The sequence below is a fragment of the Chlorocebus sabaeus genome, chromosome 2 (genome assembly GCF_047675955.1).
Source record: "Chlorocebus sabaeus isolate Y175 chromosome 2, mChlSab1.0.hap1, whole genome shotgun sequence".
Lineage (NCBI taxonomy): Eukaryota > Metazoa > Chordata > Mammalia > Primates > Cercopithecidae > Chlorocebus > Chlorocebus sabaeus.
In genome coordinates this window covers 6,048,041-6,120,129 of record NC_132905.1, presented here as the reverse complement: position 1 = coordinate 6,120,129, position 72,089 = coordinate 6,048,041, and the positions used below count along the sequence as shown (strand labels likewise).

The following is a 72,089-nucleotide window of genomic DNA, read 5'->3' as shown; positions in this document are numbered from 1 at the left end:
GAACACTTGCTGAAGTGTCACCTATGTTCCAGGTGCTGTGCTAAGAAGCAAAGATACAGCACCAAACAAGATAAGCATGGCCACTGCCCCGCTCCCAAGGAAGGATGCTTTGGAAGGCCTTTCACTGAATATCTGTCCTCACCTACTCTGTGCCACTCACAGGCTTGGTTGAGGATCAAACTCCTTTTTCAGAAGAGGAAAGGGAGACTGCAAGAGGGGTGATGCTCTGTCCCTAGATCTGTGACCTTGGGCAAGTGGTAGAGTTTGTACTGAGTGTTCCTAAACTATGTCCAGGGCACCCCATGCTTCCTGGCCTCATGTTTAGCTCCATGTGAAAGGGTCAGATCGCCCCACTAGCAGATGAACTCCTTGCTCATCCTTGTGTTCCAAGCAGAAACTAACACAAAACCAGACAATCTGGAATGAAGACAAGAAACCCTTGGCCTGCTGGGTCATGAAGCTATTTCTGGCTGCTGTCCATGGTACTAGCAATAAGCATGAAGCCTGCCAGCGTCAGGTGGTTAGAGCCCTCTTGGGAAGCTGAAAGATTCTTATCATCCAATTCATGGTTTTGACAGCCTCCTTGGCTTTTCACTGGGTCTTTCCAACAAGTCTTACCTGTCTCCTCTCTCACCTCCCAATGAGCTTTTCTGTTGGCCAGTGGATGCCTTGTATTAGATGTTCGTCTTTTTCTTTTTCTGGTCTCCTGTTATTTTCCCAAGTCATTCTAAACCTTGGAAGCAGAGAACACTCACAACCAGCTATACCTGGTGTTGTATATTAAATTATCTTTGTTTTGATTCAATGTGTTAAAGTCCTTTATCCATTCTCTTACATTGCAGAGACCCTAACTGTAACACATATTTCTTACATCATGTTTCCCAAATGTCAGTCACCCACATACCTCCCACATGATTTTTGCCATACTCTTACACCACCTATCATTCTATACCAAATATATTTCCTAAAATCAACCCTTATAAAAGTTTTAGTAGGTCTTATTTTTTAGAGCAGTTTTAGATTTGCAGAAAACCGAACAACAACAAAAAAAGCACAGAGAATTCTCATATACCTCCTCCCTGCACACATTTTCCCTATTATTAACATCTTGCATTTTTTTGGTACCTGTGGTACACTTGATGAACCAAGACTAATACATTATCATTAACTAATGCCTACAGTTTTCTTGAAGATTCACTCTGTGTTGTACCATTCTATGGGTTAACAAATGCAAGTCATGTATCCCTCATTACAGTATCTTACAGAATAGTTTCACCACCCTAAGAATGCTCTGTGTTCACTCATTCATTCCTACCCCCTACCCTTGAAACCCTGGCAACCACTGACCGTTTTGCTGTCTCTATAGTTTTGCCTTCCCAGTATGTCATAGAGTCAGAATCACATAGTATGTAGCCTTTTCCCAAACTGGCTTCTTCCACTCACTTTTTAAAAAACTTACATACATTTATTTAAAAGGGAAGCTTGATATCATCATAAAAATGGATATTCAGATTCATTTACCATGAATTAAAGGAAATCATAGAAATAGCAGCAGGAATGGAAACTTCTCTATTCCATGAAACTCATGACAAAAACTGGCAAAAATTCCAGTATCAACTTTTTCAGAATTCTGGAAATTAACCAACGACTTGAAACAATCTAGACTGCATGCAGTCAGGAAGAAAGGCTGCATTTCAGTAAGAATGGGGAGTTCCATAGTATTTTAACTTTCCGTATTTCTATCCCCTTATCTTCTGCTCTGAGTTAGCCTTGAAATAAGGTTCAAATCAACCCTGCAATCAGGGTAAAAACCAGTGGCCTGGAAGCTACTGTAGGGAACAAAACAAGATTTCAGCCCCTTTAAACCTCATTCCCAGAGAATTGTCATGACTTGACTTGTCTGGTGGGTCCCTGGAGAACTCCACTTGCAAGGTTTTCTTGCCTTCTGACCAAGATCAGTGGTTTCCAGAGGTTCAAAGGTAGGGGTAGGAATGAATGAAGAAGCACAGAGCATTTTTAGGGTCATGAAACTATTCTGTAAGTCACTGTAATGATGAATAACTGACATGCATTTGCCAAACCATAGAACTGTACAACACAGAGTGAACCTTCAAGTAAACTGTAGGTCTTACTTGAACTTTGCCCACTTTGAAAAGTCTGAGCATTTGCTGAAAACAATTTTAAGTAACTGCTTAGCTTTCTGACTGCCTAAGATGGTGAGCAACAGTTGGGGAAAAGTATGGGCTAACCAAAAGATTTAAAAAGAAAAAGTTGGCAAATAAGATGTCCGTAGGGGCTTTGCAAAGTTCCAACATATTACTGAGAATCTAGAAAGCCCCATGCATGTGTAGGGCTGTGGGCATGCTCAGGAGAGACTTGAGAAGGCCCTGTGCTCTCAATTCTGTATGACCTGAGGGTCTACACAAGTAGAAAGTGAAAGTTAGGACAGAGTTGCCAATTTCCTGACCAAGTATTGAAGGTATGCCCAGCATGCACACAGAGTACTGTGGCAAAAACTGGGAGACTTATTAGTCCAGGCATTTGAGGAAATATCTGTCCACTCTTGAGCTCCCCAGTAAGCTAACTGAGCAGACATTTCAGTGGCCACACATGAAAAGCAATGTAATACATCATATTATAGAATTAAGGGGGGAAATCACCTGATCTTTTCAGTAGACACAGAAAACGCATCTGATAAAATTGATACCTTGTTGAGACAAAAATACTCAACACACTTTAAATAGTAGGAAACTTCCTCAACTGGATAAAGGGCACCTATGAAAAAGTCCAAGCTAATATGATACTTAATCGTGAAAGACTGGGTACTTTCCCCATAAGATCAGGAACAAGACAAGGATGTCTCCTTTTGCCATTGCAATTGTACTGGAGGTTCGAGCAAGCAATTAGACCAAAAAAAAAAAAAAAAAAAAAAAAAATTGGAATAAAAGGCACCTATAAGGAAAGAAGTAAAGCCACCTTTATTTGAAGATGACATGATCTTGCAAATATAAAATCCTAAGAAATTCACCAATAAACTATTAGAGTTAATGAACAAGTTCAGAAAGATTATAAGATACAAGATCAATATACAAAAATCAATTGTACTCCCACACATTAGCAATGAACTATCCAAAAAATGAATCCAAGAAAATAATTCCACTTATAATAGCATCAGAAAAATAAAATACTTATAAATAATTCTAACAAAAAAGTTCAAGATATGTACATCAAAAACTATAAAACATTACTTAGAGAAAATTTTTAAAACCTAAATAATTGCCATGTTCATGGATTAAAAGGCTTAATATTGCTAAAATGGTGATACCCCCCAAACTGATATGCAGATTCAACATGATCCCTAACTTTGGATTAGGCAATAGTTTATTAGATATAATAGCTAAAGCACAAGCCACTGAAAAAAAATAGATTGTATTTCATCAAAATTAAAACCTTTTGTGCTTCAATGGACATGATCAAGAAAGTGAAAAGACAACCCACAGCATGGGAGAAAATATTTGTAAATCATGTATTGGATTAGAGTCTTGTATCCAGAATCTACAAAGAACTCTTTACAAATTAACAACAAAGTCACCCAATAAAAACTTGGGTAAAGAAATAAAATAGACATATCTCCAAAGAAAATACACAAATAGCATATATATATAAATATATGCATTAGGGACTTATATATATATAATATATATTATGTATGTTATTTGTGTAAATTGCATATATATTATATATAATATATATATAAGTCCCTTGTATATAAAGCATATATAGATATGCTTTATATATATATATAAGTCCCTAATGACTATTAGTCATTAGGGAAAGGTAAATCAAAATCAAAATCACAATGAGATACTACTTCACACCACACACTTTCACACCTACTGGAATGACTGTAATTAGAAAGATGAGCAATAATAAGTGTTGGTGAAGATGTGGAGAAACTGAAACCCTCATACTTTGCTAGTGAAATCTAAAATGATGCAGTCACTTTGGAAAACAGTTTGACAGTGCCTCAAAATGTTAAATATAGAGTTACCATACGACACAGCAATTCCACTCCTAAGGTCTGTAAGGGACCTTAAAATATATGCTCACCCAAAAACTTGTACATGAGTGTTCACTCACAATAGCCAAGAGATAGAAAGAACCCAATTGTACATCATCGATGAATGGATTTTTTAAAAATGTGATCTAGCCATTCAATGGGACATTATTCAACCATGTAAAGAAATGGAGCACTGAAACATGCCACAACATGGATGAACCTTAAAAACATGCTCAGTGAAAGAAGCCAAACACAAACACATATTATATGATTCATTTATATGAAATGTCCATAATAGGTAAACCCATTGAGACAGGAAGTAGAAAAGTCTTGACCTGGAGCTGGGGGAAGGAGAAAATCGAAAATGGTAATGGTGCAGAGTTTCTTTTTGGGATGATAAAGTCTTGGAATTGAGGTGATGGTTGCACAACCATGTGAATGAACTAAAAACCACTGAATTGTATATATACTTTAAAAAGGTGAATTTTATATATGTAAATTAAATCTTAGTATTTTTTTTAAAGGCAATCATAAAAGTAAATACCTTGACAAGGAAATATTTGCTGTACTTTAAAATATAAAATTTAAAATGATACAATTTTTTAAAAGACATAAGTCTAACCATTTTGTAAAAATATATTTCTGAAAATAAGTTTATGAATGAGAAAGAACACTATTTATGATAAATCAGTCATAAAAGTTTCAATGTGGTTTTGTTTAAGATGAAGTTTCATGCTAATTCTGTGATTTAGTGTGGCTGTTAACCAGCACTGTGAATATCAGCTCATCTACGTATATGGTCAGAAAGGACAAAATATATGTAGCCATGACACTGGCTAAGATAGAGATGTCCAGCACAACAGTGGCTTAAAGGAGAAGTGACTTTCTCTCCTGGTAACCATTCATGACTGATAATGCAGTTTTATGGTGCTGGGCACCAAGGCTCCCTCTGTCTTATTTTTCCACCCCTACTAGGGTGTAGCCCTTTCTACATGGCCCCAAACAACTAACCAGCATGTCCCCTTTCCTGGGAAGGGGAGAAAAGTAGTTCAGAGCAGGTTCCATCCCTTTAAAGACCTAACCAGAAATTTGTCCACATTGCTTCTGCTCATGCCCGTTGGCTAATACATGATCACATGGTCACTCCCAGCTGCAAAGTTGCCTAGTAAATGTAGTCTTAGCCCAGATGGCTCTGTAACCAGCTAACATTCTGCTGATGAGAAAAGAGAAAAGATATCTGTGGAGGTGGTGGGGGTGAGGAACAAGTGATTGTCACTGACTCAAGCAGCTCTGAGTGGTTGGATAATAGGGTTTAATTGCGATGCAGTTCGTCTACAGACTGACTCAGGGCAAACTCCACCAGGTCAAGGCATTGGAAAGAGTAATTGGTCTATAGCTAGACCATTCATTGGAGGACTATTCTGAGTGAACTCAGTTTCCTGCTAAAAATGTGTTTTAAATAGCCAGTTTGGTCTTGAAGTTAGAATGATAATAGAAACAGTGTAAGTAATAATACGTATTTTTATTTATGGGCCAGCTCTCCTCAGCACCCTAAAGTGTAAATACTATTATTAGTCCCATGTATCATAGGAGGAAACTGAGGCTCAGAGAGGTTAAGAGGCTTGTTTAAGATCACTCTACCTAGTAAGTGGCAAAGTCACACTCAAACCCAGCAGCACAGCCTCACATAGAGCCCTGGTCAGTGACCAGCCCAGTGATTCCAGGAATGGACATTAACACCAAGGTGGAGAACAGGCTCCTCCCAGAGCTGTTCTGGATCAACCCCAATGGCCAGGCACCGTCTCCGTGTGCATCCCACCCAAGGGCAACTGTGATAGAGCCTGGGGGCTGCTTTCAAGACCTATTTATAAAGATCAGGTCTTCCGGTGGAGCCAAGTGGATGCTTCTGAAGCTTTCTAATTGTTAGGAACCAAGGAGAATGAAGTCCAGAGTGCACTGTCTGAGGCTGCCCAGTCTCCTGACATTTGATAGCTTGTGACATCACTGCCCACGGTGCCCGTCCTGGGGCAGCCCCTTTGGAATCTGCAGAAGTCATGGTTCACCAGGCCCAACACATGACCACATGACTTGTTTGTCAAAGACAAGGCCCTTGGGCAAAACTAGTGGTCCTCATGAAAGAAACATTCCCAAGTCAGTGAAAGACAGGTTCATGAGGCTGGTTTGGGACCCAGAGCACTGTGTGTGTCCCATGGAAGACAAGGCAGAAGGCACTCGCTGGTGGACAGGCAATGATCCTCAGCCCTGCGATCCAGGAGGTTAAGGAGCCCCAGCACCACTCAGGGCTTCCTGGGCTTCCTAAGGGCAGTTAGCAGTTAGTTTATTTACTTTTGAATGATCAGTTTCTCTGCTAGAAACTAAGTCCGAAGACAGAATCAGAGACACCCACAAGGATGTCAATGGGAAGAAAGGAGAAGAATGGAGTGGAGAGGGAAGGAGGGAGACAGGCAGAAAACCTAAATGCCCTTGGGAAACCTGGGGGAGGCAGGGATAACTGAAAGTATATGTTAGGGTCCCTGGCTGTAACATCCACGAACCTCACCCAGATGCTATTTGGGGTTAAACAGTTGAAGGTCCTTGCTAGGAAGGCAGAAGCTTACTAATCGAGTTCACAGCGCACACCTGCCCTGGGCCAAGCCTGTGCTAGCTAGACTCTGGAGTATACAGACATGATAATAACAGCAGCAGCAGCAGTAATAATAATAATTATAACAACCAGCATTTAATGAGCACCTACTATGTGCCAGGTAATAGTCTAAGCACTTTATACCTATCAAAGTCCTCACACAATGCTACCAGGCAGGGATATATGTTATCCTCATTTTACAGAGACAAGAGCTGAGGAGCAGAGCACAGCTTGCCAAAGGCTGAGAAGCAGCTGAGCCAGGGTTCAAACTGGGCTCCAGAGCCCCCATTCTCCCCACGAGGAGCTCCTCCCTCAGCAGTTCCTATTTCAGAACCACACAGCCCAGTCAGGGCAACCAGAAGCAGGTAAATCCCCTTCCACAGCACCACAGGCTCTGGGAAGGACACACGGCAGAGGGAGCAGTAGGTCACTGCACAGAGACGCAGGCTAGGAGGAGGCTGAGGATAGCAGGGCCCCCAGGCGGTCTGGGAGGAGTGGAGGAGCCACAGAGAACAAACCAGTCTGGGAGTCTGAGTTGGCCCTTAAGGAGGCATCAGGGGCCAGACGGGAGGGGCCGAGGAGTTGGGCTTTCTCCAGGGGACACTTCCAGAGAATCTGATCAAAGCTTTCTCTCAAGTCTCTTCTCTGGGTCAGGGCAACTCGCCCAGGCTCAGCCCAGCTCCTGGGCCTCCTTCCAGGGGCAATGAACTTCCCCAGGCTCCCCTGCCTTTTCCTTAAACAAGCCGAAGTCCTCCAGGCTGAGGACTCCTAATCCCAGCCTAATCTCTGCTCCTGCCAGAGCGTCCTGTTTGCTGTCCTCCTGACTGGGTTGGGGCCCAGGGACAATGGTGAGAAAGAGGGAACAGGGAGAGGTGGGTCTGCAGCCTGGGGGCTGAGGAAGGAGGGGACATGGGCATCTGAGACAGGAGCAAGGGAAGCAGGGCAGCCTACAGGGCTGAGAGCAGCTGGGCAGGGCTGACCCCGGGGCAAACAAGGCCCAGAGTGAATTCAAGCTGCCTGCTCCAATGCGAGGCTCTTCCTGGTGGAACTTTCCACTTACCATGTTGGCTTAACCTACGGAACACAGCACATCTAAACAGATCTGAGGCTCTTCTCCTTAGACCCACATGTTAGCATCTGGCTGCAACTACACCCACTGCAGATAGCAACAGTCATAATGATGACAGTGGTGGTGACCATTTATGAGGCACTTATTCTGTACAGGTCACTGTGGTTTTGCACAGTATCTCATTAAATCATCAACAGGAACAACCACAAACAAAAGTAATGACAATCCCGAGAGCTCATGCTGGGGTCGCGCCCAACAGGCCAGTGTGGTTCCCCATGAATTAGCTCATCTGCCCGCAGAGCAATCTGCTGAGACAGAGACTTTTGTATTCTTCTTTTTACACTCTGGGAAACCGAGGAACTTGCCCTAGAGCACACTGCTGGACAGAGAACTGCATTCAAAGCCACTGACTTTGATGACCCAGTTCGTGTACTTAACCTTGGCCTCGGACGCAGATTGCCCAAGACTCGTAATAGCGTCCACAGGGGTCTAGGTTGCCTTTATAATCAGTTGCACTTTCCTTCTATTTTATGCTGCAGTTTCACAACAGTGGAACCCCGGACTGGAAAACTGGACTCATCAGGTGCATGAGCTAGAAAAGAACTTGTAGAATCACAGACTAGAATTCATCAATCAAAAAGAGCTCACAGCCGCCCCTCTTGGATAGTAAGAGCTATCTCAGGACCTTCTTGCAATGAATCCTCAGTGTGATCCTAGGAGTTAGATGCTATTACTATGCCCTTTTTACCAATGAGGAAACTCAGCACAGGAGCTAAAGCGGCTTGCCAGGGTCGGCTTGTAAGTAGCAGGACAGACACTTGGACCCAGAGCCCAAGCCCTGCCTCACCTCGTGGGCCCTCACCTGACGCTTCGGAGCCGAGAGTAAACTACGTAGCAATGGGCTTCCTCTGAGACAGGGGTTTTCACACTGCCCCCTCTTGCCACTCTCCCTAGACTGTACAAGAGTCTACCATCACCAAAGAGACTGTGTTTCTGAGTCTGCTTTCCAAAAAGCCTGAGCTCTCTGACGGTCAGGGCCTGGACCTATCGCTCTGCAGCGTCTTCAGCACCAGCACGAGGCCTGGCTCACAGAGACCGGAAACCAACCCAAATGCCTGATAGGTCAACAGAGCCTCAAGCTGATACTTAAGCTATATGCCTCTTAATCTGCATACAAGCAGGCAGCTTCCTTTCTCTATTCTTTTTCCATCCAAGGTTCTTAATCCAAAAAGATGAAGAGGTGGTGGTTCTTTTTTATTTATACATTTATTTATTTTATTTTATTTTGAGACGGAGTTTCGCTCTTATCGCCCAGGCTGGAGTGCAATGGTACAGTCTCGATTCACTGCAACCTTCGCCTCTCGGGTTCAAGTGATCAGAGTAACTGGGATTACAGGCACATGCCACCACGCCTGGCTAATTTTGTATTTTTAGTAGAGACAGGGTTTCGCCATGTTGGCCAGGCTGGTCTCGAACTTCTCACCTCAGGTGATCCACCTGCCCCAGCCTCCCAAAGTGCTGGGATTATAGGCATGAGCCACTGTTCCTGGTCGTGGTGGTGGTTCTTCCAAAAAACAAATGGTGTGTCCCGTTGTCAGCTGATGCCTAACTGAATTTGACAGCATGAGGTGCTGGATGTAAATAAGATATTGGGGTGGGGTGACGTGGTGATAGATCTTACTGGAGAGGGCTTGCTTGCCTCGGTCTCAGAGGTCACCACCTGGACCAGCTGGTAACAGGCTGCATCCAGTTCCCTCCCTCCCACTCACTGCTGAGGGACCTAAGGCAGGTGTCTTAAGCTCTCTGAAGCTATTTTCTCATTCAGAGCATGGAGCATGGGTATAATAATAGCATTGCAATATCAGGCTGAGTGAAGCTCAGATAAGATCAGAGAGCATTTAGTGCCTCCTAACTGCTGTTGCTGACGCAGCCATGATGATTTTTACACCTATATTTCAGCAAATCCAAGATGCCAGAGCTCGAGAGTCCAAATCTCACCTTTCCCCCATTTTTGCAAATACCGCTGTATTAGAACACAACCATGCCTATTCAGTTACTCAGTGTCTATACTGCTTTTACACTACAATGGCCGGCAGAGTTGAGTAGTTGTGACAGAGACAATTTAGTTCACAAAGCCTAAAACATTTACTATCGGGCCCTTTACAGAAAAGTTTTGCCAATCCTGCCATAGATTGTAAGAAATGCTGTAATTTTAAGCATCACTGGGAAAGAGAAAGGTTTCACCAGTTAAACTATGACATACCAGCTACCTAAAACAAATCCAAATTTCAGAAATGGTAGAGTGTGAAGAAAAAGAAAAGTGTACCAAAGGATCAATAAATACACTGTCATTTGTTTTCTTACAGGTATTAATTAGGTGCTGATTCCCTTGTCTCTCCTTTTCCCCAATTACATGTTCATACCTAAAAACCTTTTTAATGTTAATGAACACAAAAGGCAACCCCGTGTCATGGCTAAGAGTTCAAATCCCTGCTCCACAGTCACATACCAGCTAAGTAACCTTGGACACGTTAATTTACCTCTCAGATTCAATTTCCTCGCCTGGAGAACACAGATAATAAAAGTGCCTTCCTCATGCAGGTAAAGGAACTAGCATGGTGGTTCACAAACAGTAGCCACTCCATAAAATAGTAGAAATCAGTAATAATAACAGTTTAAAATATCACTTATCTTGACCAAGCTGGTTTCTACTGATCCCCTAAAGATCCAAGTCCCCGTCGGGATCCCCATCACAGATCCCACCTGTGGCCTGTGGGCCTAGCTGCTTCTCTGCTTCTGGGCCAGAGAAAACACTTGGTATTAGTCTGCTCTCATGCCGCTAATAAAGACATGCCCGAGACTGAGTAATCTACAAAGGAAAGAGGTCTAATGGACTCACAGTTCCATATGGCTGGGGAGATCTCACAATCACGGCGGAAAACAAAAGAAGAGCAAAGGGACGTCTTACATGGTGGCCAGCCAGGAAACTTGTGCAGGGGAACTCCTGTTTGTGTAACTGTCAAATCTTATGAGACTTATTCACTACCACAAGAATAGTATGGGGGAAACTGCCCCCATGATTCAATTATCTCCACCTGCCCCCACCCTTCACACATGGGGATTATTCCAATTCAAGGTGAGATCTGGGTGGGAACACAGCAAAACCATATCACACTCCAAGATCCCCCCATCCCAGGGAGCCATCACCGCTGTTCTGGCCCCTCTGTCATCCTCCAACCCACCTTGGTCTGGACCAGCCGGTCTCAGCCATGCACAGCAGGCTACCAGGATGGTGATTCTGGGAGAAAGCTGCTTTCCTGAATCACAGGGGACTTTTTGTCTTTCTGATTTAGATTCCTGTTGCTTTGCCTCCCTTCACCAGAGGCAGGGTGGGTGAAGTGTAAGCTTGGTGACACTGTGAAGGTGGCCTCATCCCCCTTGGGAAGACCCTAGTGGTGGAGGCCATGGAAAAGCAGGAAAGGGCACACCACAGAGCCCCAGGGCAGGCAAACGGAAGGCCCTTCTGTGCAGCCAAATGTCATTCAGCAAACACCTCTGAGAAGCTTCTGTGAAACTCCTGGAAACTGCCAAGGACTTCCAAGCAGGGCAGCACAGTGAGCTCATCCTTCAGCATGCACCCTCTGCTGCAAACAGACAGCCTCAATTAAATATCAAAATGGAAAAGCAAGTTTCCACGTCCAGCCCTCAAGGCGTAAGGGTAGTAGACTTACTCTCTCAGCATAAACAATGAAAAAACTAGATATTTATATGAAGCAACTGCTGCCAACACACAGCTTAGAGCTGTGGTCCTTGAGAGAAGGCTTCACATAGGCAAATCCCACACTCACTCAGGCTCTCCCATGGGGGCATCTTGGTAAACTCTGGTATAAGAAAGTGGAGCCCAAACAGAACAGGTCTCTCACTGGGCAGAGGAAACAGAAGTTGGCCTTTGGGGCCCTGAGACAGCTGGATTTTGCAGGGCAGAGAACTTCAGAGGACATAGTTGCACAAAGGAGCTCCAGAAATCTACACGAGGGACTCCTTCAGTGTTTGGCTGAATACTGAGCTGCCTATGCACAGGGCACACTTCTGTGAGGCCAACATGGAACAAGTAATGGGGAGCTGGGGCACAGGTGGGAAGTGGAGGTTCCAGAGGTTGTGCAGTGCTAAGGGACATTAGAGCTCAGACCAACCAGAGAGGAGATGTCATCGAACACCCTTAGTCAGTGGACAGCCCACACAATCCATTTCTGCAGTAGAGTATGGGCAACTCTATGCCTACCCCAAGAAAACTTAAAATCAAGCCACTAGCGATTCAAGCTGATCCTCCAGGAAATTAACTCCTTGTCATAAAAAAGCCTGATGCTCTTTAAAAAGGAAAAGACCAAAAAAATCTAGACTCTCAACAACATACAGCATATAGGTAAAATCTGTTAGATACACTGGATGAGATTAATGGCAGATTAAGCAACACAGAACAAAGAAAATCAGTGAGCTTGAAATCATAACAATATAAACTAACCAAAAAGGACCACACAAAGAAAAATGAATGAAAAAGAAAATGAGCAGAGCGTCAGTTACTTCTGAGACAAATTCAGGTGGCCTAAAATATGTATAATTGGAATATCCAAAGAAAGAGGAGAAGAGAAAAAATATTTGAAAAAATATTGGCTGAATTTTTTTCAAATCTTATGAAAAATATGAACCCTCAGAACCAACAAGCTCAATGAACACCAAGCCCAAGAATTGTGAAGAAAACTACAAGACACCTCATGATTAACTAACATAAAACGAGTGATAAATATAAAATCTTAAGAGCAGCCAGAAGAATACAGCACCTTACATAAAGAAGAATAAACATAAAGATGACAGAAACAAGAGGACAGTGGAGCAATATCTTTACAGTACCAAAAGAAGAATAAATAAAACACAGAATTCTATACCCAGAAAATATATATTGCAAAGGCAAAGGTGATCTAATGCTTTCTTCAGACATACAAATGCTGAAACAATGTATCACCAACACATCCACAGTGCAACGAATGTTAAAGAAAATCCCTCAGGCGGAAGGAAAGCAATACCAGATAGAAATCCAAATCCACGCAAAGGAAAGAAGAGCACCAAAAATGGTAACTATGTGGATAAATAAGAACATTTTTATTTTTCAAACTTCTTTTTAAAATAATTGAATGTTTAAAGTAATACAATACCAATGTATTATGGAGTTGATTATATGTATATGATATATACATATATTGATGATATATATTACTCTCTCTATATATATGTGTGTGTAAGGTGTATGATGTAATACTTCAAATACCAGGGGAAAAGAAATGAAAGTAAATTTCAAGTTGCTGTCCTATATGTAGAGCAGTATGATTTTACCTGAAGTCAGACTGTGATGAGTAGAAGATATATGCTATAAACACTAAGGCAACTACTAAAATAACAAACAGTCACGGATTAAAAAGCCAACAAAGGAGATAAATGATATCATAAAAAAACAGTCCAAAAGAAGGCAGCAAACGAAGAAAGGGGCAACAAAGAACAGATAGGAAATAGAAAACAAATAGCAAGATGATAAATTTAAACTCAAATATATTAATATCACATTAAATTTAAATTGTCTAAACACCCCAGTTAAAAGGCAGAGATTACCTGATTGGATTATTATTCAAGCCCCAACTATAAGCTGCCACTAAGCAACCCCCTTTAAATATAAAGACACAATAGATTAAAAGTAAAAGGATAGGGAAAGATATATCATGCAAACGATAACCAAAAGAACACCAGAATGGCTATGTTAGTAATAGATGGGGTCAGGCACAGTGCCTCGCATCTGTCATCCCAACAATTTAGCAGCCTGAAGCAGGAGGATTGCTTGAGCCCAGGAGTTTGAGAACAGCCTGGGCAACAAAGCAAGACCCCATCTTCACAAAATATGTAAATATTAGCTGGGCATGGTAGTGCATGCCTGTAGTCCCAACTACTTGGGAGGCCAAGGTAGGAAGATCACTTGTACCTAGGAGTTCGAGGCTGCAGTGAGCTATTATCTTGCCACTGCACTCCAACCTGGGTGACAGAGGGAGACCTTGTCTCTAAAATATATGTATATATAGAGTGGGAAATGCCACATCAGGGGGAGATGAGTCTCCATAGTGAGTGAAAACAAAGGGTCAAGGAGGGAATTCGCACTTTCTGGAAGGGTGTCACATCCAAACCAAGGGTGTCACATACATACATATATATATATGACAAAGTTCATTTTAGAGCAAAGAATATTACCAAAGATAAAGAGAGGTGATTTTTAACAATTGAAGAGATGAATTCATTAGGAAGACATAATGATCCTAAATGTTTAGGCACTTAATAACAGAGCTTCAAATACATGAAGCAAAATCTTATAAAACTGCAAAGAGAAATCGACAAATACACAGGTATAGTCAGAAATGTCAATACCCCTCTCTCAACGAATAAACAGAATATCAATAGGGAAATAGAAGACTTGAATAACTATAACTATCAACCAACCTAACCTAATTGATATTTATATAACACTCTAGCCAACAACATCAAATTGCATGTTATTTCTAACTGGTCTCAAAATATTTAGCAAGATAAACCATACTAAACCAAATATGTCTCAATAAATTTTTAAAAATTCAAGTCATGTAAACCATATTCTGTGACCACAATGGAACTAAACTAGAAATTGGTAACAGAAGGATACCTAGAAAATCATAAACTATTTGGAAACTTTAAATTAAACACTTTTAAACACCTGGAAATGAAAAGGAGAAATCAAAATGGAAATTAGAAAGTATGTTGAACTGCATTAAAATTAAAAGACAATGTATCAAAATTTGTAGGATACAGCCAAAGAAGTGCATAGAGAGAAATTCACAGCACTAAATGTGTGTGTAAGAAAAGAAGAAAGTTCCTAAATCAATGACTTCAGCCTCCACCTGAAGAAAGTAAGGGGAAAAAAGAGAAAATTAACACTATAGTAAGCAGAGAAAAGGAAATAATAAAGCTAGGGACAAAAAACAAAAAAAAAAAAACCAGAAAAATCAACAAAAATGAAACAAAAACTGGATCTTTGAAAGATCAAAAAAAAAAAGCAAAAGACCTCTAGCCAGATTGAGCAGGAAAAAAAAGAACACATGAATTACAAATGTCTGAAATGAGGCAAGTGGATCACGAGGTCAGGAGTTCGAGACCATCCTGGCTAACACAGTGAAACCCGGTCTCTATTAAAAAATACAAAAAATTAGCTGGGCGTAGTGGCGGGCCCCTGTAGTCCCAGCTACTTGGGAGGCTGAGGCAGCAGAATGACGTCAATCTGGGAGGCGGAGCTTGCAGTGAGCCCAGATGGCGCCACTGCACTCCAGCCTGGGGCGACAGAGCGAGACTCCGTCTCAAAAAAAAAAAAAAATCTATCAATGTAATTTGACATATTCGCAGTCTGAAAAAGAAAAAAATAATGTAATCATTTCAACAGAGGCAAAAAATCCAACAATCATTTCTGATGTTTTAAAAAACTCTCACAAAACTAGGAATAAAAGACAATTTCTTCTACCTGATAAAGGCATCTATGAAAAATGTATTACTAACAACATAGTTAATGGTAGAAGACTGAATACTCTCCCCCAAAGATCAGGAACAAAGCGAAGATGTGTGGTCTCACTTTGTACTGTATTCAACTTTGTACTGAAAGTTCTAGCCAGTGCAATAAGGCAAGAAAAGTAATAAAGGGCACACAGATAGAAAAGAAAGAATTAAACTTGTTTTTTTTCTCAGATTATATAATTGCATAGGTAGAAAATAGTAATGAATCTACCAAAAAAAAGCTAGACAGAGAGTATCTGGCAATTTCAAAAGATGCAAAGTCAATACAGAAAAATCAATTGCATTTGGACATACTAAGAGTGGACAATTACATTGGTGGCAAAAATATAAAATACTTAATAGTAAGTTGAATAAAAGATGGGCAGGACCTATCAACTTAAAAATACAAAATATTGTAGTAGAAATTAAAAACCTAAATAAATAGAAAAATATAGGTGTTCATGGATTGAAAGACTAGATAACGTTAAGCTTTCAATTCTCCCCAAGTTGGTTAGTAGATTCAATGCAATGCAATTTTTCTTTTTTCTTTTCTTTTTGGTGTTTGCTTGTTTGTTTGTTTGTTTTTGAGACAGAGTCTCCTTCTGTCACCCAAGCTAGAGTACAGCGCAATCTCAGCTCACAGCAAACCCAGATTTCCGAGTAGCTGGAATTATAGTGGTGTGCCCCCACACCCAACTAATTTTTGTACTTTTAGTAGAAATAGTTTTCGCTAGAATGGCCAGGCTGGTATCAAACTCCTGGCGTCGAGTGATCCACCTGCCTTGGCCTCCCAAAGTACGGGGATTACAGGTGTGAGCCACCACACCATGCCAATTCAAAAAAATTTTAATTATCCCAGTAGGCTTCTTGTAGAAATGAGCAAGCTAATTCCAAAGTTCATATGGTAATACAAAGGAGCTAGAACAGTCAAAACAACTTTAAAGAAAACGAAGAACAAAGTTGGTGGACTGACACTACCAAATTCCAAGATTCATTAGAAAGCTGCAGTATTCAAGACAGTATGGTATTGGTATAAGATTAGATAGGCAGGCCAATAGGACAGAATAAAGTCAAAAAATAAACTTTTGATTATAGAGTCAATTGACTTTTCCCAGTGGTGCCAGGGTCATGTAATGGGACATTTGCATGCCCCTGAGAATGAGCGCCTCCTTACATCTAAGCTCCTGGGGGTCTCACTTGCCTCAGCCTAGGCCCAGTCCTGCTACTGTGGGATCTTGTAAAAGTTACGGTGGATGAAAACTCTTACTCTTTTCAGGGTGCATCAGATTGACATCTCACCAAATTGGTTGAATGCTCCTGGAAGACTAAGGTCCTATCTCTCATGTCTTGTTTCACAGTTGGACACCAATTAACACCAACACTGAATTATCTTATGTCCCCCAAACACACTCACATGCAGCCTTTAGGCCTTGCCTCCATGGCCTTTTCTGAGAAATGGGACCAGTAAAATGGTCCCCTCTTTTCTCAGGCTGCCCAAGAGCCCCTTGGCTGGTTTTCAATCTCTAGGAAGAGATTCAGGCTTCCCCTGGAAATGTACCCAATCCCACAGGCTGGGAAATGCCTTTGGTTCCTCAAGCAGCCTCAAACAGCGGATGTTGTCATGGCCCCAGTGCTTGGCCCATCTCAGAGGTGCAGCTCCAGGCTGCTGCAGGAGACAGTCACTGCCCCCTACAGCATCCTATGCCAAGCACCTGCACTGTCTGCCCGAGTGGAGTGAACTATGCCTCAATGCCATAGCCTCTGGACCCTTCTAGAGAGCAGCCCAGTCTCTTGGACGGACCCCAGGGGGACTGCATTCCAGCCGCTCCCAGCATCGTTATCTCCGTGTGTTGTTTTTCCCTGTCTCTTCCTTCCGCCTCCTCACCACGCTTCCTGGATCCCATCCCAGATAAACTACTTGTATCCGAAGTTTATCTCAGGTCTGCTTGGGGGGCACCCAAGCTAAGACACAAGTTTCACTAGCATGTTTGGGTATTCCTAGAGAATTCCAGCTCATCAAAGCTGGGGGCTGATTTGCTCATTAATATGGGCATCTACTCTAAATTCACACCTATAAGCTGAGAACGTCTCACAGGTTTGTTGAGCTGTAAAGTGGACCATGTAGCAACAACCAGGAGAAACCTGAATCCAGATGAAGTGATGTGACCAGGAGAACCACAGTGCCATTGCAGTGAGTGGATTTGCTCTTTAAGAAGTCATAGTGATCCCTGTTGTGGAACCCAGGTGGGGATATTCAATAAAATCCATCCTTGCGCCACAGTATTCACCCATTTTCTGAAAATGTCCTTTTAAAAGTGAAACAAATGAGCAAAAAGCAACCACCAAAAATAGTGATGCTTTACACACTTGCAATTCAAAGGGTGGCCCCCAGACCAGCCACATTCCCTTCATCTGGGAGCTTGTTAGAAATGTCCCACCCAGACCTGCTGGATCAGACTTTGCTTTTACACAAGATCCAGGTGACTCAGGTGCACATCACAGTTTAGAAAGTGCTGCTCTAAGGGATGTTGGCTTCGCAGAACAGGGCAGTTAAGGTACAGGTTCTGGGGTTGAATCCTGGCTCCATTGCTTACTAGCTCTGTGGCTTACGGCCAGTCCCTTAACCTCTCTGTGCCTCAGTTTTCTCATTGGTTAGGTGCCTACCCCATAGAGCTTGCTATGAGACTTCTATGCAATCATCAATATAAATTGTTTAACACAATACTTGGCATATATTAAGTGTACACATATTTTAGCTCTTAGCCTAGTCATCCCTGCAGCATGATGAGTAAGCAGTCCTGGTTTTTTAACAGTACTTGAAAGGTTGTATAACAATAAAATATTTTGGATGTGGAGTGAGTCAAGGGTGAGATTTCTCATCTCAGCTCTATTTAGTGCCAAAAAAGTAACTCCCATGGCTGAGCCTCTGTTCCCCACCCAGAAAATGAAAGATAATTCTTACACCTGCGGTTCCCATTCCTGAATGCACATGGTCATCACCTGGGGAGCTTGCAGCATCCTGACACCTGGCTCCACCCCCTGAGATCCTGATGTCATGGCCTGGGATAGAGCCTAGGCACCTCCCAGAAATCGTCATGATCAACCGAGGTTGAGCACGACTTCCTTGGGCTTGTCATGCTGGGGCCACCTCCCATTATAAGAACTCAGGATACAGTAAAAACCCACAGGAATTTTGAATCTGCAGGATAGCTTTTTAAAGTGTGCACTAACACCCTGATTTATCTTTTAGGCAAACTAAATTCCATGCACTAAATCCTGATCTATGTTCACAATCATAATGTTTGTCTCTATCCCACTGGCAAATCACATTTTTGTCAGCACAGAGCTCATTACACACGGACTTGCTATCTACTGCTCTGCTCCTTTTAGATGGCCTTTGTTCTGCTGGAAAAAAAAAAAAAAAAAAGTCCTGTTAGTTTTTCCTTGAGATGAACTGATAAAATATCCCCAAATCCTTTAAGAAAGTGGGAGGACCAGCCTGGCCAACATGGTAAAACCCCGTCTCTACTAAAAATACAAAAACTAGCCAGTGGTGGCCGGTACCTGTAAACCCAGCTACTCAGGAGGCTGAGGCAGGAGCATTGCTTGAACCCAGGAGGTGGAGCTTGCAGCGAGCCAAGATCGCGCCACTGCACTCCAGCCTGGGCAACAGAGTGAGACCACATCTCAAAAAAAAAAAAAAAAAAAAAAAAAAAAAACTTGGGGGGGGCATAAATCTTAGGAAAATGTAGCTATATGATGTAATAATTCATCAACAGAGTATGTGAATCAATTGTGGAAAAGAATAAGACCATGTCCCAAGTGAATGGACTTACATATGTAACTTTCCACTATAGTTTGATAAATGTGGCTGCCTCTAGGTTTTCTGGCTGCTGAAGGAACTAAGATGATTCTTGATGGACTCTTGCTATAATACCACCAGTGAGTGGAAGACCAAAATGTTGAAGGAAGGACTGGAGGAGGCAATTTCCCAGCACCAGAGCAAGACCCTTTCAAAACTGCGATGCCCGTGCCTGGCCTGACATCTTCACCTTCACTCAGGCCGTTCCTTCACCTCCTGAGGACTTTCCAGCTCCCCAGTAACCAAAACTGCCAGACTTACTGAGCAAGTTTATTTTCTATATTTTGAGCAAATGTATTTACTTATTTATTGAGCAAATGAAAATACAGGATGCCCAATAAAATCTGAATTTCAAATCAAAAATGATTTTTAGTACAAGTATGGCCCATGAAATATTTGGAATATACTTATACTAAAAAAATTTGTTTTGCTGTTGATCTGAAATTCAAAGTTAGGTGGACATCCTGTAGTTTATCTTGAAACTCTCCTCATAACCATCACACCACCCTCAATATAGACAAAATTCTTCAACAACAGTCTCAGCAAAGAATAAACATGAAACAGGAATGTCTTTCCAATCACATGGCTCTTTCCAGTCTCCTTTCCCTATCTGAAGCTGAAGCCACTGGTTGCTTCTGAATTTCTGGCCTTTACTTTTAATTTGGAAACAGAGCCCCACTGACCATTACCATTCAGCTAAAAGCTGTGCTCTCCAGGGTTCCTGACAGCTAGGTCTTCTGGAAATGAGGCTGAATTATAACCAGAGGGATCAGGGAGGGAGTGTTGGGGTATGCCGGGGAATACTTCTTTAATGGGGGTCTTCTCTTTCTTCATCCTACTGCTAAGAACATAGCTATGATGACTGGAGCAACAGCCGCCATATTGGACTGTGAGGACACAGTTCACATCAGTGTAGAAAGCTGGAAGTAACCTAGTCCCTAGTAGCTTCCTGGAGTAGAACTACCCTATCAGCCCTGGATGCCTCCCTCCAGACATTTTTCACAAGAAAGAAAAGTCAACTTTATTTATTTATTTATTTAGAGATGGGGTCTCACTCTATCACCCAGGCTGGAGTGCAGTGGCATGATCTCAGCTCACTGCAACCTGTGCCTCCCAGGCTCAAGCAATCCTCTCACCTCAGCCTCCTGAGAAGCTGGGACCACAGGCACACACCACCACACCCAGCTAATTTGTTGCAGTTTTGGTAGAGATGGAGTTTCACCATGTTACCCAGGCTGATCTCAAACTGCTGAGCTCAGGAGATTCACCCGCCTCAGTCTCCCAAAGTATTAGCATGAGCCACCACATCTGGCCAAAGTCAACTTTTATTTTGTCCTAGCCAACGATGTTTGTGGGTTTTCTGGCTTTACAGCCAAGCCAGGAGATACCATCCATTAATGACATCTCAGCAGATTCCATCACTTTCTGGTCACAATTTGGGGAATCCACTTAAAAATGCAAACTCATATTCCATTGGAATCTTATGTCCTCCCTTCCACCAGGCTTGGTCATGTTTGAGGCTCATGAGGCTTGATGGGGAGGAAGATAAGACAGCCATAAGAAATATAGGGAAAAGGAGATGGAAGCATTGAAGGATGCTGGCCAGAGGAAGATGAATCCACCCAGACAGGGGATCCCAGGAGCTTTAGGAGGCAAAGGCACTGGAGAAGCTAGAGCACAATTCTCATGGGTGGAAACCGTGTAGTGTGGGGGCAGTACCCCCCAACCCTGATGAAGGGGTGAGCAGAGGCCACAAGGTGTATGCTTGCACAATACATCGTGCCTCTTGGTTATTTGGATGTGGAACTCAGACTCCAGCCTAAATCTTTGCCCAGAGAGAGATTCCCCCTCAACCTTCCAGTAAATTCCCCTTGGGAGGTCAGCCTCTGCTACTTGCAAACCTGAGAACCATGGTGAAGGTGCTCTGACGTCGTGGTTAAGTTACTAAGCTTCTTAATGCCTGATCTCTTCATCAGTAGATGGGAATGGCAGCCCAGGGTCTAGTCCCTCTGCATTCACTGTTTCTACTGTGCATTCAGCATCATGCCAGACAGGTGCTGCTTCCTATGGGGCTCAAAGCACCCATCCTTGAAAACATCATGAGCTTGGTTAGGAATTCGAGGCTGCAAGTGTACACTGCTTTAATATCACCTCTCATCATTGCTTCTCCTAAGGGCCATTGAATCTCCAGCACACAGGGACCCTTGGAGTCAGTTTCATTAGAGAAAGAGCCAAGTTAATTCCAGCCCAGCGAGGAGGCTCTGAATCAAACGGCCATCTCTTCCCTCCAGAGCATCTTCGGGCTGACCCCCAGGCGCCTTTCCATCGGGGGAAAGATTGGACCGCCCGGCAGTTATTGACGGAGACGGCCGACGGACATTGATTGGGACTGCGGAGCAAGTCTCTTTCATTTCCAAGTGCCAGCTGCCAGCGAGTGATGGACGCATCCTGGTGAGATTCCGAGTCTCCCGGAGCTGAGTGATACAGAGACTCGTGAGCAAGGCCTGCCTGTCTGCCCAGGGCAGGGACATCATCAGCCCCAATGAGTCGCTGACCTTTAGAAGGAGAAAAATCATCATAATCTCAGCAGCAGCCCCTGACTCATGGATCTGCAATCATGAAAATGTAAAAGTTAAATGACTTCAAAGGAGAGCGACTGCTTTCCCTGCAGCACAAATGTTCTACCCCAACTCGATGCTCTCCGTCCCCCGCCCCACCGGGGATGGTGTCTGGTCTCCTGGAAGGTCACAGCCCTGGCCTCCCTGCCTCCTGAACCTCCCACCCCTGTCCATCCGAAACACTAATCAGGGGAGAGCAGGGCCAGAGAAGGGAAATCAGGGGGTTCACACCCAAAGAAATGAGAGTGGATGCTGCAGCAGAACCTCCACGCCCACCGCACCGTGGCCTGGGGACTCAGCATGGCCTTCAAGGTCCTCCCTGAAGGAGCAGCTGCCAGCGTCTCAAGTACCGTGCCCATCGAAACTGTCACATTTCACAGTATGCCCCCTCCACCCCCTTGGACACAGACTGCATACCTCTGTGTCCTCAGTGCCACCCTGAGACCTCACTCATAGCAGGTATCCAGTGAGCCCTCCAGCAAGGGCTGGGCACCCCATGGCCAGGTGGCTTCAGCGAAGCTTTTGAGCTGTGGCTTCCTTCTCCAGGCACAGCCCTCCAGAGCACGCTCCACTCTTCCTGGCTCCTTCAGTCTCTTTCCAATCCTCCCGTGGGCTCAGACATGCTTTTAAGCAAAGATCCCTGACTCTCCCATTAAGGAGTCCAAAGAAAGACAGATCGACGTTCCCTCTGACAGCCAGAGTCCCCTGGCAGGAAGAAGGAATTTGGGAATGGGGTCACAGACAACCCACACCCCCTCCCATGGCCCAGTCTTTTTGTCTCTCATGCCATCATCCTCTCTGCTGGGGAGGGGCAGATGGCAGTCAGATTCGTGGATCAATGTGATGCATCTATCTCCTGATTTGTCTGCTTAGTTTTAAGGGTTTTATCCTTTCTTTTGCCTTTTATTGTAAAGCATCAAACTCCTTTTGAAAAAAAAAAAAGGGCAGGAGCATAAATATTACATAAGTTTAAAAAAGATATAAATATGTAATCGACTGTGAAGGGCTGAGTGGAATGTTCCCCAACACGTAGGTCTGCTGTGCCCAGGATGGAGTGGGGGACCAGCCCTTTCACCGGGGACTGTTCACTCCAAGAAGGGATGGAAACGGAAGCATGCGGGCTGAGCTGGACTGTGAGCATCGCAAGCAGAGCTGTGTGCTTCTGCGCACCACTGTGAGCCCAGCGCTGCACAGTGCAGCTCACCAGACACTGAATGAACGAATGCACGAGTGAAGAATGAGCTGCTTCATCCTTCCACATGTTCTCCATTCACATAGGGTTTCCGGAAAGCAGCTAGAGATTGGGAAACTGGAGGTGTCACGCGCTGAAGCCTATTTCATCAGGTCTTCTATGTCCTGGAGGTGCTTGGGGGTGGAAAAGGGACAACTTCCAAGAGGAACTGCGTTGGGAAAGGGCCCACCATGGAACAAAAGCTACCTGCACCCCCTGAGGAATCAGCACCCTGCCTGGTGTCCTGTGCATTTCCTGCACATTGTTGTCCTCACACTTCCGCTGCCACCACCCTGGCTTGGGCCATCGTTTCCCCAGCCTCTCCCCTTGCACTCCACTGTTCCTTCTCCAGTTCACAGGCAGAATGATGCTTTTAACCTGGGAATCTGAGCCTGTCGCCACACAGCCCAAGAACCCTTCCTTTCTGAGACCGCAAGCCCGCGTGACCTGGCCCAGCCCCACGAATTTCATAGCTCCCTTTTCCTTACATTTGATCCCCCAACAAAAACCCTCCTCAGGACCCTTGGCCTTGAGGTGCCTTTGCCTGGATGGCTCTTCTCCAAAACAGTCCCCCAGCTCCTCTCTCCCTCACTTTCTTCCATCCCTGCTCAAATGCCACCCCCTCTAAGCAGTCCTCCCTGACTGCTCAGGCTAAATACCACCACCACCACCACCACCATCATCACACTCGTGACTCTCTACCCCCTTACCTGGTCTTACATTTTTCATAGCACCTCTCTGCCTGACAGCCATCACACTGTGCATAGATTCATTTATTCACTTCTTGTTCACCTCTCTTATTTTAAAGAGAGCATTGTGAGAACAGGGACCATGTCCATCTAGCTCACCACTAAACCCCAGTCTCCAGCACGTAGGAACACGGCAATCAATATTGGTTGACTAAATTAACTCCCATCTAACAGATGAAGTGACTGGGACTTGGAGAGGTGAAAAATACCTTCGGAAGATGACCCTGACTCTTTCCCTTACCTGAGGGGGTCAGATTCTTTCCCAAGTCAAGACAATGGTGACTGCCATGCAGATCCTGAGGCCCTGACCCAGGCACTGCTCAGAGAATGACTTCACACAGGTTTGTTATATTTGGCAACAGATCATTAACTGTGTCCCTCGTATCAACAGCCTTGGATAAAGAGTGGCCCCAGCTCTGTAAGCGCCCAGACAGTTTTGCAAACCAGATTATTACTTCATATAAATATTGAATGAGGCTTGCCTTCCAGGTCTCCCTTCCTGGTCCATGATTATTAAATATAATCTTGCAGCCAAAATTCAAACTCAGCTGTCTTGGATGGGAGGAGGGAGAGTTCAAACCTACTGAAGATCCCGGTGAACTTTTAACTCAATAGCAGATGAAGGGGAAAACAGCAGAGAAAGGGGGAAAAGGAAGGAAAGGAGGGAAGAGGAGAGACATGACAGGCCAATACTTCTAAAAAGCCCCACTGGACACTACAGTGTAGTAAATGGTGTCCCCCAAAATTCATGTCTACTGGAACCTCAGAATGTGACCTCATCTGGAAATCGGGTCTTTTCAGATGTCATTAGTTAAAATGAGGTTATACAGGATTAGGGTAGATCCTAAATCCAATGACTGATGTCCTTATTAAAAAAAAAAAAAAAAAGGAGAGAGAGAAGACAGAAGGCCATGTGGAGACAGAGGCAGAGACCGCAGTGTTCGACCGCAGTGTTGCAGCCACAAGCCAAGGGCCACCTGGAACCACCAGATGCTGGAAAAGACAAGGAAAGACCCTTCCCTACTCTTCTGGAGGTGCCACGGCTCTGCACACACCTTGATTTTGAACCTCTGGCTTCCAGAACTCTGAGATAATATATTCCTGCTGTTCTAAACCAGCCAGTTTGAAGTAATTTGTCACAGCAGCCCCCACATGTACAGGCTCTTTCGAATTTTCTCCAGGGTGCTCCCTACCCCCAGAGCCTCTCCACCAGACCTAAGTGAGGGCCAGGAGTGGGAGTATGTGGCTGTTTCTGAGCGGGAGGTCCAGGCTCTGTGACTGTGCCCTGAGCTGCCTCAGTCTCCCCAGCCACCCCTCGGTTAGCTTGGCCCCCAGTGCCGGCTGACCCTCTGGGGTCTCTCAGGGCCCTGGCTCCATGTCGCCTCTTCACTTTCCCTTCCTCTTAAAGTCCTCTTCTTGAAATACCAACATGTGAACTTCCAGTGATGCTTCTTGGGCTGGAGTCAGGCCCCACTGCAGGGACACTGAGGACCCACCATGTGGGGTCGAGAGTCAAATTCAGGAAGACCCTGTACACAGCAGGGCCATCCGTATCCCTGACTGCCACCTGCAACTCCCCATGTTCCTTCTTGCTTCTCACCCCCTCGATGAGAGGCCTCATCCAGGACAGCCTGAGCAGCCCAGCACCCAGCAGGGAGGTTGGCTGCAGGCAGGGGTGAGGGGCTGGGTCCGCACTGTGCTGCCCACACCTACTGTGCCCAGGAGGACCCCAGGCCCCTGCCCAGGTGCAGGCTTTGATGCAGTAGGCATGTGGGGCCTGAGGTCCTGCATTTCAGGCAAGTGCTCTAGTGGCGTAAGACATGCTTGGCAGGACAGCTCAGGAGAGACCTCTCTGTGCCTTCATCCCTGGCCAGCTGGTCTTCCTGAAGGGACCACATGCTCCAAGGGCCGTAGTGAATAAATATACCCCAAAAGGTGCCACAGAGAGACAACCTCCATGTGCACAGGCTTTAACTTGGATTTACTCAAATAGGGAATCCTGTTTCTTCTCTAGCAAAGGACGGAGCCACAGGGCAAATAGCCTGAAAGATAAATGAGCATGGCCACTCTCAACAGCAAGAAGAGGACAGGCAGATTGGGAGAGAGAGAGAGCAGCAGTGCGTCCGGTGGACCTGCATGGCTCCAACCAGTGCCACCAAAGGCACTTCCAGATTAATCTATAAGTGAGCAAATCTGAAGAATCTATCACCTATCTCCCCAAAAGAGAGAAAAACTAACATTAATTGTGCACATACTATAAGCCGTCATGCTCCATTGACTCATTTCGTGCCTACAAGCACCCTCTGAGATACATGCTTGAATCTCCACCGTACAGACTGGGAGATGGAAGTTCAGAGAGGTTAAGTGACTTGCCCAAGGTCACAGAGCCCACAAGTGGCAGGATTGACAGCTCTGTTTCTTTCTTTCAATTACATCACAGGTTTTGAGAGTCGAGCAGCTTCCAGGGATCATCTCCCACCTGGAATGAACTTAAAAGAACAGGCAGGAAAGGGAAGACAGGGTGAACTGGCCAAGAAATCCCTAATTGTGTAAATTACCAGACACAGCTCTTCGGCCTCTTCCTCATGACTCAGACATGGAGACAAAGGACAAATGAAAGGGAGGAAATGTCTTTGCCTCCCTGGGAAGGAAGGAAACCCACCAAGCAGAAAGAGAGGGAGGAGGGAAGGGACAGCTCGGTGGAGCTGCAATGACCAAGCAGAATACAGCGGGGAGAAATACAGAGACATTTCCCAGTCTTGCCAGAAATTCCCAATCCCATGCGTTTCCTCCCTCAGAGGAGGAAAGAGGGTCACTGCTTCCCCTCCCTGCACTCTGCAAGGTTTAGGTCCAATTGGTTCTCATAGAACTTGATGGCAGGGGGAGTGGTGGGGAGCAGTCACGGCACCCCTGCAGAGAAACAGCTTGGGAAACTATGCCAAACTTTGACCTTGGGGGCAAGCCCCGCCCATGTGGCTCAGTTCTCTCATCCTTTTTGGAGTAGCCTGGTGGAGAGCCAGACCAAGGCTGACCAAGCTCCAGGCTCTGGAGTTAGAACTAGGGCTGACACAGCCAGCACTTCCTGCCTGTGTGGCCTTGAGAACTTGGCTCAGTTCCTCCATGCCTCGGTCTCCCCATCGTTGGGAGGAGGTGGCAACACCCCTGCCTGATGCGTGGCGCTGTGAACCTCGAGCCTAAGGCTTCTTTGAACTCAGAGCATCCAGCGCTTGGCTAGGACTTTCATTGACGCTGCTCTTACTTCCACCCCCTCGCTTTAGAGGGAACTCATTCATCCCCAGCTGAAGTGTAAATAACCGACTTTTTCCAAACCCAAAGAAGCCAAAGTGAGCAAACCAAGCAGTGGCCCCCAAAGGGACCTTCCCTTCCAGGTAGGAGCTTCCATTCAAGACACTGTCCACTCCCCACTGCTGGAGAACCCCAGCCTGGGGGTGCCCAGGGCCTCCTTAAACAAGAGTTATCCTCCAGAGGCCTGGTGCTCAACAAATACACGGTTCAAGCACCTCTTATTTTACCCCAAAAGACAGACGTTACCACCACAATGGACCCAAACTGTGAGCTCCAGAAGAACAGAAAAGGTGCCCATCATTCCCTCTGTGAATCGCCAGCAGCTATTAGCACAAGTGTCTGGCGCCTAGGATGCCCTTGGTAGGAGGGGCTTGAATTCAGGAAAAAGTGAATGTTAGAGCTCAGCTCAGGAAGTCCCAGGAGATCATCAAAAGCAGATGATCATGCTCTTTAAAAGTGGTATTCCCAAATGCTCCAGCCCTGATCGCAGCTGACAGCTATCGAAGGAGCACAGACCAGCCAGGGCCAGAACAGTGGTTTCCAAGGGCAAACCCTCCTCATTAATTCCGTCCCTTCAGTGGAACTGTGCTTTATCTCCCCCTGCAGAAAGGAATCGATCTCACCGTCCATCAGCGTGGCACTCGCTTCCGTAGGACTCGCAGCGCAGATGAGAAAGCTGGTCCGATGCTCCATTAACGCAGCACTTTAATAACAACGTCACTTAGATCTCAAACTGCTTAATTAGATTTCACTCATTGCCATCACTCGCCTCATTTGAACTGCTCGTTTATAATTTATGGTCTTTATGCATTTGGTTGTTCATTTGTAAAATAAGAGAAAACAATCACTGGGCAAAAAGCAAAGCCTAAGAAATGGATTTGACTTTTCCCAAGGGCTGGGGCGCTGCACGGCTGAGCAGCAAGGTCAAAGGAGGAGGATGCTGGATATGTGGTTGTTTATTGTCCCTGCCTGCTCAGTATCCTTCATCCCTTCTCCTGGTAAAAGCTCCTGGGGTTTCCGCCAGGTAAGGATCCTCCCCAGCTCCAGGCGTTTGTGGTTGAGCCATTCTTCCACCTTCAGAAGGCATCTGCCAGCACCAGCCTCCACCATCAGCTTATTCTGACTCCAGTAGACTCAGTGATTGTTTCAAAAACAGGCACCTGACCCAAAGCAGTCCAGTGACAGTGAGCCCTGAGACATTTGCTGTAATTACAAACCTGCATGACTCCACACAGCAGGTGAAGGGGAAAACAGCAGAGAAAGAGAGGTGGCCCCTCTTTCCCTTGGACCTTCCAAGGGGTCCAAGGGAAAGTCATTCCCTTGGGAATGACCCTGTTGGACGTAAACATTGCAGAGTGTGGTGAGGGGGAGCAGTGACTCCCTTTCCTCCCCTACAGCTGGGGAAGAGGCATGCAGAGCTGGTGGAATTTCAGTCTGTACAATGTGGGGGCCAACCTCCCTCCCCCAGATGGGTGGGGTGAGCTGGCAGAGAACCAGCTTGAGGAAGCAGAACAAGGGAATTCCTGGAAACATTTCTGAGCACCTGGACTTAGTTGTGCCTGAATCCAGGGGTGCTGGATACTTAAATTTTGTGAGTCAACATGTTCCCTTGTTTCCTTCAGCCTATTTGAGCTGAATTCCTTTCACTTGCAATGGAAAGAAGTTCAACTGACAAGATGTAATGTCGGAGATCACCTTCATGAGAAACACCTTAGTCACTGATTCTTCTACAAACCCAATTTGCAATGCATTTCTAAACATTAAAACCATGAAAAGTGCTAGAGTGGTATCAAAGATGCCATTTTGAATTCATAGAGAACAGTGGGGTTTCCTCTGGCCACCTTACCCCACATTTCAACATCACCCCAGCCCCACCATGACATAATACATTCCCTTGCCCTACTTTTTTTCTCTCCTTGGTTTTTATGGTCGAACATATTAAATATCTTACTCATTGGTTTTTTGTATGATCTGTCTCCACTACAAAATCAGCTCCCTGAGGACAGGGGTTTTTCTATGTTTTGTTCACTGATATGTCCCCATGTCAGTGGAACTGAGACACAGTAGTCCTTCAGTGGACATTCATCGTCTGATTGAGTGAATCAATCTGCTGTAGGAACTACATTCAGCCACTAGTAAGAGATGGAAAGCAAGCAACGTGGGAGTTTCTTTCTCTTACACGTCCGTCTGGAGGGTTCAGAGCTGGTGTGGAGACTGCATGGTGTTCTCTGGATCCCAAGTGCCTTCTGTCCTGCTGTCCCCCATCCTCAGTATGTAGATTCCCTCCTCGAGGTCTTCTCATGGTCCAAGACGGCTGCTGGTGCTCCAGCCACATCATCCACATTCCATGCAAGAAAAGGAGATAAAGAGACCCTCTCAAATGCTTTCCCAGAAGAACAAACAACTGCTACCTTGGCCTCATTGTCCACCTTAGCTGCAAAAGAGGCTGGGAAATGACATCCTTTAGATAGGCTCATTGCCATCCCAATAAAATCAATGTTCTACTACTAAAGAAGAAGGATGGAGATGGAACTTGGAAAGCAACTAGAAATCTTTGTCGGGGGGCAAAAAGAAGCCATGTAAATGAGGAAATGATAGTACCATAGGGAAGAAAACTACCCAGCCATTAACAGTCAGGTTTTTAGAAAACTCTGACTAATGCTAGAGAATATCTACGATACAATGTCACAAGAAAAAGGTGGGCTCTAAAACTGTGGAAGACCTCTATTTTTTTTTTTTTTTTTTTTTTTTTTTTTTGAGACGGAGTCTTGCTCTGTCGCCCAGGCTGGAGTGCAGTGGCCGGATCTCAGCTCACTGCAAGCTCCGCCTCCCGGGTTTACGCCATTCTCCTGCCTCAGCCTCCCGAGTAGCTGGGACTACAGGCGCCCGCCATCTCGCCCGGCTAGTTTTTTTGTATTTTTTAGTAGAGACGGGGTTTCACCGTGTTAGCCAGGATGGTCTCGATCTCCTGACCTCGTGATCCGCCCGTCTCGGCCTCCCAAAGTGCTGGGATTACAGGCTTGAGCCACCGCGCCCGGCCGGAAGACCTCTATTTTTGTAAACACATTTCCCAACCACACACACATGCACACCAAAGACTTGAAAGAAATACACCACAAAGTTCATAGTATTTTCCTCTAATTAGGCAACTACAGGTGGCTTTTATTTTCCTTTTATGCTTCATTTTTCAGAGGTTTTCGACAAACATATGTTGCTTAAAAAACTTTTTTTTTTTTTTTGAGAAGGGGTCTCACTCTGTAGCCCAGGATGGAGTGCAGTGACGTGATCTCAGCTCTCTGCAATCTCCACCTCCTGGGTTCAAGCGATTCTCCTGCCTCAGCCTCCCGAGTAGCTGGGATTACAGGTGTGCACCGCCACACCTGGCTAGTTTTTGTATTTTTAGTAGAGATGGGGTTTTACCATGTTGGCCAGGCTGGTCTCGAACTCCTGACCTCTGGTGATCCATTCTCCTCAGCCTCCCAAATTGTTGGGATTACAGGCGTGAGCCACTATACCTGGCCACTTAAAATTTTAAGTAGCAAGTAGAGTGAGTGGCATCCCCGTTCCTGGTTAAGCTCTGTGCCATCTCACAGTGGGGCAGACCCAGGAGGAAGAAGAGAAGAAAGGAGAGGGAGTTGAGCTGGGAAAAGGCAGAGAGAGGGGAGGGAGGAAAGTGATCAGAACCAGCAGGACGGTCCGGGAGGAGAGGAGAGGGGAGGAGAAAGAAGAGGAAAGAGTCCAGAGAGGCCGTGCTTTCTGCTAGGAAGGGCTGGGAAGGACTTTAAAAGGAGCACAGGAGTTGGGTTTCCTCCAAAAAACCCAGAGTCCTCGCCCACCCCCGACTCTTCCCTGTACCCCACCCCCTGCCTCCCACCACCACCAAGGGCAAACTCTAAGAGGATCTCTGGTGTTTTCTTTGATCACAGAAGCCCAGGGAGCAAACCCCACAGCTGACACTGACTCATGCCTCTTCCATGCCACCCCCTGCCCCTGTGCTCCGGAGCCTCCTTTGGTTCATTTTTGGCAGCCCTTGGTTCCTACAATTCCTGCAGCTGCCTTGATTCAAACTCCCTCCCCAACTCCACCCCAGGCTTAAGGGTGGACTGGATGGGAGCTGCAGGTCTGCGGCGGGGGTTGGGGAGGCATCTCCAGCCAGTTACACCCCAAGGAGATGGAAATAAAAGCCAATAGAAACTCCTGTTGTTCACCAGCCCCTTCAAACATCCTGCTTGGAGCAGATTCAGGCTCTGGAAAAGTTCACAGGAAATCCTGGAGATCAGATGCTTGCTCAGCAACCACAAGCTTTATCTTGTGTCTGAGTCCCAGAAAACAAAGACAAAAGTTTCTTCTAAGACTCCCTTCTCCCTTCGCCAACCGGTAGAGCACCATTTCCAAATAAGGCAGCTCCAAAAGCAATCCTAAAGCAGAACTTGAAAGTCAAATCACATTCTCAAAGCTCGTGCAGTTAAAACACGGGTAAAATGCCCCCAGAGTTTCCCAACCATAGCAGACAGGGTCCCCCACAGCCCGCCCTCCCACAAGCTGCAGAAAAGCAGCTAGACTTGAGCTGTTCAATTCAGTAGCCATTTAAAGCTTAATAAACTTAAACTTTAAAACTGAACGGCAAAATATTTGTCCATGAAGACAATTTGTTATTTTGTAGAACTACTTACTGTATTCACTTCCAATTGCTACTGTGACGAATTACCGGAAACCTTATAAGTTAAAACAACAGGTTGGGTACAGTGGCTCAGGCCTGTAATCCCAGCATTTTGGGAGGCCGCGGTCGGCGGATTACTTGCCTGCAGGAGTTCAAGACCCAACTGGGCAACATGGCGAAATCCCATCTCTATTAAAATTAAGAAAATCAGTTAGGCATGGTGACACGTGCCTATAGTCTCAGCTACTCGGGAGGCTGAGGTGGGAGGATGGCTTGAGCCCAGGAGGTCAAGGCTGCAGTGAGCTGTGCACTCCATACTGGGGGACAGAGTGAGACCCTGTCTCAAAAATAAAATAAAGCAACACACACTTTTTATCTTACAGGTCTGGAGGTGACAGGCTCAAAATGCGGCCTGCGGGCTAAAATGGAGGTGTCAGCAGGGCTGCACTCGTCTCTGGAAGCTACAGGACAGAATCCCTTTGCCTTTTCCAGCTTCTAGAGACCATCCCCATTCCTTGGTTCATGGCCCCTTCCTCCTCCTGCAAAGCCAGAAATGTTGAATCTCTCGGAATATCTACCATAGCCACAGCTCCATCTGACCACGGCCACAAAGGATTCTCTACTTTTCAGGACCACTGTGATTACACTGGGCCACCTGGATCAATGCAGGGTAATCGCCCCACTTCAAGATTGGTCGCTTAGCAACCTTCATTGAATCTGCAACCCGAATTCTCCCTTCTGCGGTATAAAGTCACACATTCACAAGTTCCCAGGATTAGGGCATGGTTGGAGGCCATTATTCTGGCTACCACATTGCAGTTCGCTGTAACCTTTGCATTAAATTGGGTATTACTGTGAGTTCTTGTGCGAGTGTCGGGCAAGTGTACCATTTCTAGCGTCTCACATAAACACGTCACCCACCTAGTTGGTGTCAATGGATTGGTTCCGTTGGATGATTATTTTTCTATGCACAAATGTAACATTGTAATATGTTTATTTAAATATATTATGCAGAAGTACAAGTTACAGTGATATCTACGTAATTAAATTGAAATTCTTATTATTTTGACTTTGATATAAACTGTTTTTCTAGTTTCAAAAATTAAGTATGGACAAAATTTGAGATTGAAAATACAGAAATGGTACTGATAAGAATCAAATGGAGATGCAGAACTATAAAGAAAATCAGATATACCACAAATTTCATGGTGAGTGGCAATTATAGTTTGCTTCTGCAGGAAGAAAACAAATAGCTTTTTATTTGCTGGATTAAAGATAATAAAGTGAACACTAGTCACAGACATTCTTATCAAATACATAATGAATTTGAAAATATGTTTTCTCTCAATAGTCAGAAAGAATCAACAAAACAAGTCAACTAAAATCAGAAGGAAATGGCCAATAAAAAATTTGTAATGAATTTTAACTTTGTAACTTTGGCCAGCGAGGAAATAGTTAGAACGCTTGCTCAGAAGAGGAAAAGCCTTTTTTTTTTTTGAGACAGAGTCTCGCTCTGTCGCCCAGACTGGAGTGCAGTGGTGTGATCTCGGCACACTGCAAACTCTGCCTCCCAGGTTCACGCCATTCTCCTGCCTCAGCCTCTCGAGTAGCTGTGACTACAGGTGCCGCCACCACGCCCGGCTAATTTTTTTGTAGTTTTTAGAAGAGATGGGATTTCACCGTGTTAGCCAGGATGGTCTCGATATCCTGACGTCGTGATCTGCCCGCCTCGGCCTTCCAAAGTGCTGGGATTACAGGCATGAGCCACCGTGCCCGGCCCGAGGAAAAACATTTTTAAATGGAGACTTTAGGAGACTTTAAAAAAAAAATTATTTCAATATAAGAATTTTGTTACAGTATAAAGAACAGACTGAAAAAATTTTTCTTGAAAAGTATAAGATCTTCACTTAAACCAACAAATGACCATAGACTCAAAATCTTTCTGAAAATATCAAAAATCAATTGATTGATTATTTGAAAAATTTCAAATACTTTATTTTAGCCTCAGATAGTTGCACTGCCCAATTAACACTGAGTAAATTTCATCTCAAAGGATTTTCAAATTTAAGAGGGAATGTTGTCCATTCACGGCTTAAAACGCTGAACTCATGGCATAGATAATTTTGTATCTTCTACATCTGTCAAAGAAGAATTTCAGCTAGAAATGAGAAAATTAGTTTCTATCACAACAGATCAGCTACCTTAGATCAAAAATCCAGATTTGCTAGAATATTGAAACAAGAGCCTGATATTTCCCTTAATGCTTCATTCCACAGTATGATCCATATTAAAAACATTTGTGTCCAGTCTTCTGAAACAGACTCTAGCAAGTGCCATGGATATAGTGGTTAAAATCATTTAGTATTTATGTGCAAGCGCTATGAATCATCATGACTTTATGGCTGAAAGTAGAAGACAACGAATTTAATGATGTTGTGTTCTTTCTTTGCTCATTGGCTGAGTCATGAAAGAGTTTTACAAAGATTTACTGCGGTGTTGACTTCAATTCAAGATTTCTTTGAAACAAAAGGCACACTTGCCAAATATGCAATCAAAGACAAAAAACCCCGCCAGTTTGGTTGAAAGCTTTCTCACTATTATCACGCACATATGAAAGAGCTAAATTTGAAGCCCCAAAGAATGAAAGAGTTTATCAGTGACCTAGTCAGATGGGTAGATGAATTTATGCCGAAATTTGAACCTTTCATAATGCAAATCAATAATAATGATAGTCACATTTTTCCAACACAAATCAATATGTAGATTTTCATTGTAATTGACAGCATTATGTAAATTTGCTGCAAAACCTATCGGAAAAATTTGAAGAACACTTGATTAATATTGATAAATTTTGAGTTGCTTTTCACATTTATGTGATGTCCCCTTTGCATTCAAGGTTAATAATACCGAGTTATCACAAGAGTTAGTTAATTTACTTAACTTGGATAGTTTGGAAACTGATATGCTTTGGTTTCAAAGTCAAATCACTTCTTCTAAAAAACAAGATGAACCAGTTTTGGCAATGTGCATGGGAATGTTAAAGGAAAATGGCTTTTTTATGCACAATTCCAAATTTTAAATATGTCTGGAACAACATAAATATGGGAATCCACTTTTTCAATTGTAGATTTGAACTTTACAAAATCTAAATATTGATCAACTACTTCTGATGAAAATGTAGTGGCTAAATTGAAATGTGCTATAACTGCAATATACACTGGATTTCAAAGACAATCAGACAAAAAATATAAACTATGTTATCAATAATCTTTAAATTATTATGTATTGAAATGATAATATTTTGGATATAGACAAAATCAATTTTAAAAGTTAATTTCACCTGTTTCTAATTTTTGGCCATGGCTATTAGAAAATGTAAAATTACATAGTGGCACACATTATATCCCTATTGAACCACGCAGAATTAGACTTTCTTTTCAGAGAAACTGAAGCTTGCAAAAAGATGTTCTTCTTTCCTTTGACACTTCATTTCCAATCATGGGGCCAAGTCCATTTTAATAAAGCTTACAAAATGATGACCAAATCTATCAGCAAATTTGGTGTTATCTATGTTAAGTTTTAAAAGGTGTTCATTGTTGGCATAGAAAAATTAAGAAATTATACGAAACATTCAATTCTTGGCCCCCCCTTTAAAAAGTCAGGTCTGACCAGCTTGAGCCCATATTTCCAAGCAGTGATACCTGCTCAGGGCCCATCAGCCCCTCCCTTGCCCGATGTGGCTGTTTGCAAGCCAGTTTATCACAGTTGAGTGTTCAGAGTTTGACAACCTCATAAAATTATTTTTAAGTATTTTCTCTTTTTCAATGGTCTGATAAAGTTTAAACAGAATTACGTCTTGTTTGGAGGTTACCTTGAACCTATATAAAATCAAATTCATTTAAAGGACTTTAAAAAAAAAATAGATCTTTGATAAACTTTTAAATTTATTCTATGGTTGTTAATCTATTCAGGGATTTCTAAAAATCTTATTGAGTCAATTTTGCATATTTATAACATTAGAGAAAGTCATCTATGATCTCCCTAGATTTTTAAATATTTTCTTGTCATTTTAAAATTATTATGCATACCTGTGATGGTAAATCTTTTCCCATATTTTATGATGCAAATATTTGTTTTACTCTTTTTATTGTACAAACCTATGAGGTGGTTGTCTATTTTATTTGTCTTTTGAAATAAGCAACTCTTTTGTGTTTGTTTAGAGACAGGGTCTCACCATGTTGTTTAGGCTGGCCTTGAACTTCTGGGCACAAGCTATCCTTCTGCTTCGGTCTCCTGAGTAGCTGGGGCTACAGACACTCACCATCCTGCTTGGCTTCTGAAATAATCAACTCTTTATTTTACTTATCAACTTTACTATTTTTCCTAATAAATTTCTACTTTACTTTCTAATAACACAACTTGCTGTTTTCTGGTTATTTATAGTGTTTTCTATACTCTTTAGTTCAATTATTAGTCATTCATATCCCCTCATTCTTGTTTTAACAATAAAAGCATTTTGGGATATAGATTTTCCTCTGAATATGGCTTTGGCTACATCCAAGATGTTGCTGTAATATATCAATATCTTGATAAATAATATTGATATAAAATTTAAGTTTCTATTTTCTCCTCGATTTAAAAATTATTTAGAAGAGTATGCTTTAAAATTTCCCAGTGAAATTATCAATTCAGTAGAGAAAGGACGGTGGTGAATTCATACAAAGGAGTACTATGCAGCCATAAACAAATGGTACCGATATACACACAGCATATGTGAATGTCGTCAACACTGTATTAAGTAAAGGAAGCTGACACAATAGACTACAGTCCGTATAATTCCATCTGTGAAAGATTCAAGAACAGACAAAGCTAATCTACAGTGACTGCAGTCGGAATAGTACAGTAGTTGCCTCTCGCGAGGAGGCATTAGCTGCGAAGCAGTGCATGGGAAGCTTCAGGAGGTGTTCTGGGTGGCTGTACACGTGTAAAACTTCACTGAGGTGTATACTTAACACTGTGCACTTTACAGTATAGAAGATATGCTTCCATTTAAAAATCTAGTTTTCTTACAAATATCACACAGCATTCTTGGCAGAAAATTTGGCCTGTAAGTTACATCCTTTCCAGAATTTGTTAACATTCTCCTCTTGGCCAGAGTAATGGACTCTGTTGTTCCTATTCAGCATCCTTCTCCCTTTCCTCCTTCTCCTCCCACGCCTGACGCTGCTCCAGATCCCCTCTCTCCACGAAGCCCGCGGGGAAGCTGAGCCTGCCCCAGCTCCCCGGGAGGGACTTGAGTGATCTTGGTCAATCATGACGATTCGATCTGTCTCGCCCAGGGGTTCCAGGTGAAACCAATCTGTGCATTCTCTTGGGCAACTCTTCTTGATTCAAGAGTGGGCATTTGATATCAGTAACCCAATCTGACTAAAGAGAAGGATTTTTATTGCATGGTTGGAGAAGTTCCTTTTTTTCTTCCAGTGGAAGAAAACAAGGGAGGCCCTGTCTCAGTTGCTCCACCTCTCCACAGCCAGCCTTAAGAGAGAGGCCAAAGGCCCCTGCAGTAGCCCACCCTGGTGCCCACCCTTCCTTGACCTCCTGGACATGGGTTTCTACATTTCCCCATGACTTAAGCTGCCTGAGTCAGAGTTTCTGTTTGCGGCAGTAAATAATCTACTCGTGAGCCAAGAACACGACTAATATCAAAAATGTTCCGTGTGCCCAGAAGAATGGGGCTGTTTCTTTGGAACAGAGTTGTATTGATATTTCATAAATCAAACTTGTTCATTGTGTCGCTCACATTTCTTATCTGCTTATTTGTCCACGTGACCTATCCAATTATGAGAGGGGAAAGTCAAAGTCTATTGCTATGATTGGGGCTTTGTCGAGACCGTGCATCAGAGTCTTTGCACCCAGTGAAACGCTTGGCACATTAAGATTTGGGCCCGCTATGTCTGCTTGGTGGATTATAGATTTTGTCAGTAGAAAGTATTCCTCGGCTTACCGTTTCCTGCCTGTGGCCTTCAGTTTTGCTTAATCTCATCGTCGTATTTCATCCCTGCTTTCGGCGTCCCTCGTGCTGTCCCACTTACCCCAGCTCGTTTCTTTATTATGAACGTTTCTGGGTCAGGTTATTTGGGCTGCGTCTTGTAAACAGTTTAGAGTTGGCTTTTGCTTTTTAAGTCAAATCTGAGAGACTATATCGCCACCTGTTTAATAATATTTACCATCTAATTTTATTTGTTATTTACTGGGTTTTTTTCCTTTTTTAAAATTGCATTGAAGTTAGTTTTCCTTTTCTCCCTGTTTTCCTCCTGGACCTTGGAAGTTGGATCACTGCTGGACTTTACAACTTTCACCAAACGTGTCTAAATCTATGGTTCTCTGTTGTTATCAAAAAAATTTGAAGTTTTATTTATTTCGTACTGTCCCCCAAGGCCAGCCCTCTGGAAGCTTCCCAAGAAAATTATTTTAAAACGACCCCCTCCTCTCCAGGTTGTCACTTCCTACCCTCTTTCCTGATTTATTTTCTCAAAAAAAACTTACGGCCAACCGGCCTGCTGTAAGTTACCTTATTTTTTCCTGTTCTTTTAATTTATTTTTTATTTTTCTAGATTTAGGGGCTACAAGTGCGATTGTTACATGGATATATCGCACAGTGGTGACGCCTGGGCTTTTCGTGTACCATACCCAAATAGGTATCCCACAGGTAATTTTTCATCCCTCACCCCTTCCCCACTCATCCACCCTCCCCAGTCTCCAGTGTCGGTTATTCTGCTCTGTATGTCTGTGTGCACACATCGCTTAGCTCCCATTTGTAAGTGAGAACATGTGGTTTTTTACTTTCTGCTTCCAAGTCATTTCACATTGGATAATGGACTCCAGTTCCATCCATGTTTCTGCAAAAGACATGATTTCACTATTTTTTTTATCCAGTTGCCTTATTTTGTTTGCTTTCTCTCCACACTAGCTCCATGAGGGTGAGAATATTTATTTTTTTCAGAGCCTGTTATGACCCCAGGGCCCGGCATAATGCCTAGCACATAGTAGGTGTTTTATAAGCATGTGTTGAATAACTGAATGCCTTTTCTTCTCTCTTCTCAGGTTATAAGCCATGTGGAATTTCAGTCTCAAGATATTAATAATTTTTTCTTTGTTTATGTAACTTATAGAACAAGCTATAAGGTCAGTAGAAGTACAATAACCATCTGGTAGATGAGAAAACTTAAACTCAAAAAGGTTACATCATTTCAAGATGGCACAGCTTAGAAATGACCAGGGTGAGACTTGAACTCACATCTGCCCAATACTAAAGTTCACCTTCTTACCCTCCGTGTCTGGGTCACACATACACCCCACATTGTAAATGCTTTCTTGGTATTACCTCCCAGCTCAGGTGGGGAAAACTTGGGGTGAGGCCCCTCAAACCATCCTGACCGACACTACCTCTTCCTCAGAGTCCAACTCAAATGCCTCCTCCTCAGCAATGCTGCTTCAGGTCCCATCAGTGAGAATAAATCTGAACTTGTTACCTTTTCTTTGTTGCCTTCATCAACTTCTGTCTTACATTATAGCTGTGTGCGCATCCTCTGCTCCCCAGCTAAACCGTGTCCTCCATGAGGGGCCCCATCTAATGCCTCTGTCTTGCCCACTGCTCCAGGGGCAGTACCTGGCATACAGTAGGCACTCAAGTAATGCAGGTCAATTGAACTGCTGAGGTGTAATACCAATGGCCCTGGCCCATCCAGACCAAGATCCACCTCCTCCAGGGAGCCTTCCTGGACTACTTCTAGCCGAATCCCAGCTCTCTTTATCTGGCCTTTAACTGCTGTGAGATTAAATTCCATGAATTGTAGTGCGTGGTTGTTCTCGGATGGAAGAAGAAACACCAACCAAATAAAAGAGTCTGACTGCAAAGCCCCTGGAGAAAGGAACAATGGATGCCTGGGAACATCGTCTCTCAAGTGCTGTCCCCTTGTGGCCAGAGCATGGAATTCCAACCAGCAGGCAACCAGCTCTAAAGTTAATTACTCTGATTTCCTTCCCAGCTAGCCAGCCCAATGTTGGATCGGTGAATCATTAGACATTGTTACATTCTTTAAAAATCCCTACTACTTCTCACCTGGAGTTCCCCCCGTACTTAGAGCTGCCCATGTCTGATGCAGCTCAATTGCAAACCAACCAGTGTCTGTATCTGTAGCATCTGTGGTTGTGACTTCAAATTTGCCACTCATCCTTCAAAGTGCTCTTTGTTTTCTGGAAAATACAATAGTGGGGGCCAGCTACAGTTCCTGTATCCATGAGATAACATGTTAGTGGGGGATACAGGTACTAAACCAGTAACCCCAGAAGCAAACAAGCTCATTATCATGAGCATGAGGAGACATTCTCAGTGTCCTCTCCAACATCCAGATTCCTTCTTCTGGGAGAACAGATTCCAAGCTGGATTCGGGTAGTAATGGCCCAGCTGAAGTTGTCTCGTTTTTCAATTTATCTGATTTTTCAGCTTTCTCCTGGGCTCCCTGCCCTCAACAAGAATGTAAGGTCTTTGAGGGCAGAAGTTCCACGAACCTGTTTTCTCAGGGCCTAGAACATGGTTTGAAACACAGTCAGTGCTCAATAAATGCTCAACATGTCAATGACTGCTCACATTGGAAAACATGCAAGAAATCTGACTTAAGAAAAGAAAAAACCTACAATATGCCAGTTACATTTGAATTTCAGATAAACAAATATTTTTAGTATAAGTTTGTGCCATTCTTATACTAAATATTTGGGACATCCTTATACTAAAAAAAAAAAAAAATGTGTTGATCTGAAATTGAAGCTTAAATTGGCATCCTGGGTTTTACCTCTGACAACTCTAATCTAATAGAACCATGTATTTTATGCTAAAGAGGAAGTCTCAAAGCTGGCTGGGAAGCTTCAGAGAAAGATCAAGCCCTGGGCTGCACCAGAGGGACTGATGCAGTCTTTGAGTTCGAGTTTATCTGCCTGTGATTCTAATCATTCGCTGAGTTTGGGGATCGTGACGCTGAATCCTCAGAACATACCCACCCAGGGGTAGCACCAGCTCTGAGGAGTGGGGGACTCCCTGCCGATGGGTACAACGTTCCAACACTAGGGGTGTCGGGGGAGCTCCTGCTATCGGGGAAACCATGGTCCTCTCTTCTCTCAACAGGGCACGGCAGCTTCAGCCTCATCCAGCCTTGCCTGTCCCAACGTTGTTCCATAGAGTGTGAAAAGCAGCCCAGGAGTGTGAAAAAACAGCCCCAAACTCCCAGGAGTGTGAAAAGCAGCCCCCAAAAGGCCGTATCCGTGTCCTAACCCCTACAGCTGTGAATGACCGCTGATTTGGAAATAGGCTTTTTGGAGATGTGGCCAACTCTTTGGAGAAGTCCTTTGGATTTAGTGTGTTCTTATAAGAAAAGGGAGATTTGAAACACAGACACAGAGAGAAGAAGGCCATGTGAAGATGCAGAGATTGGCCATCAGCCACTGGGAGAGACGTGCAGAGCAGACTCTGCCTCTGAGATTTCAGAGGGAATTGACCCTGATTTCTAACTTCCAGCTTTCAGGTCTGTGCGAGAATAAATTCTGTTGTTTAAGTCACCCAGTAGCCCTGGAAAACAAACACCTCAACTGCATTAGAAGCAAACTGAGGACACCAACTCCTGCCTTTTTATAAACCACCCTCTCCCAAGCACCTCACATTCTGCAGGGGATGCAAGAAGAGCTGAATAAAGGCCTAAAGGTGAACTGAGTCAAGCTTAGTGCCATTTTCCATAACACCCTGAGACCTCAGGATTGGGCAAAAGAAAGGCAATGTCGCCATCTTGGTGACCTGGATCACAGCAGGATTTGCTGGAAATTGATCTTTCAGGATCAGGGAGTGACGCCCACGCAGCTAAGCTACCAGGAGGGAATGGAGTTGTGGCGAGTGCCACTGTCTGCCTCTCCCGTGAAAGGAAGACTCGGTGAAGTAAGAGGCACTGGGCAGCCTGTTCAGGTGAACAGGTGAGCGTCGGCCTGGGGAAGGGTTTGCAGCTGGGGGTGGGGATGGTGAGCTGAAGTTCTGGCAAGGCTGTGCCAACATGGTACTGGGCAAGTTAGAAGGACACGGTGGCCCTCTAACCAGCATGGGTACGTGGACAGCAGGCTCCTCTCTTTAGAATTGAGGATGGAGAGGAAGCCAGAGCTCAGCAGGCCCAAGGAGAGCAGGGGAGGTAAGACATGGAGTCAACGCCCCTTCCTGGCAAAATCGCCTCCAAGCAGGAGGTGATGGCTGAGCCCATTTGTCAGACAGCTCAGAAATGGTTTCTTTGTACACGGCCTTGAAACGTGCATCCCAGTGCCAGAGGTATCCAAATGATCATCATTCCTTGCTAGTGGGGGCTCTCAAACTTGACCTTGCATCCACGTCACAGACTAGCCCAGAGGGCTTGTTAAAACACGGATGGCTGAGGCCCAACTCCAGAGCTTCTGATCCAGTGGGTTTGGGTGGCACCTACAGATTTCCGTTTTTTATTCTTTCCCCCCCCCTTTTTTCTTCCTTTTTTTCTCCTTTTTTCCTTTTTTTTTTTTTTTTTTAGTTTTTATTTTTATTTTAAGTTTCAGTGTACATGTGCAGGATGTGCAGGTTTGCTACATATGTAAACATGTGCCATGGTGGTTTGCTGCACCTATCTACCCATCACCTAGGTATTAAGCCCCGCATGCATTAGCTATTTTTTCTAATGTTCTCCCTCCCCAAACCCTACCCACCAACAGGCCCCAGTGTGTGTTGTTCCCCTCGCTGTGTCCATGTGTTCTCATTGATCAGCTCCCACTTATGAGTGAGAACATGCAGTATTTGGTTTTCTGTTCCTGTGTTAGTTTGCTGAGGACAATGGCATCCAGCTTCATCCATATGCCTGCAAAGAACATGATCTCGTTCCTTTTTATGGTTGCATAGTATTCCATGGTGTATACGTACCACATTTTCTTTATCCGGTCTATCATTTGGGTTGATTCCATGTCTTTGCTATTGTGAATAGTGCTTCAGTAAACATACGTGTGTGTGTATCTTTATAATTTATATTTATATTTAATAAAAATATATTTAATATTATAAATACAAATATAAATTATAAATTAGATTTATATTCCTTTGGGTATATACCCAAAAATGGGATTGCTGGGTCAAATGGTATTTCCTATTCTAGAATTTGAGGCATCACCACACTGTCTTTTGCAGTGGTTGAGCTAATTTACCTTCCCACCAACAGTGTAAAAGGTATTTCTCCGCAACCTCCAGTATCTGTTGTTTCTTGACTTTTTAATAATCACCATGGTGACTGGCATGAGATGGTACCTCATTGTGGTTTTGATTTGCATTTCTCTAGTGGAGATCTCCATTTCTAACAAGCTCCCAGGTGGGGCCACTGCTGCCACTCTGGGGACCACACTTTGAGCAGTCGGTATAGGGATTTTGACTGAGCCTCAGGTTGCAGTGAGGCCACGTTTGCTCTGCGTGATCTGCTGCTCAGGAAGATGGGGGCTTCATGCCTCAGTGAGGTGTCCCTCACTCCACAAACCTTGGCTGGACACTTGCTATATGCCAGAAACTATGCCCTGGCCTGGGGATGTGGAGATGAGTGCATTCCCTGCTCCCCAGCCTCAGCCTAGGAGGGGCTCCCCGTGACTACTCCTATCCCTCTCAAATCACTCTTGGAGTTGTAACCAGGGTGATCTTTGAAAACACCAAATCCTGCCATGTCACCTGTCCCACTGACCTCAGCCTAGGAGCTAGGAACTCACCAGTTCCTCCCTGTGATATAACTCAGAGCACATCGCTCAAATTCCAGACATTTCCTCCAATTACGTCCTCCCCCAACACCTCTGATGTCTTGCCAGGACTCTGAGGGGCTGACAGGCAGCAGAGGAGGTAGGAGGCCCAATGGCAGTGGAGAGCAGAGGCCCTGGCTCCAAGGTGACCTCATTTCAGCACTGAGTCCTCACCTAGGACTCCCCTGGGAAAACTGAGACTCTTGGCCACCCTACCTTGTTGCTCCTACTTCCTGAGTGATTTGGCCTCAGCTTCATGGCCAATAAACAAGAACAGAGAGGAGCATATGGGAGCATTTACACACATGTGTTCTGGAGCCAGGTCCAAGCTGTGGGACCAGGATGAGCTGCCTGGCTTTTCTGTGTCTCAGTTTCTTCACCTGCAGAATTGGGCGTGACAATAGTCCCTGCCTCAGAGGAGTGCTTTAAGAATTCAATGATAAAATGTATGTATGTAAAAATGCTTTAAACTGGATATGGCAGGTGGTGCATTGGCTATTATAAAATTAATTATTTCTTTAAACATGCATCTAAAACAGCTCAAGCCCTCATTTTTCCAGCAATGAGAATGAAGGAAATTTAAAGTCATTTCAGTTGAATCCCAAAAGAACATCTGCTAATATACTGCTTACAACAAACACTCTTAAAGTCAAATACCATGCCCACCAAAGACTGAATATACCAAGATTTGGAAAAAAAGATATGTAAAGATACATGCACGTGTAGTGTGTTGGGGCTGGTGGGGGAGAACTCAAAGAAACAGCCATGAAAAAAATGATTGGAAATACTAAGCAATTGAATTCAAGATATAAACATTACAAAGAGGTTTACTTCACATTTACATATACAAGAGCTATCTAGTATTCACAATGATGGTATAATAGTCACGAAGCTTTATGCTGTAAGTAATATAGTGCTAAAATATATAAAGCAAATTGATCTGAAATGTCATTAAGCTTAAGTATTCCTTCCTGAAGAAACCCTTCCAGGGTCCCTCAAGGGCTCTACAGGGGACTCCACTTGTCTTATCACAACATTTATGGTTAGTATTTGTCACCATTCACTTAACCACCTCTCCACCGCCCTCACTAGAACTGAAGCCCTGAAAGCCTCAGTCTGTCTAGTTTATTTGTTGTGTGTTCTACAACTCATGTGCATTCAATAAATAATTATTGAATGCATGACAAATAGATATATATTAAATTCTATATCCCTAAAACAGAAAACACACTTTTTTTTCAAATATTCAATGGATGTTTACAAAAATCCATCACATACATTTGGTCAAAGGAAAATTTTAATAAATGTCTAAATGAAGAAACTATACATTACTAAATGTAACAAAAGCAACCAACAAAATACTCCAACCTGCTGCAATTAAAAATTACTTTGTGAAATAGCTTCAGTCAAACAAGAAATCAAAATCAAAATTATATTATTTATAAAGTAAAATATAAACAACAACAATCCACATAAAAATGTATGAGATGTGGCTAAGTCTACACTTGGAGGAAAAAAATGAGAGATTGAAATGTTTTCGTATTTAAAAAACAAATAACTAAACTAAATGAAGGAAGCAGTCAAAGCTAGAACTAAAAAGAACTTAAAAAAGAACAAAATAAACCCCAGCAGGAGGGAATTAATAGAGATAAAATAAAAGTTTAAGAAATTAGAAAACAGAACAAAACATAGAATTTACAAAGATATTCAAGAGCTTGTTTTCTGAAAGGCAAGCAAAGTAGACATGCAAATGGAAATTTTAATTAAATATATAAATAGTCTCATCACAAGTGATTTTTTTACACTTGATCTTATCCAAAAGGCCAAGAAGCGATGTAATAGTTTTAAAAAAAAAACTACAAAATATTTTTAAACTATAAAATAGGAGTAAATTATGGAATAACTCTGAAAATCTACAGGAAAGAAAATTACAAGATTTTACTTAAAAAAAGAACATTCTAGAAGACCTAAATATACAGAGACAGACTACACTCCTGGATGGGGAGAATTGAGACTTGTAAACATACCAGCCCTTCCCAGATTAATAAATGAATTTAATATAATTCCAATCACCATACTAATGAGATCTGGGGGCGAGAGAAAGGCAGATTTTAACAACTGAGTATAAAACTGTTCTGAGAAACAAAATGCATGACAATAACTAAGACAGTTCTGAAAAATAGAATAATGAAGAAAGCCAGTGAAATGGGTGGGGATCCTTCACCCAGGCACCCAGGAGCAGGGATCTAGAACCAAGAGAATAGGGACTCATGGTTGTGGGTGCCCTGTCCTCTTCCCCTCGTTCATACTGACAGCCTGCCTGGCCAGACCAACACCCAGCCGCTCACCCCATCACCCAAGACGCTTAGACCACCCACAGTCCTTCACCAGACAAGGCCAGACCAACACCCAGCCGCTCACCCCAACACCCAAGACGCTTAGACCACCCACAGTCCTTCACCAGACAAGGCCAGACCAACACCCAGCCGCTCACCCGAATATCCAAGATGCTTCGACCACCCACAGTCCTTCACCAGACAAGGCCAGACCAACACCCAGCCGCTCACCCCAACACCCAAGACGCTTCGATCACCCACAGTCCTTCACCAGACAAGGCCAGACCAACACCCAGCCGCTCACCCCAACACCCAAGACGCTTAGACCACCCACAGTCCTTCACCAGACAAGGCCAGACCAACACCCAGCCGCTCACCCCAACACCCAAGACGCTTCGATCACCCACAGTCCTTCACCAGACAAGGCCAGACCAACACCCAGCCGCTCACCCCAACACCCAAGACGCTTCGACCACCCACAGTCCTTCACCAGACAAGGCCAACATCCATTCCCTGGCCCTCACCTACCTTGGATTTACACCGAAGACTTAAAATTTGGTGCCTGTCTGAGTCCTAATGCTTCAAGATGTGATTCTGTAGCTGTTGCTATGGGACTAAACAGAAGAAAGATAATTATTAAACAAAGTGGGGGCAGGCAGACCCAAAGTAATAAAAGATGGTGTGGTCCTTGCACAGACAACAGACTTAAAGGACAAATAGATGAACGTCAGTGCTAAGCTCATTCAGGACACTGCCATCGGCACAAATGAAGAGGCCGGGATAGTGGCACCGGGCTCTGTGAACAAGGAAAGCTGGCAATGTGTAGTCCAGTGGGCTCCAGGGGTGGGGATGATGGAGGCCACCTATGCTGTGACTGCTGAACTTAGGAAGCAGCCTGTGACAACTGAAGAAGGAAAGAGCTTGAAGAACTTGCTCAGACTACAAATGGAAACCAAAAGAAAATTGCACAGCATCATTTCTGGTGTGAGGAGAAAAGGTCAGAAGAAAGACAGCCTTTACAGTCAATGTAACATCAAATGACTGATTAGAAATTATTGAAAACACAAAATTCAAGGGACATTTTCCCCTCCATATGTTATTGACATGTACAAAGGTCCAAAGTATGAATTCCAGGATGCTTGCAGTGAGAAGCAACATTCTAGTGTCCAGTCCCAGAGGAAAGAGCTATTTCTTCCACAACATCCCTATCAAGAGTCCAGGTTCTGACCTCTCTTTGATCTGAACTTGGTCATGTGCATAGCCCTGAGCCAATTGTAGTGGGTATGGGTTTAGAATCGAGATTCCTGCTGCAACTGCACCAGACCAATCTGGTTCAACTTCGATGTAGCAAAGTTGTGAGTTGTTTTCCGTTGCCGTGGGCTCCCAGGTTGAAGGTCGCATCATCTGAGCTTGTGACGAACTTTTGACCTCCTCTTTCTTTCAGAATGAACCTTCTGGAAAACATCAGAGATTCCCCAGGATCCCATTTTTAATTCTGAGAAGTGAGCTTGGCACCATTGGGTGTCCAGTTATTCAAAAGCAGTGCTTCCCTTCCCTCCCCTGCCTCACCCTAGGGTCACATGGCTTCCAGCTCATCGATCCCTGGAAGAAAGACACATTCCATAGATGTGGGGATCAACAGAGAAAAGCCCTGCTCTGCTGTGGGATCTCAGCTGTCTCTACCCCGCAAGTTGCCATCAGCAAAGACCCCTTCTGGGGGCACATCAGCGGGGAAAGGGGTGGGCAGGGGTGCTTGTTCTTGGAGAAGTCAGCATTTCCAGTTATCGTGTAAAAATGCCTGCAGAAAAGACAAGCTGTCCAAGGGAAATAATCTCAAGGACATTCATTTCTGGAAATGTATCCCCCATTCCCTCCCTTGCAAAGTCCTGAGGGCTGCTCTTTCCAAGACGGTGTGGACCTGGATAGATTTTGGCTAAGGGCTGGCTTGAATGCTCTATGCTTAGGGGATCCAGCTGTCTTCCTCTGGGCCTCTATATCCTGCTTGTCGCAGTAGAAACGAGATCACTGTCCTCAAGACAAAACAATAGTAAGTAGCATTCATATTGCATCTTATATTTTTAAAAACACTTTCATTTCCTTTGCTTCACTTCTGAGTCAGGTACTGTTCGATCCCCATTTTACAGAGGAGGAAACCCAGGCCCACAGAGCTGATGGATCTCAGAGCATCATCTGGAAAGTACTGAAGTATTGCTATCCAGCCCTTGAAGAACATGTGCATGTTGTAATTGCACAAATTCGTTGGAAAATAATAGTAATAGTAAAGGTAAAATTAAGCAGTCGCCACCAATGGTGCAAATCTCATAACTGCTATTTTCTCTGTTTCAGTGGTCATTTCCTTTTAAGGCTATGTGGTTATTCATTTAACTAATCCTCTGTTGTTGGCTATCGAGGTTGTTTTCACCTTTCCAATTCAGGCTTTCTGAGGCAGATCCTCAGTCCTTTCCAGTGTACTAGGTGGCTCTGCCATACAGGAAGGGACGGTTTAAAAGTCAGATTGACTTAGAAATCCTTTGCAACTAAGTGGAAAATCATAATTAAAATGACCACCTGCCTGACACGTTTACTGCACTGTCGCACCCCCAAAAGCACAAGAGAAAATGGATGGGATGATACAGTGATGACTCTGAAGACATGGCCACCCACATTCCCACAGCCTCTTCATTTTCCTGCAGCCAGTGCTGCCCTGCCAGGGCACGGGTAGGCCAGGGGTTCCCAGTGGCGTGCTAGGAACACTTAACAACAGGGTACCTACAGGGAGGGGAGTCCTGATTTTAGTGTTTGCCAGTTTCCATGGTGTAAATACTCCCACCATGTCAAGCTCCCAGTGTGTGTCACTGGACACAGGTTGCTGAGTATAACGGGATCCCACGAGCTAACAGGAGCTGGAAGTACCCATGGGTTGGAATGACACCTTACGCACCAAGAGCTCCCCAGCCCAGCTAAGTTCCAGTTTCCACAGCGATGAATGGCTTGGTAACACTTTGCTTCCTTCCTGCGCCTGTCTTATGTCCTGCCTTGCTTACACCCCTGGCAGCTGGAGCTGCCTGGGATCAGCTTCAAAATAAACTCTACACTCAGAGCTTGCATCTGGGGGAGACTCAACCTAAGGTGCTCTATAACACAAACTTCACAGCAATGGCAATTTTGAACTTCGAGTCCCCATAAGAAGGCAGGAGTTCAAGGTATGTGTGGGAGTTATTTTCCACAAACATTCAGCGTCAAGAAAACGCCACTAGAGCAGGCTGCTGCAAGGAGGTGCCTGTGACATTTGGGGTTGGCTGCAGGCTGAGCAAAGAAGCGAATACATCTCAGCTGAAGCAGAGAGGAGCACTCCCCATGGTTTAGAACCCAGGGAAGAAGAAAGGATTGCCCGGCCCTGTCCCTTCCTCTGCATGTGCCCAGTTCAAGCCTCCGCTGCCTCTCACTTGGACCAGCAGCAGGGCCACAGTGGGTCGGTCCCCTCCACCCACCACCCTTGTCACCCCGTCTCCCACCCTGAGCCCGGGTGTCTCCTGCTGAAACATATGGCCATGCTCACCTCTTTCTTTCTCTGCTTACAACCCTTCAAAAGCCCCTAAAGATCTCATCTTCCACACCATGGCCTGTGGAACCTCCCACGATCTGGCCCTGCCTTCCCTCCAGACCAGCCCCAATCCACCCCTGCATTGCTCCCACCTGCTTACCTCTCTTTGTGCTGTGTCCACTGCCTGGAATTCTCTTCCTTCTCCTCTTTGTCCAAATCCTGCTCATCATCTTAAACTCAGCGAGGAGAGTCTCCTCCTCCAGGAAGCCCTCCCTAACTTCCCCTATCCTGGATTAACTAACATTCACTCCCAGGAGTGCCCGGCATAGCGCTATCACTTCACTCATCCACTGTATTGTGATGACATGTTCATGCCTGTTTCCCCTAGGAGACTGTGACTTCCCTAAAGAATCCTTGTCTGAATCATCTCTGCATTCCTGTAGCTTTGGCATCTTGTTTGGGGAATGGTGGGTGCTTTGTAAGAATGTTAAGGCAATTCATTCATGCATTCATTCATTCATACACTGCTTCTGGCTGCAGAAATGCCTGCATTATCTCTGCTATTGATGGCTAAGTTGTGAGGAGTGGCTGGGGGGCAGCAGTTAACCAAATTGATTAGATATGTATACTAAATAAAGTACTGGTAGCGCTCTGGGTCTTAAGAAGTGGGGCCCCTGACCTCAAGGCACCTACCAGGAGACAGGAGTGCACATCTAATGCGCTGGACCAGGGCACTTCAAATGTTAACCGGCCCACAAATCACCTAGGGACCATGTTAAAGTGCAGGTTCTGACTCTGCTGGGCTGGCCTGGGGCCCCAGGGTCTTTATTTGCTTAGTTAGTTAGTTAGTTAGTTAGTTAGTTAGTTAGTTAGTTATTTTTGAGACAAAGTCTCACTCTGTTGCCCAGGCTGGAGTGCAGTGGTGCATTCTCAGTTCACTGCAACCTGTCTCCCAGGTTCAAGTGATGTTCCTGCCTCAGCCTCCTGAGTAGCTGGGATTACAGGCATGTACCACCACGCCTGGCTAATTTTTGTATTTTTAGTGGAGACGGGGTTTCATCATGTTGGTCAGGCTGGTCTTGAACTCCTGACCTCGTGATCTGCCCGCCTTGGCCTCCCAAGATGCTGGGATTACAGGCGTGAGCCGCCGTGCCTGGCCCAGAGGATCTTCATTTCTAACCAGCTCCCAGGTGACGGTGCCCTGCTGGTCCTGCACCACAATGGGTGCTTACCGGTGACGTGTCGCACTCTGCAACCAAAGGCAAGGCTGCATGGCACACATCCTTCCCTCTCACCCCACACACTAGCATGTTCCTTCAATCAACTCTCACTTTGTTTCCTAAATGTATTTAAAGGTAAATTTTAAATTCTTATCTTAAATGAAAAAGAAATATCACTTTTGATACACAGAAAATACCCATGAGGTAGAGTAAAACGTTCTACACACAGTGGGACATCCTCACCTGAAGGTTCTGAGCCACGTCCAACTCCCTCTCTGTTAAAATCAACTTCAAAATAAACTCCATACTCAGAACTTTCATAGTCAATGGTCAATGTTAGCGGGGAGTTAAAGGCATATTAGCACTAAGCTGGGACTTTCTCTTTGAGATCACTAGAGGGATTCAGAAGAATGGAAAAAGGGACCAGGCATTGTGGCTCACACCTGTAATCTCAGCACTTTGGGAGGTCAAGGCTGGAGGATCACCTGAGGCCAGGAGTTCAAGACCAGCCTGGCCAATATGGTGAAACCCCATCTCTACTGAAAATACAAAAATTAGCCAGGCATGGTGGTGGGTGCCTGTAGTCCCAGCTACTCGGGAGGCTGAGGCAGGAGAGTCGCTGAAACCCAGGAGGCAGAGGTTGCAGGAGCCAAGATCACGCCACTGCACTCCAGACTGGGCGACAGAGCAAGGCTCCATCTCAAAAAAAAAAAAAAAAAAAAAAAAAGAAGAAGAAGAAGAAGATGACAACGAATGTAGAAAGGGATGAGATTCTCAGTTTGTGGTTCTCTGTTACTTGGCACCACACTGTGTGCTGCAGGCAGTGTTTTGGGAGAGCCTGGATTGAGAACTCCAGAGGCCACTCTGTCCAGCCCAGGCATGCTCCAAGTGCCTGAGGTCACTGGCAAATGACCACAGCTGGGCTCTCTTTGGCTCAAGAATCTCCAGATTCCATGCATTTTCAAGGCCTAGAAAATGCCTCCAGTATTTGAACCCCTTGACAGCTGGCCTCATTATGGCACCATTCCACAGGAGAAGAATCTCACTGGCCTCCACCCCATTATAATCACTTTAGATAAACCCTGCTCACAGGCGGCAAGAAATTTAAAAAAAAAAAAAATGTGGGAATAGATGTTGTTTCACAGGCGGCAGAGATTTAGCTGTGTGGCTTTCTCTTCTTAATTGTGGGTCTGTCCAGGGAGCCCACAGCAGTGGATAAATCACGGTGATGGTTGGCAAGCCACTGTTTCCACACAGCTACCCGAAGAGTTACAATATTATCTGATGCTGAAAGGTGGGGACCGGGGAAAAGGGTGAATGGATGACTCAATCACAGATGGAGACGCAGAGATGAAGCCATTCATTCCCACCCACCACCACCACCACAAAAAAAGAACATCTGAGCCCCCACCATGAGTCAGGGATGAGCTGGTGCACCTGCCCTCAGGGGCTCAGCCAATAGAAGGTGCACCCCCTACTGATCTGAAGAAACTTGAAATCACAGAGTCATCCTACCCAAAATGCAAACTCAATGGTTTCCTCGCCTACTCAAAACCCTTTAAGGATGCAAAGGACATCTGGTTTTGCTTGCTCCATTCCCATTTTTCCGCTGGTAACAACTTCCTGGGCCTCTTAGGGGAGACCCTCTCCTCACCATCTTTGGTCTACATGGTCTGGCTGACGTGTGCTCCTCTGTCTCTCCACCTCACTCAGTGGTGGGCAAGCTCCCAGAACCCTGACTACCTAGGGGTGGCATGTCACCAAGACAGAGTCCAGGACAATCCCCGTCTTCAGTTGACACATCCTGAAAAGCAAATCTGCTTCTGCCCTGGGCTTGCCAGGAGCGTCAGTGGGGACTCTGGACCTGCCTCCAGAAAGGAAACAGGATTCGTGATGGTTAACTGGATGGGTCCACCCAAGTGCGAGGGCTGCCCCGATCAAATGTCGTTCTGGGTGTGTCTGTGAGAGTGTTTCCAGATAAGCTGAGCGTTTCAATTGGCAGACTCGGTAAAGTAGATGGCTCGTCCCCTTGCGGCTGAGCATCTTTCAAACCACTGAGGGGCTGAATAGAACAAAAAGGTGCAGGAATGAGAAAGTCACCCTGTTTTCTTCCTGCCCTCCTGCTTGAGCTGGGACATTGGGCTCCTTCTGCCCTGGGACTGAGGTTTACACCACCGCCTCCCTTGCTGGTCAGGCCTTCGGACTCAGTCTGGAGTCACTCACGGCAGATGGCCGGACTTCTCAGCCTTCATCATCGCATGATCCAACCCCTCCTAATAGATCTTCCTTTACGTAAATATATATAGCGATGATGAAGGTGGTGATGGTGGTAAGAGGATGAAGCTTCCCACCTCCCAGAGCAGAGGAGGAGGCTCTTCGGTGACCAGGCACTCAGAGAGACTCAGTAGCTCTGTTCATTTCTGGCACTTCCGGAATGAGCTTTTAGGATTCATGATGAATCAGACCTCAGCTGGTCATGGGACAAAGCCTTGTAAAATGTCCTCAACGGCTCCTTCCAACCTTCCAGTTCAATCTCACGATGCGTGAGATTCCCACCACTTGCAGATGCGTCACCTGTGGGGAGCCGTTCTGAGAGGCCACATGGCACGGTGGTTGGGAGCACACACACCGGAGCCAGACCGCCAGGTTTGAATCCTGGTTCAAACCCCAGTTCTGGCACTTCTCTTTCCAGGTCTCTGTTCAGCTCTGATTCCCATCTATAAAAAAGGGTACTGATAACCCCTCTGTCATAGGGCATCTCTAAGGGCTAATGAGGTAATACACGCAAAGTGTGTAAAACGTGAGAAGCTGCTGATATCATGACTTTCACGTGTACATTTCTTAAGGCGTTCAGCTCATCCACTCCTCACAACCAAAGAGTAGAAGTAAAGGAGCACATTTCTTTGGGGAGAGCAAAGCCAGAAATTCGAGGCTTTAAACAGTGATTCCTCTTAACTAGAGACACACATAAGATTTTGATCCAGTGCTAATATTTATGACAGCAAAAATTGAAAACAGCTTAAGTGTCCAACAATAAAGGCTTATCTTTATATACTTGGGTACATCCACATAACAGAATTTCAGAAATCATGTTATAAAATCATGTTACTAATGTTTATGTATAGAGAAAGGTATTTATAACTGGATGTTAAATGAAAGAAAATACAGGCCTGAGCTGCAGGCAGAGTATGATGCCCACTTTACAAAATACATAGGAAAAAAATGAAAAATACAGCAAAGTGTTTACAGAGGTTGTCTTTAGGAGGTGAGATTAATTTGCTTTTCTCTATTTTTCTAGTGGACCTATATTACTCTTTGAATAATAGAAAACCCATGATAAACGTTATCAAAATGTTGAGTGCCAGTTGGAGGAGAACCATGTTTAAAAGAGAGAGGGAAAGATGAGTTTCCTCAGCCAATGCCCTTGAAAAAATTAAAAACAGCACTTTCTTCATCTGATTACTTCCAATAATTTATTTTAATGAATCAAATTGCCCCCAAATTCAACTTTATTACTCATTTTTTTTGTTGTTGTAAAAGGAAATCCTCAAGAAGCAACAATCTTCTGCCCTCTGCTTGACTAAGCCATTTGAATCCTGCCCTCCTTGCTCCTTTTATGCCTGCCATGTTAGTTTGAGGAGGTGGTGGGAGCCCCAGCACAACTGCATGGCTTCTTTGAAACATGGAGTTCAGGGATTTGTGTAAGCCACCATTATGCTCCAACTTCAAGCAGTTAGAAGATTCTTCTCTGCACGTGCTGTTCCTGAGACCTTCCCTCTTCTTGATAATTTCAAATGAGAGAGTAGCCAAGACCATAATGTGAGATGGAAAGCAAAGGATAGCACAAGTTGGCAAGGTGGCACTCTCACCCCAAGTGAGGCTGTCATTCTTTGATATCATGCAAACACGTATTTATAGGACCATCAAGGAGGGGAACATTTTAACAAAGTTGACTTAAGCCTCAAAGTCTTTGGGGATATTTGTTACTGCAACATACCCCAACCTCTCTGACTGACACACTACTCTCTCCTCTTCTGCCTCACCTCACCTTGCCCCTGCCAACAAAACCCACTCCTTTAAAAGCAGCATGTTATTTAAATTCATATGTGACACTGAATCAGGACACATTTCTTACAATCGTGAGGGGAAAGAAATAGAGAGATTAGGATTAGGAACATGGACAGAAAATCACAGTTTGAGATCTCACTTATCAAAACATTCAAGAAAATAAGAATGAAGCCAAATACACATGGGTAAAGCTAATCAAGCTAGAGGCAACACAGGAGACTGAGACAAGCCAAGAGAAATGGAGAGCTGGGGGAAAACCACAGAATCCCTGTAGATTTATATGCAATGTGATGAGGCGTCATTTGCCGCCAGGCACAGAGCCTGGAGTCCACAGGGCAAAGGAAAGAAGTGCCCCTCTGGAGGGCTTCTCTGCCACTCAGATTATTCCCTCACTTGGCAGATGTGTTAACTTGTTAGGGCTGCCACAACCAAGTACCAAACTGGGTGGCTTAAACTCTGGAAATGGATTGTCTCGTGGTTCTAGAGGCCAGGAGTCTAAAATCAAGGTGTCAACAGGGTCGCTTCCTGCTGTTCCCAGCCTCTCTCCATGGTTTGTCGACTGCCATCTTCATATTCACATGGCTTTCTCCCTGTGTACCTGTCTGTGTTCAAGCTTCCTCTTTTAATCGGGACAGCAATCATCCTGAATTGCGACCCACCCTAGCAACCTCATCTTAACTAGTTACATCTGTACAACTTTATTTCCAAATAAGGGCACATCCCAAGGTAGTGGGGGTTAGGACTTCAACATACAAATTTAGAAAGACACAATTCAACCCATAATGGAGGGTCTTGTTCTCTGGGTACTGAAGATATGCAAGGGTCCCAGGAGCTGCCAGGGGCATGATTACCCTAACCCTCTTCTTGTCAGCTTGGTCATGGCTGTGAAGAGGCCCTTCATCCCTTCTCCAGTCCCTTCCGATTCAATCTCCCCAGAACCATCTCTGAAAATGGCCTTGGAGTCCCTCCATTTGGAATCATCCAGTGGCTTCCCTAATACAGCCCGAGAGCCTGGCCTGCCTGGCCCCTGCTGACCCCTTAACCTCCTGGCCTGGTCTCCCTGCCCAGCTCCATGCACACAGCCTCTGGTGAGCTTCAACTGAGCCCCCTCCCTCCGCACGGTGGTGGCACACACTCCTCCCTGCATCTGGGATGTTCTTTACCCTGCCGTCTCTTCTCAAGTCCTTAACTCAACTCTTGCTCGATTTTCTGTCTCTGGTAAACTCCACTCTCCTCAAAAAATAGCTCTCCTATCCCTCTGTCCTCTACAGAGCATCTACCTGCCCCTGCTACCTGGCAAGTCTGATCAGGCAAGGGCTGCAATGGATGGAATGCTTGTGTCCCTTCCAATTTATCCTATCCCCTAATGTGATGGTTTTAGGAGGCAAGAGGTGATTATGCCATGAAGGTAGAACCCTTATGAATGGAATTATGTCCTTATTAAAGGAACCCCAGAGAGCTGCCTTGTGCTTTCTTCCACCATGTTAGAGTACAGTGAGAATATGGTCGACAGGAAGAGGGCCCTCACCAGATACTGAATCTGCTGACACCTCGGTCTCAGACTTCCCAGCCTCCTGAACTATGAGAAATAAATTTATGTTGCTTAAGCCACCCAGTTATAGCAGCCCAAACTCATTAGAACAGAAAAATACCAAAAAAACAACGTGTTGTTGTAACAAATATCTGAAAATACAGACAGCTTTGCAACTGGGGTAATGGGTAGAGGCTGGAAGAGTTTTGAGGTGCATGCTAGAAAAAGCCTAGAATTCCATGAAGGGAATTTTGAAGGTGATTCTGATGGGAGCTCAGAAAGATAAGAGGAGTTTCCATCTTCTTCGAGAATAGCTAAGTAATCATGAGTAAAACGTTGAGAGAAACATGGACGGCAAAGGCCATTCTGGTGAAGTCTCAGATGGAAATGAGAACCATATTATTGGAAACTGGAGGAAAGGCCATTCTTGTTATAAAACAGGAAAGAATGTGGCTGAATTGTGTTCATGTTCTAGCGTTTCATGGAAGGTGGAACTTGTGAACAATGAAATTGGATATTTAGCTAAGAAAATGTCTAAGCAAATTGTTAAAGAAGTGGCTTGATTCCTCCTGACTGCTTATAATAAAATGTGTGAAGGAAGAAATAATTTGAAGACGGAATTATTAGGCAAAAAGGAACCAGAATTTAAAGGGTTGGGAAATTGTCAACCTATCCCTACTGCAAAAAAATGAGAAAGCTTGTTTGGAGGAGAATGTTAAGGATGTGGCTCAGTGACTACTTGATAAGAAGATTAGTATGGATATGAACCATGGGCTTGATCAACCATCTCAGTAAAAGCCAGGAGCAAAGATGGAATTGTACCAGCAGAAGCACTGCTATCTAGGACTAAAGGAAAAGAGGTAACAGGACAAAACGAAGATTATAGGACTTCTTAGACCCCACAGAACCAGATCACAGAATTCTTCAGATGTGAACATGCAGCTTTCTTCAACACAAGGAAAGAAGGACCCCAAAGGTGATTCAGCGGTCACCAGAGCGGCCACTCCCACTACAGGCCCAGAGTGCATGGCCTCCACCTCGACTGCAAAGGTGGAGAGGGCTGCCTTCATCTTGATTGCAAAGGATGGAACCAACACCCAGTGAAGCCACAGTGGCCCAGCAGGATCCCCCAATCCCAACAGACGGCTGCATCAGGAGGGGGCCCCTCCTGAGAGCCACAGCATGGGAAGCACCCTGCTAAGCTGGTAGGGACAGTGCTGTTACCACCCCAGTGGGTCTAGAAGGCAAAGCATTGAGCTAAAGAAGATTATTCTTGATCTTAAGATCTCATGGAGCTTGCCTTGCTAGATTTTGAACTTGCTGAGGACCCATCTGACCCCTTCCTCCTTTGCTATTTCTTTCTCTCTTTTTTGGAATGTGAATGTCTGTCCTATGCTCACTCACCATTGTATTTTGGAAGTACATAACTTGTTTGGCTTCACAGGCTCACATCTGGTGAGGAATTTTGTCTCGCCATGAGTCATACCTTGAGTCTCACACATAGTGGTTTAGATGCTATTTAGGGAAGACTTTGGACTTTAGACTTGAGTTGATATTGGGACTCTTGGGGCTACTGAGATGTGGTAAATGTATTTTGCATGTGAGAAGGACTTGAATTTGGGGGATCCAGGGTGGAATGCTATATATAGACTGAATGTGTGTGTCCCCCTAAAATTCATTATGTTGCAATCTTAACCCCCAGTGTGATGCTATTAAGAGGCGGGGCTTTGGGGAGGTGATTAGGTCATGAGGGTGAGGCTCACATCAGTGGGATTAGTGCCCTTATAAAGAGACCCTGGAGTGTTCTCTCTCTCTCACTCTTTTCTGTCATGGGAGAAGACAGCCAACTGGACGGAGGACGTGGGCCCTCACCAGCCACAAAATCTGCCACCTCCCTTATCTCAGACTTCCCAGCCTTCTGCACTGTGGGGAATATGTGTCTGTTGTTTCAGCCGCCCCATCTGTTATTGCAACAGAAGTGACTAGGACAGGGGCCATGGCTGTTTTCACTTGTACTTGCTGGGGATGCACGGGTACCCCCACGCAGTTACCTCCAGATCTCTTTCTCACCTCTGTGTGCCCACCCCTCACATCCCGAGCTTTGCCAAGGAGACCCAAACTTCAGAGGAGTACCCTGTGGGCAACCTGCATGCTGCCACACCATGCCCACGGTCAGTGACTGGCTGGTGAGGTGAGACCAGCAGCACCCACTCTGATTAGGCCAACTCTGGAGGGGGGAAATTTATATGCCAGGGCTCTCCCCGGGATCAGGCAGGAGAATGGGAGACACTGAAGTCACCCCCTGCTTGGCTTCCTCTCCGTCCCTGTTCTGGTTCCCCTCCCTGAGTGGCATCTCCTGGGACATGTCCTAATCCTCACCTCAGAGTCTGCTGGGACAGCACCTGCCCCAAATGCCACTGTAACCCTGGGCCTTGCATGGTGCCAGCAACTGGAAGATGCGGAGCAAACATCTGTTCAGTCAGTAAACATCTCCCAATACCACTTTTTTTTTTTTTTTTTTTTTTTTTTTTTGAGATGGAGTCTTGCTCTGTTGTCCAGGCCGGAGTGCAATGGTGCCATCTTAGCTCACTCCAACCTCCGCCTCCCTGGTTCAAGCAGTTCTCCTGCCTCTGCCTCCTGAGTAGCTGGGATTACAGGCATGCACCACCACACCCAGCTAATTTTTGTATTTTTAGTACATACGAGGTTTCACCATGTTGGCCAGGCTGATCTTGAACTTCTGACCTCATGTGATCTGCCTGCCTCGGCCTCCCAAAGTGCTAGGATTACAGGCGTGAGCCACCACGCCCCAACCCCAAAACCACTTTTGTCCCCACTGGCTGAGAGCCCCTGTTGCTACACATTCTGCCCTTCCCTATGTGAAATAGTACTATGTCAAAGCTGTGCTTGGGGCCCTCCCTGGACTGTCAGTGTGCCCTGAGGGTTAATTGGAGTCAGGAAAACTTACAGCCTCTTTTTGAGCACTACCAGAAAGGCACATCCTTTAGAAACAAACTAGGACAATATTTTCTCAGTGTTTCTCCAGTTTGTGTTTTTTTTTTTTTTCAACCACAATCTTCCCTTTTTCCCTCTTGCTTTTGATTTGGGGTGAAAGGCGTGCATACTGTGGGGCCTAGAACACAATCCAAACCCCAGTCCCCGGCTGCAAAGCACCAACGCTTCAGCCTTTGTTGGCTGATAAATAGAAACTTCTGCCTCTCAAGACAAGCCTGAAATGAAGCGGAACCCTTATTGCTAAGAAAAATGACACGTGAACGGCTCCCGTTTGAGCTTCCAGAAATGCCCCGGCTTCCCAGGACTGGCTGCACGTCATGATGCTGGCGGAAGGAGACCGTGGTCTTGATTGACTCCACAGCACTAGCAGGAAATGGTTTCTAAACTTTTGCCCAACCAGCGGCCTCTTTCCTGACCTCTTTCTCCCCTTGAAAGCAAAATAGATCCTAGGAACTGAGATGGAGCTGAAGTTTATGAGTTAGTGTTTCCAGAGAGACAATCCAAGACTGGGATTCCTTCTTCCAAGGTTGATTGGGTCACAGTTAAGAAAACTCCATCCATTGCAAACTCAATGGCCTCAGCGGTCAGGTTGGTGACGTCACGGTCAGTGGGCTAGACATGAGAGAAAACAGCAAATGGTGGTAAGCGGTGCAGCGGGGAAGCTCAGGCCCCATCTAAAGTGGAAACTTCTGCCCAGCTCCAGATAACCGTTGCCACATGGAAATACAGCCCAGCACTGTCAGCTCTCTTGATTTTTCAATAGAAGTTAGATGGTTGTCTTCTGGGTTGAAATTTCTCAATGATGAGACCTATTCGCATTTTTTAAAAAGCACTAACTAGGCAGGTGCCTGGCCCAGTGAGTCTCAGACTCTTCTAAACAAAAGAGTTTGACCAGTGAGATTTGGAAACCAGGCATTTGTCATCAGAATAGCAGGTGTGGTTGTGCCTAGAGCTCCTTCTGCTTCCCCTTAATTCCAGGGTGGTGAATCAGAGTTATCTCAGTTATTGAAAATATGTATTTCAACAAACAGTGGCTTGACCAACTCATCCTGGCTTGCCTGGGACTTTCCCAATTTTAAAACTTAAAATTCTGCCTCTTGGAGTCCTCCTCAGTCTCAGGAAAACCAGAATAGCTGGTCACCCTCAAGAAGGGATATTTGGTGAGTCATTTAGTTGTGCCCCCTTGGGAGCTCATTAGCTGGAAGAGGAAATGAGCCCTTTGTGAAATAACTGAAAGTAGCAATGGGGACTGTGCCCCTCAGAGTCAAGATCAAACATCCGTTCTCAAGACCTTATCTTGTGAAATCCAAGCTGAGCACAGCCGTGCTTTCAGACAAAGCCTGTCCAACTTCCCAGTTTACTACAGACAGTTGCTACGAGGGCCTGGATCCCTGAATGGCTGCGTGAAGCAGCACCCCTGCCACCATATACTGGGCTGTGATTGTGTTCAGCCTCTGAGATTTGGGGGTTGTCTGTCACAGCATTTGGACTCCCCTGACTGGCACACTATTGGACCCTTAACTTTTTGGCCTCTAGCATGAGGCTGGTCTCCTTATCCTCTCCTAGGAATGTGGATGTGGTGTTCAGGGCCTAGATGGTCTCTGTTGGCTGCTTGAAGGTGTGTACAAAAGGCACCAGGTTCTCAGAGGAGAGGACAGAACTAGTGTGAGGGGTCAAATTGTGTCCCCCAAATTCTTATGTTGGAGCCCTAACCCCCCCTACCCTAGAATGTGACTGTATTAAGGGATAGGGTTTTACAGAGGTAATTAAGTTAAAATGAGTGCATATGAGTGGGCCCAAATTCAATACGACTGGTGGTCCACACAAGAAGAGGAAATCTGGACACAGACACACACACAGAGGGGCAACTATGACAGACACAGCGAGAAGACAGCCACCTACAAGCCAAGGAAAGAAGCCTCAGAAGAAGGCAATCCTGCCAACTGCAAAAAGCAAGGTAATGAATTCTCCCCTAGAGCCCCCAGAAGGAGCACAGCCCTGCTGACACCAGAACTGTAAGACAATACATTTACGTTGTTTTCAGCCACTCAGTTTGTAGTCATTCATTATAATAGAAATAGGAAACTTAACACAACTTTGAATAGTGTATTCTTCATGAACCCCAGCCCTAAATTTGTTTAAATGTCTGCTTTCTTTTCCTCTCAACTATTAATACTGAAGCTGGGTCAGTGAAGGAATGCACCTGAGTTTTGAACTCTGGTTGAGTTCCAAACAATAAGCAATTGATGGAAAGAGCAATTGCACATAGAGCCAAAGTAGTTAAAACCCTCGTGGACGTGTGAATTTTCAAAAGCAAATTGCCACCCCTCCCTCTGCTGCTTCATGGTTTATTTGATGGAGTGTGTATTTAGCCAGGTGGGGGTAGTGGGGAAAAGCAAGGCTCTGTCCTGATTATCCCACCTGAGTCATGGACTGCTTAGGGACACCCACTTCAGCAGGGGTAGGGCACATGCAAGGGACTCCAACCCCAATGGCGGTGAAACAGTGAGAAAACTGTCAGCTTTGCCAATTGCCTATCCCCTGGGGTGTTTCTCATTCTCGTCTCGCAGCAGGTCTCATACCCTCCTCCCTTTAAGTGGCATGGTGGGTTAGGAGTGTGGTGCTGCAGGAGAGACGCTGTGCTGGAGAGACAAGTGCTGCCGACACGGTGCTATGGTTGCAGTCACACGCCCCTCAGGCTGGAGAAAGCAGACAGCTGCACCCACGGGCTCACATGTGCCGGCTCCATCTGCGAGATCATTAAAACCGAGCCTTGGCAGAGTCTGCAGAAAAACACATTTGTTTTCTTCGTAAAGAGGAAGAGTAAACTTTCCTGTCGTCCTCATAAGTTTCTGCAATTACTTTAATGTGCAAAGCGCCTTGTACAAAAGCAGGAAGCTGTTACCCAGACTAAGGCGCCAGGATGCATGCTTCCCTTAAATTATACGTGAAATTACACGTTCTCCAGCACTGGTGGCTTACTTGCCATTTAACAGTAATAAGACACACGATTCCAATGCTCACAATGGTGTTCAGGGGCTCGGCAATTTGCTTCTTATGCTGTCACGCATCTAACCAAACCAGGTAGGCTCCAAGATGATCATTCAGAGAAAACAGACTGTCTCGAAGATGAGGAGATGTGTGGTCCTCACAATCCTGGAGTCACCACGAAGAGAATGAGCCCAGGAAATCTGCAAAACAGGAGTGCCCCAGCTTCCGAGTTCAGAGAAGAGCTTTTATGTTCATCCTTTTAATATATGATAGAGATCCTGTCCTAGATTCACACCCCATTACATTCCCAACCCACCTGCACCCACTCCCCAAAATGAAACCGACTGGAGCCATTCAGACAGCCTGAATCTCTGCTCTCTCACTTCATATGTGACTCGCTGAGCCTCAGATTTCTCATCTGTTAAATGGGCATTTGATTACATCTTCTTCTAAAGACCATGCAGATAATTGAGACAGATAATATCTATAAAGTACTTGGCACAGTGTTTGTCTTATAATTGTTTATTACTGCCAATCATTATTTCTCTGCAACTATTCTATTAAATACTTTCAAAGATTTAGTCACCCCTCCAGTGCAGCCCTTAGCCCTCATCCTAAACCTAGCACTGAGTTCTGTGAGGTTTTGAGCAAGGGATGGCCCAGCTACAGCTTGCGGGCCAAATTCTGCAAGCCACCTATGCTTGTGCACTTTTTAAGCTAATACCAGTTTAACAATCAAGGAAAAATCAAAAGAAGCATCGGACACAGTGGCTCATGCCTGTAATCCCAGCACTTTGGGAGGCCAAGGAGGGCAGATTACTTGAGGCCAGGAGTTCGAGACCAGCTTGGCCAACATGGTGAAACTCCATCTATACTAAAAATACAAAAATTAACCAGGCATGGTGGTGGGTTCCTGTAATCTCAGCTACTCAGAGGGCTGAGGGAGGAGGTTCACTTGAATGGGGGAGGCGGAGGTTGCAGTGAGCAGAGATCGCACCAAGGCACTCCAGCCTGGACAACAGAGCAAGACTCTGTCTCAAAAGAAAGAAAGAAATCAAAAGAAGCATACTATTTTGTGATGTGTGGAAATTAAAAGAAATATAAACGTCAGTGTCCATAAATCGTTTTATTGAGTCATAGTCATGCCTATTCATTTACATATTGTCTATGCTTTTGGACCCAACTATGGAGTTCAGTTGCCACAGAGACCATGTGACCCACAGCACTGAGGATACTTACTGTATATCCTTTACAGAAGTTTGCAGATCTCCACGCCCGGGAATAAAACCAATGTCTTTGGAAGCCTTGGCCCAGTCTCACAGTTGATATTGAAAAATTCCAAGATATGACCTGCTAGGCTGGACGTGAGGAGCACCTAGAAAGGTGGTCATTTTTATTCGTTCAGTGGCATCTCAACCAAAGACAATAGTGAGAGCAGCTAGTGGCTTAGATTCATTGGGATGGCCGTGACATTTGAGCCAAGAAAGCCATGTTTAAATCTCAGATTTGTCACTCACGGGTGGTGTGATTTTGGATTTTGAGCTGATGACCCAACCTCGCTGAGCCTCACTGGTCTCTACTATTGGCTGGGGACGTCAGTTTATCTGGCAGAGAAGTGTTAGGACAAATGAAATAAATGTCAGCCCCACCACAGAGGATCAGACACTCCACTGCTGAATAATGTTTGTTCCCTCCCTGAAAATTTGTCTTTGTGGTCTGTAAAAAAGAGAGAGAGAGAGAACACATCAAAAGAGAAAAATCATTCTATGATATGAAAAATACATAAACTTCCAGTTTCAGTTCTGTCACGTAAACAGCTTGGAAGTTGTCACTCCCGTCCATACAACAACAACAACAACAAAAAGCTGGACAAACTGAAAATCAATGACTTTTCATGGACCCATCAGAGAACTGAGTTTTCAAGGTAAATTACCACCCCAAATCTGGAGAGACAGATGAACCTAGAGAGTAACAGCCAAGCTCCACTTACCCAGAGCAGAAGCTGCCGGAGCCAGAACTAGTAGAACAGTTACATGGCAATTTTGACAAATTGCTAACTGGTGAATATAGACCAGCTCTCAGTGAGAAACTCCCAGGGCTGCAATCTTAGGGGGACTCCACAATTTCATGGGCTTTGCCTCCAGGAATCCCCAAGTTCTCATTGAGAAGATTCTAGAAAGAGCCTCTCCTGGCTCTAACAAGGAGAGGAAGAGTAATTCTTATAACAACAACAACAACAGCAACAACAAACCACCAGAGCCTTCTCCATAACGAAGGCCCATTCCCCAGGGGAAAGACTGCCCAGCCTTATCCCAGCTTGGGGAAGGGCATTCTCTCACTGCAGCCCCCTCTAGCTTTCCTGTCTCACCTACAGGTCGGAGAAACAGTTGTGAAGGTCACAGGCCAGACACAGGACCCCCTGGAAGACTGAGATTTAATCTGAAGACTATATAGAACACTCCCCTTTTCCCACAATTTACCACCTCACCAACAGGGCTCCAGCATAACAGCAGTGAATTACAGCTGAAAGGGCTCCAAGAAACAGTACTCTCTCTGAGGAAGGCTTGGAGAAGTTCAAAGTCAAGGGTGGGGAAAAAATAAAGACCTAAAGAAATTTGAAATCTCTGGCACCTACAGATATAACAAACATTAAACACAGACCAACTCTAAGTAAAATTAACATAAATCCTCACACTAATGGCCTACTTAGCTCAATTCCTGCTACCTGATACACCATGACTGGTTTCAACAAAAAATTTAAAAGGACACCAAAAAGGAAGAAAGAAAAACCACACAGTCTGAAGAGACATAGCAAACATCAGAACCAGACTCAGATATGACGCAGATGTTGAAATTATCAGACAGGGAGTTTCAAATAACTATGATTAATACATTAAGGACTCTATTGGGAAAAAGTAGAAAACATGCAAAAACAGATTGATAATGAAACCAGAAAAATAAAAATTCTAAGAAATAATCAAAAGGAAATGCTAACATTTCTAACAACAATGAAGACTGCCTTAGATGCGCCCATCTGTAGACTGGACATGGCTGTGCAGAGAATTAGTGAGCCTGAAGATACATCAATAGAAACTTCCCAAACTGAAATGCAAAGAGAAGAAAAAAAGAACAATAGAAACAAAACAGAATACCCATGAAGTGTGGGAACATTTCAGAAGATGTCAGGTACATGCAATTAAAATGCAAGGAGAAAAAAGAGAATGGGGGACAATATTTGAGGTAGTAATGGCCAAGAACTTTCCAAAATTAATGACATTTATCAACCTACAGGCCCAGGAGGTTCAGAGAACACCAAAAAGTTACATCTAGGTATATCATGTGCAAACTGCAGAAAACCAAAGATAAAGAGAAAATTTTGAAAGAAGACAGAGGTGGGGAAAACCTTACCTCTAGAGGAAGAATTATAGAATTGTAAGCAGACTTCTCATCAGAAACAATGCAAGCAAGAATAGTTGAGTGAAATATTTAAAGTGTTGAATGGGGAAAAGACAACTTAGAATTCTATATCCAGCTAAAGTATCCTTCAAAAGTGAAGGAGAAATAAAGATTTTAATAAACAAAAACTGACGGAATGTGCTGCTCTCAGACCTGCTCTGTGAGAAATTTTCTTCAGTCAGAAGAAAAATGACAGATGTCAGAAAGCTGGATCTACATTTTTTTTAAAATCATCAGAGAAGACAAATGAAAAGAAAATCTTTTATTTTTCTTATTCTTCATTAATCTAAATGATAACAGATTGTTTAAAGTAATAATAACATCTTAGTCTGCCTAGGCTACCATGATAAAATACCACAAACTGGGTGTCTTAAACAACAGAAATTTATTTTCCTGTAGTTCTGGAGACTTGAAAGCCCAGCATCAAGGTTCCAGCTGACTCATTTTCTGGTAAGGACTCTTCTTGTTCTTACCAGGAAATGCCGGAGGCAGGAAGTTTCTTTTCCTCACGTGACTGGACCTTGGTGCATTCATGTGGGGAAAGAGAAAGGAGAGGAGCTTTCTGGAATTTCTTCTTGTAAGGACACCAGTCCCATCAGATCAGAGACCCATCTTTATGACCTCATTTAAGCTGAATCGCCTCCTTCTAGGCCCTACCTACAAACACAATCACAATGGTGGTTAGGGTTCCAACATATGAATTTGAGGAGACACAATTTAATAGCAAATAATAACATTGTGTTGGGGGATCATGAGTGAAATGAATGAAAACAATGTCACAAGAGATAGGAGGGAGGACTTAGGAATATTCTGCTGTGAAATAGCTGCATTACACATGAAGTGTAAAGGTATTATTTTAAGGTGAACTTAAATTAGTTAAAAGTGTATATAGCAAACTCTAGGGCAACCACTGAAAACCTTTTTTAAAGAAGCATAATTAATACACTAAGTGAGGAGATAAAATGGAATCATATGAAATGCTAAATTAAAACCAGAGAGGCAGAAAAAATTGTTTCTGGCAACAAATAGAAAGCAGTTACAAGCATGGTTGATATTAATCAATGTATCTATCAATAAGCACTTTAAATGTGAATGGTCTAATTATACCAATTAAAAGGCAGAGATTATCAGAATGAATAAAAAACAAGACTCAACTACACACTGTCTATTGGAAACAAAGTTTAAACGTAAAGACTCTGATAGGTTAAGAGTAAGGAAGTAGAGAAAAATACACCATGCAAACCAAGAAAGCTGGAGTAGCTGTAATAATTTTAGACAAAGTAGATGTCAGAAGATGGAAAATTATCAGGGATTAAAAATGGATATTGTATAATCATAACGGGGTCAATTCCTCAAGAAGATATGACAATCCTGAATATGTAGCTAGCAACAGAGCTTCAAAATACATGAGTCAAAAACAGATAGAAGTCAAAGTAATCACAGACAAATCCAATATTATACCTAGAGATTTCAACACTGTCATGTCAGTCATTGATAGCTCAAGCAGGAGGAAAATCAATAATGATGTAGTTGACAAAAATAGCACTATCAGTCAACTTGATCTGATTGACATATCCATCTACAGAATACTCCATCCAATAAAAGCCAAATACAGATTCTTCTCAAGCTTACATGGGACATGTACCAAGATAAAAAATATTCTTGCCCATAACACACCTTAAAAAACTTAAAAGAACATAAATCATACAAAATATGCTTCCACAATGGATTTAAACTGAAAATCCATACTAGAAAGATAGCTTGAAATTTCCACAAATGTTTGGAACACATGTTGAAGAAGTCTCAAGATAAATTAAGAAATATTTTGAGCTAAGTGAAAATGAAAGTACAACCTATCTAAATTTGTGAGATGCAGCAAAGGTAGTGCTTAAAGGAAAATTTATAGCATTACATGTATATTTTAGAAAAGAAAAAGGATTTGAAATTGATAGCCCAAACTTACACTATAGGAAATTATAGGAAGAATTTAAGCAATTTAGGCCTAAAGCAAGCAGAAGAGAAGAAGTAACATAAATTAGGGTCAAAGTCAATGAAAATTTAAATGGAAAAGCAATAGAGAAAAGCAGTGAAACCAAAAGCTGGTTCTTTGAAAAGATGAACAAAATTGATAAATTTCTAACCTAGCTAATCAAGAAAAAAGAGAGAGACATGCACACATAAATTGCCAACGTTAGAAATGAAACAAGGGTCATCCCTACTGACCCCACGGACATTGAAAAGATATTAAAGGAATACTACAAACAATGCTATGTCAATGCAACTCATTTTAATCATTTAGATGAAATAAGCAATTTATGGAAAGACATGGGCTACCAAAATTCCTATAAGTAGAAGTAGACAAGCTAAAAGCCCAATATCTATACAATTAATTGAATCAACAGTTAATAACCTTCTTAAAATGTAATCACCAGGAGCAGATGACTTTACTGACGAATCTTACTAAACATTTAAGGAAGAAAAAATACAAATTGTCTCTGCTGTCATTTAGAAAACAGAATCATCATGCCCATAATCACAGTGCTTTGGAAAGCCAAGGTGGGAGGACTGCTTGAGGCCAGGAGTTTGAGACAGCCTGGGTAACAGAGGGAGACCCCATCTCTACAAAAAAAAAAAAAAAATTCAATTTAAAAAAATAGAGTAGAAATCAGAGAAAACACTTCTTAACTCATTCTATGAATCCAGAATTACCCTGACACCAAAACCATAGAAAGATATTACTAAAAGGAAAGATGCAGGCCAATCTATCTGATGAATACAGATTAAAATCTTCAATAAAAGTGTCTTTGTTCATAAATGACATAATTATTGATGTATAAAAATTCCAAAAATTGTCCACAAACATTAGAAAATTGAATCCAACAATGTATTTTTAAAATTATGCACCAGGTCCAAGTGGAATTTATTCCAGATATTCAAGGCTGGTTCAACCTTCAAATATCAATTAATGATAATTGATAAAAAATCCACCACCATGACTGGCAAAAGGGGAACAACTATGTAATAATATCAAATGACCCAGAAAAGCATTTGACAATATTCAACGTCCATGATAAAGTTTCTCAGCAACCTAAGAATAGAGGAAAACTTTGTCAACTTAATAAAAAACAGGTGGGCATGGTGGCTCATGCCTGTAATCCCACCGCTTTGGGAGGCTAAGGCAAGAGGATCCCTTGAGGCAAGGAGTTCAAGACCACCTTCAGCAACATAGCAAGACCCCATCTCTACAAAAAGTAAAAAAACAATTAGCAGGGTGTGGTAGCACAGGCCGATAGTCCTAGCTACTCAGGAGGTTGAGACAGGAGGGTCATTTTAAGCCCAGAAGCTTGAGGTTACAGTGAGCTATGATCTTGCCACTATACTCCAGGCTGGGCAATACAGTCAGACCCTAGCTCAGAAAAGAAGAAGAAAGAATAGGAAGAAGAAGGAGAAGAAGAAAAAAGAAGAGCATTTACAAAAACCTACACCTAATATTATACTTAATGAGAAGCAGATGCTTTTCCCTTTAGATTGGCAATAAGGCTGAGATATCCCTTCTCACCACTCTTATTCACCTCTGTGCCAGAGGTCCTAGGTAGTGCAATAAGACAAGAAAGGGGAATAAAAGATATACCAATTGGGAAGGAAGAAATAAAACTGACTTTGTTCATGGATGATATGATTGTCTATGTAGAAAATACAAAAACATGGTTGGGTACAGTGGCTCACGCCTGTAATCCTAGCACTTTGGGAGGCCGATGCACATGGATCATGAGGTCAGGAGATTGAGACCATCCTGGCCAACATGGTGAAACCCCGTCTCTTCTAAAAAAACAAAAAATAGCTGGGTGTGGTGGCATGTGCCTGTAATCCCAGTACACTCAGGAGGCTGAGGCAGGAGAATGGCTTGAACCAGGGAGTCAGAGGTTGCAGTGAGCTGAAATCATGCCACTGCACTCCAGCCTGGTGACAGAGCAAGATTCCGTCTCAAAAAAAAAAAGATGTTTACCAAAAAATGTATAGAATTAATTAGTGATATCAGGTTTGCATGATACAATATAAATATATAAAAGTTGTTTTCCTATATGCCAACCACAAAGAGTTAGACTTTGGTAATTAAAAGTACATTACCATCTACAATAGCATCAAAAAAATCTTTAAAAAATTAAAACTCATGGAGAGTGGAATGATGGCTACCAGAGTCTGGGAGGTGAGGAGGGAGGGAGTGGGGAGTTATTAATCAAAGGGTACAAAGTTTCGACTAGACAGAAGGAATAAGTTTTGAGATCTACTGCATAGCAGAATGACTATAGTCAATAATAATGTATATCTTATAATAACTTAGGGAGTAAACTTCAAATGTCTTACCTTAAAAGTGATAGGTAAGTGAGGTGATGAATATGTTAATTAGCTTGATTTAATCATTCCACATTGTATTGTATAAATGTATACAATTATAATTTGTCAATTAAAAATAAAATATATAAATAAAAATGAAAAGATTAGAAGAATTTTTTTTAATAGCACCAAAAAAGTGGGATACTTACGTATAAGTCAAATAAAATATGTACAGGTCCCGTATGTGGAACTAAATATCAAACTCCTAAGTAAATGGACAGATAGTCCATACTCATGCATTGAAAGACTCAATATTGTTAAGATGTCAATTCTTCTGAATTTTTTCCTACAGATTCATTGTAACACTAATTTAAAAAGCAGGAAGCTATTTTCTGAATATCAACAAACTGACTCTAAAGTTTATGTAGAAGCACAAAAGATCCAAAATAGCCAACATGACACTAAAGAAGAAGAGCAGACTTCAAGACTTAAAGCTACAGTAATCAAGACAGCATGATATTGGCAAAAGAATAGGGACACAACTCATTCGAACAGAATAGAGAGACCAGAAATAGAGTCACACAAATATAGTCAACTGATCTTTAGCAAAGAAACAAAAGGCAATTTTAAGGAGAAAGTATAGTCTCTTCAACAAATGGTGCTGGAACAATTGGACATCCATATGCAAAAAAAAAAAAAAAAAAAAAAAAAATCTAGACACAAACCTTACATCCTTCACAAAAATTAACTCAAAATGAATCACAGACCTAAGTATAAAATGCAGCACTATAAAACTTCTAGAAGATAACATGGAAGAAAATCTAAGTGACCTTGGGTTTAGCAAAGAGTTTTTAGATACACCAAAAACATAATTCATGAAAGAAAAAAAAAATAAATTAGACTCTTTGGTCTAATAATAAATTAACCTCATGCCTGTAATGCCAGCACTTTGGGAGACCGAGGTGGGCGAATCACAAGGTCAGGAGTTCAAGACCAGCCTGACCAACATGGTGAAACCCTGTCTCTACTAAAAATACAAAAATTAGCTGGGCATGGTGGCACACACCAGTTACTCAGGAGGCTGAGGCAGGAGAATTGCTTGAACCCAGGAGGCAGAGGTTGCAGTGAGCTGAGATCGTACCATTGCACTCCAGCCTGGGCGACAGAGTGAGACTCAGTCTCAAAAATAAAAGAAAAGAAAATTAAAAACCTCTGCTCGGTGAAAGACATTGTTAAAAGAATCAAAGGCAAGCCACAGACAGGGGGAAGATATTATAAAACACTTAGCTGATAAAGGACTTGTATCCAAAACATAGAGTTCTTAAAACAATAAGGAGACAAACCAAATGGGCGAAAGATCTGAAAAGACATCGCATTAACGAAGATATACAGATGGCAAATAAGTATATGAAAAGATGCTCAACATCATATGTCAACAAAGAATTACAAATTAGAACAACAATGAGATACCACTATGCACTATTAGAACAACTAACATCCAAAACATACTGATAATATTAAATGTTGCTGAGGACATGGGACAACAGGACTCTCATACATTGCTGATGAGCATGCATAATGGTGCAACCATTTTGGAAAATAATTTAGCAGTTTCTCATAAAGGTAAACATAGTCTTGCCATATTATTCAGCAGTCATGCTCCTAGGTATTCACCCATTTGATTTTAAAACATCCACAAATAAAAAAAACCTGCACACAAATGTTTACAGCATTCAAATGTTTATATCATTTATATTTATAACTGCCAAAAATCAGAAGTAACCAAGATGTCCTTTGATTGGTGAATGAATAAACCAACTATGAACATTTGTAAAATGGAATATTATTCACTGATTTAAAACATGAACTATTAAGCCATAAAAAGCCATAGAGGAACCATTGGTGTATTTAATAAACAAAAAAAGCAAGTCTTTAAAGGCTACATACTGTATTATTC

General features: G+C 43.8%; 2 long non-coding RNA genes across 4 annotated transcripts; both read right to left on the bottom strand.

Moving 5' to 3' along the window:
• Nucleotides 1-20,555: 20,555 nt before the first annotated feature.
• Nucleotides 20,556-50,128, bottom strand: LOC119618541 (uncharacterized). Of its 3 annotated transcripts, XR_005234886.2 has the most exons (5): nt 49,677-50,128; nt 47,201-47,426; nt 46,501-46,586; nt 29,330-29,473; nt 20,556-21,801 (listed from the first exon to the last, which is right to left on the bottom strand). It is a non-coding gene; the product is annotated as an uncharacterized lncRNA (long non-coding RNA). The 3 variants fall into 3 exon arrangements; XR_012089005.1 differs by having other exon boundaries at nt 46,501-47,426; XR_012089006.1 differs by lacking the exon at nt 29,330-29,473 and having other exon boundaries at nt 46,501-47,426.
• An 8,474-nt stretch (nt 50,129-58,602) lies between these two features.
• LOC103243665 (uncharacterized) lies at nt 58,603-66,044 on the bottom strand. Its single transcript, XR_005234885.2, has 3 exons — nt 63,581-66,044; nt 61,933-62,541; nt 58,603-59,962 (listed from the first exon to the last, which is right to left on the bottom strand). It is a non-coding gene; the product is annotated as an uncharacterized lncRNA (long non-coding RNA).
• Between the last annotated feature and the right edge of the window lie 6,045 nt (nt 66,045-72,089).